The following is a 57,348-nucleotide window of genomic DNA, read 5'->3' as shown; positions in this document are numbered from 1 at the left end:
TATTATTTAAAAGATGCAACAATTTTAAATATTTTTAAATACTTGCAAAAATAACCTTGCTTGTGTCATTGTCAATAATTCCGCCCCTCCCTCACTTCCGGTTCTGGCACTGGGGTTCTGGCGCTGGGGTTCTGAAACTGGTGGTGCTGCGGGTCTGCAGCTGGATATATCTCACTAGGGACGTTAACTACCTGACGAGCACTAGGACCCGGTCGGATTAGTAGTGATTTGGAGTGGTCTGCACGCGCCCCTGTCAAAAGTGTAGTGTTGGCCACACGCGCGCGCTGCATAAGATTCTGGTGTACATTACAGTGAGAGTCTTCTGAAGCCTGGGAACGGAGTACTCAAGAAAAGCATTCTCTTCGTTATGGAGATCACCGATTCCACTTGTAAGTCTGACATTTTTTTCATACGAAAAAGCCTTACAGTTACAGTCTTCGAAATAAGTCAATCAGTAATGCAATATTTTAGCTTTTTAACATTAGTTAGTCATTTGCTGTGTACCTGGTGTAAGGTGAATCAAATGTTTTACACAATTCTCTTATCTTTATCGGGATAAAAAGGAAACATCATCAACACAATTGCACAGTTTTGTTGGTGATGCAATAGATGGCTAATATCTTAATGAATTAATAAAGTCACTGTGTGTCAAATTTATATGAACGACACGAAATTTATGTCCCTTCCCTCTTAATGACTATAAATGTAAACAATGATTTCAGTAGGCTAACTGCTATGTCATAAAGGCAATTTCAATTATAACCATTTTAATATGGATTTTAGTGAATGTGACATTTATTAAATTATTAAACTTTGTTATTATGTCCCCAGGATATGTGTCATTCTTGTGACCATCATAACTCCCCTCTATGAAAAAGATGCACAATTCCATAAAAAGCATAATGACATCATAATGACATCATCACCCTTTCAGCATGTGAACCCTTCAAGTCTTGAATAGCCAATCCTGTTGTCATGATTTTGTACAGTAAATAAAAGTGAATAATTTTCTAAAAATGCATTAACTTTTAAACGCATTCTTTGTCTATTATGGATAAAATCTTAAATATATACACTTATAAAATACCTTTTTAAAGCCAATTAGTGGAATGACCCATAAGGCCCACATATAAATGTCCAGTTCGAGGAAAATATAATATTTTTATCAAGAATTATAATAGTAAATTTTAACACCTCCTAATTAATTATACTGAATCAAAAGTGCAAGACCTTTCACAGTCAGTGTTACAACATCTATAAAAATATCTCTCATGCTGTATTCTTCATGTCCCTAACTTTCCATTGACCCAGCTATCAGCTCCTTCATCCTGCTGTTCTGAGCTGGTTGAAGGCCAGTTCGGCACGATGGCTATTCATGATCTGAAAGAAGACTTCCTTGCCTCTCATGCAGGAAATCCGCTTGAGAATGTGTTCAACTCTGAGTTAGTTTGCATGGATGCCAGGAAAAAACAGCCCATCAGCTGCTGTTTTTAGTCATTGTGGGATTTGGATATGCCCTTTTATGTATAATTGTTTCTTGTGAGTAGCGTTAGTGAGTTTAGACATGTAGGTGGTGTACCTTATTTGATGAAAACATGTTAGGGTCTGTGTGCTCTTTAACCCTGATATGAATCATTTAATGTTTTGTTATGTACACTACCGATCAAAAGTTTGGGGTTGGTAACATTTTAAAAATGTTTTTGAAAGAAGTCTCTTATGCTCATTATACATTTTCTCACTGACCCTAAACTTTTGATCAGTAATGTAAGATCATGGCACTTCAATTAAAATAAAGGTTTGTTTTTCCTAATTGCTACTGAATTCACAGATGAATTGATTCACAGCAATTCTAGTCAGATATATGACAATATATTTTGATGCAAGTCAAGACTTCATTCAAACTCCTAAGGTGGGAGTGTGTGTGTGTGTGGGGGGGGGGGGGGGGTGGGGGGGGGGGGGGGGGGGGGGGGTCCTCCGGTTCCTTATACACATGGCTTACATCTATAAATACTCATGGCCAAATAGACAAAGGCTTCTCTCTTCTGCAGCTTGCGAGCATGATGGGTCCGCACAGGCCTGACACTGTCTCTCACTCCAGCATTCCTCAGACCGAGTGCAACCGTCAAGGGCGGCTCTTGTCTGTAGAGAAATCACACAGGGTTATTACGATATAGAGGGGCCGGAAAGGTCTTTGTGTGCGACCCTGTGGCCCCTTCCACACTTGTGTCCTCAAAGAGTGGAAATCAAAGCCAGTCATCACAGGGCCTTGCTGTGGATGACCAACATATTAACCCTTCAATGAAAGGAGGTCAGATGCTGAGGCCCGGGATAAAGCTGGAAGAGCTTTTCCTAATCAACCTTCCTCAATCCCATTAGTCATACAAAGTAGTAGCCTAGATATGGGTAGGAGGAGCATTATGTCTGAAAGATAAGAATTTCAAGAAAGATTTGCAAGCGTGTTTTAACTTTTTAACTGTCAAAAAGTCAGTGGGGTCTAAAACATTTTTTCTTTTGTGTTCCACAGTATAAAAGATATTCATACAGTTTTGGAACAACATAAGGGAATGATAATTCTTCCAGTCCAGTCTTCCACCTGCTAGAGGCTCATTTCAGTTTTGTTATCAACTAAACTTAATAATGGTTTTCATTAATTGAAATAAAGCTGAAATATAAGAAGATATAAATACGGTATTAGATGAAAAAAACCCTTAAACTGAAAAAAACCCCTTAACTAAACAAACTAAAATTGAAATAAATAAATAGAAATATTAAAAAACAAAAATGAATGATAAAGGTACATAACAAAATCTGAAAATATATCAAATAAAAGTTAATAAAAATAATATAATGGTATTTAAATAATACTAAAATAACACTGGATTTAAACTGTAAAATAGTCATCTGATGAGAATTAATGTGCTTGTGATAAGGGTGATTTTCTAAAGAGAGCTTACCTGAAAGACCTTTTTCTGTTTACAATTCTAATGTCTAATGGCAGTTCTTCATTGCCTGCCATTTTAAAAATGCTCATTTCATCCAAATCATTCACACTAAATCACAGATTTCTCATGCAACGATCAAAGATTAAATGGCTTGTTCAAGAGAACACAGTGAAAGATTAGGATTGTGTCAAAACAAAAGTCATGACAGCTTTTACAGCCGGGGTTGTTGTTGGGTAGAATGTACAAATGCAACTCTCATGACCGGGTGCCTTAAGTCTTATGACTGTAGTGTAGACACAGAGAAGACGGTGCAAGATATGGCAAAAGACTGCACTGTTCCTTTACTATAAACCCCATCTGGTTATGAACGGACAGTTCTCTTGTTCATTTTGATGTACTTTGTGCTGATGAGCCGGTTAGTCCTCTGGTGTCTGCCGACTGGCATTTTCTGAGGATCTTGCATAATCCAACTGCATAATACTTGGTTGCATATCTCAACTAGACTCTTCTCCAAGAGACACTCAGTCCTCCAAATATTTTTTCTGTGAGTGAAAACTGTCATCCCTGTGGTTTACAGAATCGGAAATATAGCATTATCTATCTATCTATCTATCTATCTATCTATCTATCTATCTATCTATCTATCTATCTATCTATCTATCTATCTATCTATCTATCTATCTATCTATCTATCTATCTATCTATCTATCTATCTATCTATCTATCTATCTATCTATCTATCTATCTATCTATCTGTCTGTCTGTCTGTCTGTCTGTCTGTCTGTCTGTCTGTCTGTCTGTCTGTCTGTCTGTCTGTCTGTCTGTCTGTCTGTCTGTCTGTCTGTCTGTCTGTCTGTCTGTCTATCTGTCTATCTGTCTTTCTGTGACAAATTTGGTGTAGATTTAAATTTTGTATATCATTTTGTACATGTTTCTGTGTACTGGAAAACAATGATAAGCATTTCAGAAGTTTTAAATGCTTTCATTGGCAAAAACATTCAATATAATGCAAAAGGTCAATATTTACAGTGTTGACCCTTCCTCTACATAACCTCTACAATTCACTCTGGCATGCTGGATATCAGCTTCTGGTGCCAAATCCTTGACTGATGGCGTTCCATTCTTGCCTTGTTAGTGCTAAGAGTTTATCACAATTTGTGGGCTTCTGCTTGTCCATTCGCCATTTGAGGATTGAACACGTTATCTATGAGATTACGATAAATTTCAATGCAAGTCTCTGAGGCACTTCATTATCACTCTTGCCTTGTGACATGGTGCTTCATCATGATGGAAAATGCACGGATCCTCACCAAATTGCTCCTGGATTGTTGGGAGAAGTTTCTCTTGCAGGACGGTTTGATTCCATTCTTTAGTCATGCCTGTGTTTTGGGCAGAATTGCGAGAGAGCTCAATCAGTTGGATGAAAAGCAACCCCACACATGGATGGTCTCAGGATGCTTTATTGTTGGCACAACACAGGACTCATGGTAGCGTTCACCTTTTTCATCCCCGGACAATACATTTTCCAGATGTCCCAAACAAGTCAGAAGGGGGTTTCATCTGAGAAAATATGTTCGCACCACTCTTCTGGTCTCAATCCTTGTATTTCCTGCAGAATTTCAGTCTATCCTTGATGTTTTTCTGGGAGAGTAGTGGCTTCTTTGCTGCCCTTCTTGACACAAGGTCTATGTCTAAAAGTCTTCACCTCACTGTGCGTGCAGATGCACTCAAAACCACTTGCTGCCAATACTGAGCAAGCTCTGCTCTGCTGGTGACACAATTCCGCAACCGACTCCTCAAGAAGGAGACACTCTGGAACGTCCTGAAGCCTTCTTCACTGCAGTTGAACCTCTCTCCTTGAAGTTCTTGATCCGGTAAATGGTTTAATGGTAAATGGTCTATCTATCTATCTTTCTTTATCTCTGTTCATAAGGCCTATAAACCTTGTGGCGGGAAGAGCAAACGACAGACACAGTGGGTGTGGCGTCAGGCCTCAGAGAGGTGTTTATTAACATAAAAATAAACATAAAATGTCCAAAAAGGGAAAATAAAGTGTCCATGAGAATAAAAGTGTCCAAAATAAATAGGGGATCTGGTGTCCTCATTGTGCTAGGGCACGTGCATGGAAGGTAGCTAGTGCTCAGATGGGTTGGTCCAGGTAAATATGGTGGGGTCCCGGCGGCCACACACGCTCTCAATTCAATTCAGGCGTGCCTCATCACGTGCCGCCAGTCCTGGTTGTTACAGCGTCCATCCTCTTTCTCACACCCACCCCCGTCAGGAACCTGACGAAGGGCGGCACACCAATGAGTGTAAGTTTCCCGCGAGTGGGCGTGGTTTCAGCGCCGACGGCAGACATGCCCCCAGCATTTGAGAGCAGAATACTGCTTATTTTATTTTATTTACTTGGCGTTTTTTTTATCAATCAAATTTGGCTGGGTGGTTGATAACCAATTTTGCTGTGGTGTGACCAACTCAGAACACATATTTAATATTGCTTTACACAGACTTTAACAAACGTTGATTTCCTAGTTAAAAAGTACAGATGATACATTTCTTTGAATTGGAATTTAATTCTGAATGGTGCAAAACACTGCTCAGCATGTGTTCAGGTAACCGCAATGTACTGTAACTGGTTGCAGGAGGATTTTTTTCCCATGCTCATTAAGCCATCAATAACCATGTTGTCATCCTCAAAGCCTTCATCCTTTCCCTTTCAATTATGTGGCCCGTTGTTCCTCTGTAATTGACCCCACCCAGCAAGCTGTCATCCACTAAAATAGTGAGTTTAAAATTATAGCCATCTCACCCGTATATCCATGTGGCCTCCATGTGACCTTGACTGGAGTTCATCAAAGCCTCTTCTATGTACCAGCCCTGCTTGTGTGTCCTGTAGAAGTATGGCACGTGACGTCCCCCCACCCTGAATCAGACAGCTGATAAGCTTTTTTAAGGATTGTGTGGTCACGGCATTCTGCATGATGCTTGTAGGATCTGAGCCCTCATTCCTCACTGTTACATCAGGAGAAACCCAACATGGCCTGTGGATAAGACCACTAAACAGGTACAGATGGTGCTTGTTGTAGATATGTAGTGTGCTATGATTTGTGTAGTGTTTTGTTGGAACCGGTCCAGACGGGAGGGTCCGGAGCTGAGAGAGAGCGTGCTTGTTAGCGAAGGACGGATGGTATGTCATTTTTAGGGGTGTGTGGAGGAGAGGAATAGGAAGCAGAAGGTTAGGGATGATAGAAACTGCTGTCGTCAGCCCAGACAGGAAGCTACAGCTGCAGGACATATCCCCTTACCCACAATGCCCTTGCTTCAAGACCGTACAGCTGCTTTCCCTAGAATTTGTTTTGCAAGTGTTAGCGTATATGTGATTGTGTTCAGTGATGTATTTGGGTGAATGAATGTTTGCACTGCATTTCTGAATGCTATACACCACATTGTCCTCTTTTCCTCAAAGGTGATGTCATTGTGTAATTTTGGACCTCACAATGCCACATTGTCTAGATACTTTGCCGAGCCACTCAATGAAAGTTCAGTTGGATTGTTGTTTAAAAATGTGCATGCATCTAGTACTTCTTTCTAATCTTTTTTGAATGTAAGTTGCTATATTGCAGATTTCCAGTATAAAATGGTTGGTGGAAAGTCTTTCTTTTGTCACTTGAAGGTTAAATACAGTATGTTTTTGGTCTGTGAGAGTCAGCAGACAGTATAGACACATTCAAAAAGCCTCTGAAGCAGTCAGATGGGGTTCAACAATCTCACATTCCCACACATTGCGCACGAGATGCACCACAGCAAAAATACGCAAGCCTTCAGAATAGTTGTAACTGTAAGTAACTGAGCTGACTGTCCATAGCTCCACAAACTTGACCCAGTTTCCAGAGAGAAACATGGCCAGCAGAAGACACAGGCATAGAGGGTGTTGTGTGGGAACTTAAGTTGCTTGGAAATTGGACGGGTCACTCCCTCGCCCGTGTCAGCGAGTGCACACCCAGACAATGGCCCTCTGGAGAGCTGCGGCCCTGGAGTTGTGATTGTGCCTCTCTCAGTACAATAACAGAGTCATCCTACTTTCTGCGTTCCGAGTTTCCGCCTCCTACTCTTCTTCCGTCCCTCTCTTTTTCTTGTTTCCCCTTACGGACATACACATTTTCACGTTTCCTGCTCTTTGGGAGAGAGGAAAACAAATGAAAGACAACTGAAAAATAGCTTATCATTCACTGTGTTTTTAAAGTTGGTATGAAACGGAAGTTGTGGTAGTCTTTTCCCCCCTATTTTGTGACGTATATCCGAGTGAAACGGCTTCTCGAACAAGCTACCGTATTTTCCGGACTATAAGTCGCACTTTTTTTCATACCTTGGCTGGTCCTGCGACTTATAGTCAGGTGCGACTTATATATCAAAATTACCAAGATTTACTCGTCACAGGATCGCTGACGGCCCCAGATTATTATTTGCGAGTTTTTGATGTATTTGTGGTATGACGTGAATGCATCATTTGCCGAAATTGGGGGTGACATTACCGTCTACAGCCACGAGAGAGCGCTCTATGCGATCTAGACTACAGCTAGTTTTACCGCTGAAAAAATTAACTGAAAACAACTGATATTAACTGAAATATTAGACTGAACGCAAACAAAATGCCCCCAAAAAGAAAATCATATTCTGCAGATTGCATACTGCAGGTAATAAAATATGCAGCTGAAAACGGTAATCGAGCAGCAGAAAGAAAGTTTGGAGTGAATGAGAAACTTGTGAGGGACTGGCGAAAAGCAGAGGTTACTCTAACTGAAATGAAGAAAACAAAGAAAGCTAATCGCGGGCTGAAAGCAAGATTGCCAGAGCTGGAGGAACGAGTCCACAGATGGGTGCTTGAACAACGCGCTGCCGGGAGAGGCTTGTCAACGGTGCAGTTGCATCTCCACGCCCTGGTAGTTGCTAAGGAGATGAATATACTGTGTTACGTTAACTACATACCGGACACATATTCAGCCTGTTGTTCTTTGTGCTATTGTGTGTAGGTGAATAACTTAAATGCCTTCTGTTTTAATGAATTAAAGTCTGTTTAAATAACTTTTTCTTGGTCTTGGATTTTGTTAAATAAATTTCTAAATAAATGCGACTTATAGTCCAGTGCGACTTATATATGTTTTTTTCCTCGTCATGACGCATTTAAGGGCTGATGCGACTTATACTCCGGAGCGACTTATAGTCCGGAAAATACGGTAAATGTAGGGCGGGTCTTGATTTTGTCCATCGGGAATTGATTGGATGGTTGTGGTCTGCTATTGCTGTGATTTGACAGGTTGTCCTGCCCTCGTCATCAGTGAAGAGATGTCGCTCCAAGTTATTTTGGTTAAAGATTACAAGGGCATATGAATTGTAAAAATAATGGTGTGCACAGATTTATAATAGATACTGCAATATTCCATAATAAAACAGGAATTGACAATTTTTGATTTCATGGTGACTTTAAGGGTGACACCTTTTTGAGATCTAACTCTCTAAGAGGTCAATTTTATTTGTTTTGGACTTGAGGAATAAAGTAAGACAAGTTTATGACTATTTAATACAGAGGTTATTAACTCTGGAAAAGTTGCAGCTCAGTTTTTGTTTTTGTCTAAAAAAGGTGGGTTTCTCATGTCCTTCAGCTGTCGAGACTGGTGGTCAGTGGTTTGTTTCTTTATCTCTGTTAGCTCTGTCTGTGTTTGTGCTCTGCTGACAGAACTGCAAAGGCATTTGGAAATCTACATTGTGAATTATAGGTTTCTCCTCTGTTGACAATCAACCAGTGGTGCGTTTCCCGTACACCAAAGTAACTTGCTGCTGAACTGCCATAGTACGATGCATCGTGGAATCAACTAGCTAGTCACGACCATTTCCCGAAATCTTAATGTCGCAAATTTTTCGTTCAACCACGTTGGTTAATGATGTCACGCACATGGTGAAGTAGGCCTAATAACTTATTTTAATGAATTCGTTTGAGATTAATGCTAGATTTGTTTTTAATTTACAGACATGGCATCTGAGGAGAATTCTCATTTTCCTCAGACTGATCTCATGAAATGGCGTATGTATGACACGCCAATTCGTATTTCCATTTTTGGCGTGCTATCAACACGCATAATCGCTTTTCAGCGTGTTTATCAACGCCTTTGACTTAACGTTATATTACTGTATTATGTATATATAGATATATGACCTACCCCAACCCCGTCCCTAAACCTACCCGTCACTGGGGTTAATACCATTTATGAGTGTTCTCCTACCATCCTAGGAAAAGAAATATCGCTCCACAGATGTAGATATAGATTTTGCTTCGTTTCGCTCGGACATTTAACGGCGTACACATACACGCGGAATCACTCGGACATTTAATGGCGTCGACATACACGCAAAAGATTTCGGCGTGGACATACACGCGGATAGCTCAAAATACGTATAGATAACACGCCACTTGACTTGAAAGTGGCGTGTATGTTTACGCAAAGTCATGATGTCATGTTGTTTTCCTCAGTTATTTTGCTTTATTTCCAGATTCAGTCATAGGCTCGAGTGCATGATAAATAAAGTTATTGGGCCCTATCACACACCCGGCACAATGCGGCGCCATGCGCTACGCAAGTGTTTTTTGCTAGTGTCAGCCCGACGCAGTTATCATTTTCACGTCCTGCGCCACGTTGTTTAAATAGCAAATGCATTTGAGCCCATGGGCGTGCTGGCGCTGTTATGATGAGGTGGAAGCAAGGAGGAAGCAGGATCCAATTGCAGCACACTTTATTCAATAAACTCAAACTACATAAAGACTCAGGCTAGGGCACAAGACTCAGGAACAGAACAACCAACATCAATGTTACAACAACAAGAACTCACAAAGACTGGACTGAAACACAGGGCTTAAATACAAGGCCAAACAAGCTAAACAAGATTACAAGGGGGCGTGGTATACATGAACACAAACGAGGAGCGGGAAAACTGAACAGGACTGAACCAAAAGCACAAAGACAGGGGGAACACAGACAAACATTACAACATAGCCCCCCCTCTATGGGCGGCTCCCGACGCCCATCAAAACTAGAAACATAGTTTGGGAGGGTGGTGGAGCGGAGGCGGTCCCGGGGGAGGGATGGAGGGCCAGGTCCGTGCAGGGAACGGGACCGGAGTCTTGCGATGGCGGGCCTGGGCCATGGAACGTGGGCGGACCTGGGCTATTGAACATGGGCGGAGCAGGCTGCGCAGGCAACCGGGGCAGAGCAGGCGACCAGGGCAGAGTAGACCCCTCGGGCGGCCACGGCGGTGAAGACCCCTCGGGCGGCCATGGCGGTGACGTTTTTTCAGGTGGCCATGGTGGCACTGGGAACCTCGTCGGAGAGACCTCCGCGGCCCCCCTAGCAGGTATACTGCACCCCCCCCCAAAATATTAATGGGGAAATTGACAGGAAAGGGGGGGTCCGGCAGCAAAGAGGGTCTTGGGCTGGGCAGGACCAGCGGTGAAGATGGCTTTAGGCTGGGCAGGACCAACGGCGAAGGAAACTCTGGGCTGGACAGGACTGGCGCAGGATCAGTGGGCTCTGGCGCAGGATCAACAGGCTCTGGCGCAGGATCAGCGGGCTCTGGCGCGAAGACTGGCTCTTCCTCGAAGACTGGCTTTGCAGGCGTGACGTGAAGATCTGGGCTGAGTTCATGGGCTGTAGCCGATGTGTGTGCTGCCCACACACACAAAAAAAGCCATGGACATCACAATGAGCCCAGTATCTTCCAGAGCAGACTCAAGTGCAGCATGAGCAGTCTCTGGCAGGGCGGACAACACATGCTCAGACTCAGACTCTGCTCAGGCGGTGGGCAGGCGACTGGTTCAGGCCTTGGCGAGCAGGCGACGGGCTCGGGACTGGACGAGACCAGCGGCGAGGGCTCGGGACTGGACGAGACCAGCGGCAAGGGCTCTGGCTGGACAGGCTCTGGCTGGACAGTGAGCTGGCTGGGTGCTTCATCAGCCAAGCCCACAGTAAATGCCGAACCGCTCAGCAAAAGGGCCAGGTCAACATACTGCTCAATAGACCCGTTTGGGTCATGCAGTGGCATCAGGTAGCTGAGCGGCTCAGAAAGACCTCCACGAAAAAATATCATTAGGCACAAATAGTCCATACCAGACAGGTGAGCCAGCTCCAAAAAGTCCCTCACGTAGTCCTCAATCGGTCGGTCTCCTTGGCGGAGACATATCAGTTGTGCTGCTGGATTCATTTTTGGTGAGTTCTTCTGTTATGATGAGGTGGAAGCAAGGAGGAAGCAGGATCCAATTGCAGCACACTTTATTCAATAAACTCAAACTACATAAAGACTCAGGCTAGGGCACAAGACTCAGGAACAGAACAACCAACATCAATGTTACAACAACAAGAACTCACAAAGACTGGACTGAAACACAGGGCTTAAATACAAGGCCAAACAAGCTAAACAAGATAACAAGGGGGCGTGGTATACATGAACACAAACGAGGAGCGGGAAAACTGAACAGGACTGAACCAAAAGCACAAAGACAGGGGGAACACAGACAAACATTACAACAGGCGCGTTGCTATTTTGAGGCAACTAAAATAGACTGTGTCATTGACCAACAAAAACCTGGTCTAAAGTCAATGGAGCAATTTGTTTTGTTATTTAAAGGGCACATTAGTAATATGAGCCTATAGCTGGGTCCACAACACTCTGCTTATTACACACACAGGGATGCGCAGCAGCACACAAACATGCCAAATATTAAAAATAAAAGGATTACATTGTAAAAGATTATTATTGTGTACATAAAGATATGGTGGAATCCGGCTTGTCCCGTAGGTCTGCTTGCGCGCTTTAACACGATCAGATCCGTTTCCTCTCTGGATAGCAAAATAGCCAATCCGTCCTGGCGCGAGCGCAACTGGCTTTAAAGGGAATGGGAGATGAGACTCTGATCGGTTTATTGCACGTTATGCCCAAAACACACCCATTACTCATTAAGAGAATAGGGACAACCCTTTTACACCCATAGACAGTAAAAGAAATGGACACAGCGACCCCATAGATTTCAACGGAGAAAGTTGAAGCCCATAAAAGCACTCACTTCCTGATAGCCAAGCGCACTGCGCAGGCTCAAACTGAGCTTGACGACGTAGAGGTCACGTGAGCGACCGTTCTGACCTTCTAGTAGCTGTGCCGAGACAAATCTGAATTGAAATCTGAAACAAATCTGTTGTTGAAATATTTTGTCCCGTTGCTTTTATGAACTCTCTATCTATGGGCTTCTCCCTTGACTTTATGCCTCCATGTCCACCCGATTGCCTCATAGACTGTAAACGATTGCCCACGAGCTTCTACTTCTGTCGATACGGTAATTTCTCTACTGTGCGACAGAGCGTCCCGTGGTTATGACGCAATCGTTAGCCTATTTTTACAAAAACGGCTTCTACGGGGCCATAACGTAAGATACAAAGTAATGGAGCCTTTTATCCATTGTCCCCCAGAAATAAATAATGGACAAATTGAGTCTTTGGACGCCTCAGATGTAAAGTTATTCGCTGTCAAAGTGACGTCAAAATGAATGGGAGTCAATGGGATGCTAACAGTAGGTGATAGCCAGCTACAACGGCGGCCCCCAGAGGAAGCTTCAGTTTCCGGCGGATGGATTACCCCCTTGTTTACACCATGCGCCGTGTTTGCCGACCATTTTTCCCGTCGTTAAACTAGCAAAAGTGCATTCAAACACGCCCTAAGTGCACTTGCGCCGTGCGCTGTAGGCCATGCACTTAGATCGTTAAAATAGGACCCATTGTCTCCCAAAATGAAGAATCGACTCTGAACTGCCTACACGGGTCGTCTGTAATTCGAATCCCACTGCGTTCTATGTCACTAGAAAAAACATTTGCATTATGCCCGTCTATGTTGTACGTTGTCTGCCTGCAAACAACTTTTTCAGCCCCCAAACACGTAATTTTACTGACGACTGCTTTTTAAATCTCGGAGTTCAATGTGGGATTTGCAAAACGCTTGCTCTTGAAAGATGGGTCAGTACTCAGTTTATTTGGACCAGCTTGCTCCTCAGAATCACAACCTGTACGTATGATTAATTATTGATGTATATATTTTCTACAGAGTAGTTCTGTTTTATATTGTTTAAGTTTCTGGCTAACCGGATAACTCACGTTATTACAGTCTTACTGAAATACTTCTGCTATGTAACTGTGGGCCACTATTACATAAAACTATGTCTATTAATACAGACTGTCTGTCGTTCTAAACAACTTTGCGATGCTGTTTGCGAATGTTCATTGGAACTATGGTTTCGGGAAACACCGACTAGTTGAACTATATGCTGATAATAACGACGGAACATGCGACCATAGTTGGCTAACAATGCTTTCTGGAAACGCACCCCAGGAAGGTTCCTGTCCTAGAGCGATATTATGTCTCAATTGATTGAGCAATGATCTGATTTCTGATAAACATCTCAGCAGAATGAAGTGAATTAAGTCTTTTAAGTCACTTAATATGTTTTCATTTATTCTAGAATTAAATTAAATAATTAAAGCTGATTATGCTGACTATCTAAATGATTATAATTCTTGTACATTTAGCCGTATGTTTGTATTCTGTGGTGTTTCCATTTGTTGGCACATTTCACATCATCTTACACATGGGTTGTATTTTTTTAAATTAGGGTTTTTGTTAAATGACTCACTGAAGAGTAAATTTGTACAGCCCTCTAAGTAAATATGCTGCCACAAGTTCTCTTACAGTCTTTCATTGATGTTGTTTAATATTTAATTGCAGCATAATCATTTTTAATCAGCTTTAAATTATGTGTGTGTACTGTGTAACATGGACTTTTACACACCAATAAATATTCAAGGAACAGGATGATTCTTGAAATAGAAGTGCAAACGCAGAAAAGATCTGTTATTTAGAATTCCCCCTGTTTGCACAGCGGTTTGTGACCCTCACTTCAAAGCAGCGTTTGTTTTCGGAGCGGTGAGGGTCTAGAAAAGAAACATCATGAGCTATGCAACAGGTTTTTTGATCTGGTCCAGAAAGATAGAAAAAACCCTGTCAGGGCAGAAGCAAAAGAAAGGTCACATATTGCAGTAATTACTTTTGGCCAAGAATAATAATTCCTGGATCAGCAAATCTATAATGAGTGGCAGGTATAGCCTTGAAAGAGGGATTTTTGCTTTCCCATCCCTCCCTCTTGAGCAGGGTCCAGGTGTGGTGTGAAGTGCTTACATGTGAAAGATGTGTGACTGATAAATTTAATCTGTTTTGAGGAAGAGATTTAATCCTTTTTGGGATGATCAGAGGGATCTATCCAAACTTTAATTTTGTCTGACAAACTATATTTTAAACGTTTAATCTTGAATGAACTATCGAATATAGAAAAGGTTGGCATTATAAGGAATTAAATAAAGTCAATTTTCTATGTGCAACTGTAAATGTAAATGTAAATGGTTGCAGCTAGCATACTAATCCAAATAAGTGACAAAATAGCGCAAACATTTTCCTATTTACATGTTGTGATTTGTATAGTCACAGAGTGTACAAAAAACAAAGTCACATTAGACACAGACATATTTAAACCGTATAAATACTGGGAACTATATTCTCTGAAGGCGAAGCACTGCTACTTGGGCGGAGTGATTAGTGCAACACTCTGAACGAACTCTCTGCTCCTCACCACGGCGCGTCTCAGGTGCTGCGGTTATCACTCCGCCCAAGTAGCAGTGCTTCGCCTTCAGAGAATATAGTTCCCAGTATTTATACGGTTAAAATATGTTTGTGTCTCATGTGACTTTGTTTTTTGTACACTCTGTGACTATACAAATCACAACATGTAAATAGGAAAATGTTTGCGCTATTTTGTCACTTATTTGGATTAGTATGCTAGCTGCAACCATTTACATCCAGTCTTTGTGCTAAGCTAGGCTAGCGGTGGGTGCGTCAGATAGAGTTACAGCACGCACGGAGATGAAAAAGGTATGTTTGGACTTATCTAACTCTGGGGGATAAGGTGAATAGGCTAAAGTCCCAAAAAGTCGGAGTGTTCCTTTAAAATTAGGGATGCACCGATATGAACATTTAGGCCGATACCGATAACCGACAATTCTTTATATTTGAAAGCCAATAACCGATATATTGGCCGATAAATCTAAATCCAAATCCAGATGTTTATATAATTATTTAAGAGCCTGATTACAAAAACAAAAGTCTCACCATTAAAAGCCATGTCCTAAGCACACAATTTTAATGTTCTCATTATAATTTTATGTAGCCTATAGCCTATATATGACAGATCTGTATTTTCCTTTTTGAAGTGAATCCTATCATATTTCAAAAAGTGTGCTTCTGAAGTGTCTCAGATTAAGGAAATAAACCATTATTTATCGGCTTTAATATATCGACCAAATTTTCTTATTGGGCCGATAACAATAACATTAAAAATGAACTTCTATCATTCGATGTGTCATCTATTATATGTGGATGCTTTTTGCCTGTTCCTACATTTCTTCCTCGCCGTGCGCTTCCGTGACAATACCGATATGGTGGCCGATATATCGTGCATGCAGGGGCGTAATTTGTGGGGGGGATGGGGGGGATATAACCCCCCCAATATTTAAATCTATGCATTACAACCCCCCCCCCCCCCCCCCCCCATTATTTATACCATGATCACAATATCAGGAGGCATACCCAAACTTCAACCCCCCAATGTTCAAACCAAATCTACGCCCTTGCGTGCATGCCTATTTAAAATATTAAACAGAAAGAACTTGCAATGTCACGTTTGGTAGTGGTGGTTCTACTAACAGCTCTATGTTGTGTTTTGATTATATTTTACTGTAAAAGTTATGTTTCAAGTCACCATTTGAGTGATTAGTGGTCTCTCTGTAAAGTTTCCTCTATTTCAATGAGTTTATACAACTTGTTTTGGTGCCAGCTTTTCAGTTTGCTCAACAAACTGATACACAAGACAAACCAATACCCTATTCGGACGGGACTAGTTTTCCAAGCAATGTTTGAGTTACAGTTCTTATCACCCGACATTTGGGATTTCATGTACCGATTCGGACAGCACTAACATCTCAGTGTTTATTACAGAGGTGGGAGTGTGTGTGTTTTCTAGACGTGGTCATCTGCTGTGCTTGCGTGCATTACGTATTGAATTACTTATTGATATAACTTTAATTTATTATTAATTCCCTATTGAAATAAACTTCATATGAGTTCATAGACATGGCTGTTCATAATAAACCCACATAAGTGAGCAGAGACATCTAGACAAGTATCTTACCTGACACTGATATTGAAATGGGCAGTCTTCGCAGTTTCCGCGATTTGGCTCTATATTTATTAATTTTATACTTGTATTTGTATTAGTTTTATATAGGGCTTATGGAAGTTTTATTGTATGTCACTATTATGAAATGTTAATGCAAAATACAAGCTTATTGAATTTGTGTAACGTGTATATTCTGTTATGTTCTGTTTTTGTTTATCGTTTTTACTCTGTTTGCTCTGTTCCTGTTTCCCTGAGTTCCTAGTTAGTTTCCCTGGCTGTTAAAATAGTTATACATAAATATATATTATATATATATATATACATATATATATAACTTCAGCTACTTGGTTGACACAATTTCTTTTGTTTTATGCACTTGAGAACTGACTGCTCATACAATCCCTTTTAATGGTTAAAATAGTTTCCACACACACCTGTTCTGTTTGTCTTTGATTACGTTCACCATATTTAAGCCCTGAGTGTCCTTAGGTCTTTCATCATCATTATAGCCACCGTGACAATTTGGATCCACAAGTTAAAACATCAATATTTTTGAGTTCACAGAACTTATTATATTATGTTTAACTTTAATTGTAAAGTTGATACAACAGTTTTTCCATAAGTTGAGTGTACTCAAGCAGTAAAAGTCCTGAAGCCGTATTAAGATCTCTTCTTTTTCTCCCTTCTTCTTTCTTAAATGATCTCATATTTAGAGACTTGAAAGATAGAGAGGTACACATGCACAGCACAACCTCACACCAACAAATACTTTGCTATAAAACCAAACTTTCTTGTTCGATTGTTTTGATTGTCTGTTTCAGACTTGTTTTGCATTTACTATGCTGTCTTTTTATATCTTGTCTTACTATGTCCTGTCCTAGAAGCTAATATAAAGATAACGATCCATTCTGTTTAAGTGTTTCTACTATATTGTCCAGTAATGTGAGCAGAGCTGCCCAGTTCATTATTCTCAAAGTGCAATCTAACAAAATCTGTGTCATATGATTACATCGTAGAGTGAGTCTTGTGTATGTCACAGTTTTACTGAAATAGCTTCAGGTGACTTTGATCGAACCGGCTCTGCCAGAATTCAACTGACAAGACAAGACAGTGAAATGAGGAAATGTATCGTGAGGATAGAAACTAAAAGTTGACTGCCAACAAGCAGTCCACAATTATTTACTCACTTTGAACATAACAAGTATTGAAATTAGCAGACACGCAGTCACTTTAAAATGAGAAAAAGCTCATTTTAGAAAAATATAATTAATGTCTGGCAATTAAAACTGGTGGGAGTTCACTTTTATAGTGGTTAAACCAGTCAGAAAATCTTAAGATGTGAATTGATTTTTAAATTAAACATTATAATAATTATTAAATATTTTCATTAAATCATTATTTTAAACAAATTTTTTCCTGGGCTCTTTGAGACCCTAAACACAAGCAATGGTTATTGTTTGGATTTGTTATTGCATGCTATATATGATGAGTTCCCATAACATTGTAAAAACTATGTTTTCATAGTTTGAGTTTCTTAGACCCCAAAGAGAACACAAGTACTAAATCATCAGTAAATGTTAATCAGAATTTTAAAACCAGTATCTAACTGTTCATTTCAGGTCTGTAAATTCAGGTTTCCTTCTTAAAATTAATAGTGAGAAATGTCCACACCTACAGACAACCGTTATAAATGATGTAAATTCTTATTCCAGGACTTTCTAAAAATGTTCTTTCTCTTTAGGGGGTTTCTTGTTTCCTGTGTTTGTTAGGCCATTCATAACACTGCAGCTATTGTTCACCATACACAGATTTGGAAGAGCAGTACCATAAGAAATCAATTCAGGTCATACCCCTTTTCTTTGCTTGTTTATTGCATTAAACCTTCAGTATATCATGTTTGGCATTTTGGCAAGGTTTCTTCAACAAACAGCCAAAGAAATCAGATGTCCAACAGCTGAGACCTCCTGATGGATTTTAAAAAGGTCAAATGGACTGAATGAAAATGGCCAGGAACTCCTAGTAACATGCTTAGAAAATAAATGCAAAGAAAAGTTTTTTTTTTTTATAAACAATTGCGCGTGTATTTAGACCATCTGATGTATATAAATGCAATGGGGTCCAAAAGTCTAAGCCCACTAGTGATTGTCATCTTCTGCAAACATGTTTCTGGTTACTGATCCTGTCCTTCTCTGGAATCTCTGTGCAGGTATGGAGCACCTGGTGAAGGAGCTGAGTTTGCTTCTCAAGCTGCTGGAGAACGAGAGCGTGAGTTCAGCCACCGCAGAGAAGATGAGCGTGGTCAGGAACTTGGTCAAACAGCTGCAGCCATCTGGTGAGACTGAACAGCAAATACATAACAGCTGAGCTGAACCTATTGGCCACGGCCCTGCTGAAGGGATTCACATATTAATAATTATAGCAATGTAAAGGTATTTCAGGCAGCAAAGTTACTCTGAAGAAAAGGACTATTTAAATAAAATAGTTATCCTAAAAAATTATAGGAATAAAGTGTATAATGTGATTGTCTTAATGATGTTCTATGTTGAGTTTTATGTAAAAATGTATGTATAAAGGGTACATTTATTTATTCATTTATAGTGAATGGATCTGACTTCATATACATGAACACGTCTCTCTATGGAAATGGTACCAGCTTTGTTGAATCACTGTTTGAAGAATTTGGTGAGTTCATGTTTTTTCCCCCCAGTTTTTAATTCTGAGTTTTGCAAACTGCTCAACAGTGTCTAAAACATTGTAATATATAAATACTTGTAGTAGGTGCTGCAAAAAAATAGTAAAAAAGAATGGCAGCTTTGTTAGTTCTAATCATTTTCCTACGGTGTTTTATGAATTGCATCTGTTGTAATTGTTCAGTTTTGATGTTTGTTCTCAGATTGTGATCTGCAGGATCTCAGGGACTCGCCTGAAGAGATAAAAGATGTGGAGCAAGAGGAGGCGTCCAAACACTTGCCCACAAAATCGGTACCAGAATATGTAACAAATGCAAAAACATACACTACCGTTAAAAATAAATATTTCTATTCGACAAGGGACGCGTTAAGATTTCTATTTCAAATAATCTGTCCGTCAAAGAATCCTGAAAAAAAGGTTTCACAGTAAAAGTATTAAGCTGCACAACAGTTTTCAACATTGATAATAATAAGAAATGTTTCTTAAGCAGCAAATCTGACTGATTTCTTAAGATCATGTGATACTGAAGACCGGAGTAATGATGCTGTAAATTACCATTACAGGAATATTACTGTTTTTGCTTTATTTCATTCAAATAAATGAAGCCTTTCAAAAACATGAATAATCATACCGACCGTGAACAGTAGTGTATTCCTAAAGCAGCTAAAATTATTTTAAAAATAAATATAAAAATAAGTTTGCTTTTCACAATCAGTAAATGCCAAATAAGAATCATTAAAAAAAAAAAGTATTTCTGTTACGTAATGCTGGTTAGTAACACAACGACGGAAAATTTAATATAGAGTCTGACCCTCAGAATACAGAGAATACAGGAACAGGAATCATAAACACTAACTGAACATGCAGCGTTAACGCAAGACTAAACACTGGGAAGAACTAAGTGCTTAAATACAGAAGGAGAGTAATTAACATGAAACAGAACAGGTGCAGGAACTAATTAATAACCAAGGAAACTATCTAGGGAACGCAGGACGCAGGCAAAACGGGAACATAGTACTGACTAAAAATGAAACCAAACGCAGTGAAACTAAACATAACCCTTTCATTTAAGCATGCAAAATTGAATGAAATAATTATTGGTTTTGTTTTGTCAGAGTCCCACAGACACACCTCCCCCCCTTCCTACCACACCTCCTCCGGATGATTACTATGAAGAAGCCGTCCCGCTCGGACCGGGCACAGCGCCCCAGTATATATCTACACGCAGTAAGTGCGAACACATTCAAGCCTAAGATGGCACAATAACAGCCAGTTATGAAACCTAACACAGTATACTTATTTACCAGACAACTCCAGCCCTCCAAATTCAATAGAGGATGCTTATTATGAAGACGCTGACAACAATTACCCGACAACTCGTCTGAACGGGGCCAGCAAAAACTCCTGTAAGGAACCTGTGCTGGTTTTCATGCTTGTGCATATCAAAATGTTCTATATTTGTGTGGAGTTTTAATAGTTGTTAATGTCAACAGACAATGATTCAGATGCACTCAGCAGTTCTTATGAGTCTTACGATGAAGAGGATGAGGAAGCTAAAAGCAGAGAGAGGACGCACCCGTGGCCCTCAGAGGAGAGTCCGTTGGGCCAAATGAAAGACTGCCGCAAATGCGCCTTCCTGCTGCGCAAGAAACGCTTCGGTCAGTGGGCTAAGCAGCTGACAATCATCCGAGAGAACAGACTTCAGGTGAATCGCACATCGAAAACATCTGGTCGATAGAAATGTATTTTTAATTTGCCAAGCTCTAAACTTGGCATTTATTCTCCACAGTGCTTCAAGAATCCCAAAGATCGCTCTCCACACGTTGATCTGCCCCTGAATCTCTGCAATGTCATCTATGTGCCTAAAGATGGACGCCGCAAGAAGGACGAGCTTCGTTTCTCCATGCCGGGAGGAGAGGCTCTAGTGCTGGCTGTGCAGAGCAAAGAGCAGGCAGAGAGCTGGCTCAAGGTGCTTCACCGCAAAATATAACATTTTATAATGGCTATTTACAAATTATATAAACAAATGCATTGTCTTGGAATACTGATTTGATTTTAAATTATTATTATTATTAATTATGTGAGAGAAAGTCATGAAACATGCACAGATAAAGTAGGAAATCATGATTTCTAGGCATGAACAGATATTGAAATTAATAATATCATGGAAACGTCATGGAAATGTTATTGTGAATGTACGTTTATTTTTAGTAGTATTTACATACTTTATAGTATTTATTAATAGTTCTAATGCATTTTTATATATTCAGTTTTCATTTTTATTTTATTTTAAGTTTTAATCATTTTGTTATGAGCTTTTGTCATGTTTATGAGTTTTAAAAAAAAATATTTCTATTTAGCTTTAATTTATTTTTATTTCAGTTTTAGTTTTTAATACTTCAGCTTCAGCTTATTTTATTTCAGTAGGTTGCAAATTTTCTCATTTTCATTAAAGTTTTTCATCTAATTTTTCGATTTTATTTTATTTAGGCTTTATTTCAATTTATTTTTAGTCTTTTTTTGTTAATAGGTTAACACTGATGCTCTACTCAAAAAACATTTTTTTTTTGAAAGTGCAATATCTATGAAATGATAAAAAAAATAAAAAAATAACCCATTAGTAAAAAGGTTTGGGAACTCTGGAAGTCATTTTCCTCTGACAATTGTACAGACCTTTGACCAAATAATAATCAATGATAAATCACACAAAAACAGGTAATTGTATAGCAGTCATGCTAGTAAACTCATTCGCTTCAATACTCTGACTTGCTGTTTTCTATGGAAGCTTTGTTTGATATAAACTTGAAATTGTGAGATAAAAAGTAGCAGTTTTATTTTTATTCAGTGTCAGAAACAAGCTCCCACAGTTTTCAGACCTCACGGAGTGTCATAGATCAGATTAAAGAGGTCATGAATTGTGAAATCAAACTTTCCTTGATCTTTTGACATGTAAGAGGTCATTGGTTTATAAAAACATCCTGTAAGTTTCAGCTACGGAAAAAAAACAAGCTCCGGAAACGACTCGTTTCGGATTTTGTCACATTATGATGTAAAAGTGGGACGAAAGACCGCCTCTGCAGAATCAAATCAAAGTTTACTTCTTCATCATTGCGGGTTTGGCCCCGCCCACTGGCGCATTAGATGATACTGGATCACAGGACTAAAAATAGCATTACATTCCAAAGGATCCTAATGCTAAAAAAGATAGTTGTTTATTTGGGAAAGTCAATTACCGTATGCGAATGTCTGATTAGAACCTCTTTTGTTTGTTTGGTACATTTCACTGTGGATTCTTTGGTAAATCAGTCGCATTTGGGTGCTGGCTTTGCAAACAGACTTTTACTGTAAGATATGGACCTGACAGTAATGCCTAATCTGTGATCAGTATTTCTGATGTGATTCATGTACTGTCTGAAAATCGTTTATTGCTGTTTATGTGTCAGTAAATCAAGCCAGTGAATAAACGGTCAACTTCACATTGTTTCTGTTAGTAGCATGAAAATGTTCTGTTATTTAAAATTAGGATTATATTATATTCAGAACGTGATCAAAGAAAGCACCATTTATAATCGCTGGAGCTGTCAATCACACAGCGCGAGTTTATCAGTGACTGAGTTCTGGACTCTCGTCAAAACTCCCGTTACTAATCAATGACGCTGTCTACACTGCACAATGAATCTCTTATTTACATCATGTTTGAACTGTTATTTATGATGAAAGCATTCGTGAGAGTACAGAAATCAAGTTGCAATGACGAGATCACTGCATACTCATCGCTAGTCAATCTTAATAGCTGTAATAGTAAAACCGTAGTAAAAGATTTTGAGAGTTCCACATGTAATACTTATTTCATATACAAAGATGTTAGCCAATCACAGCAGAGGGCGTTTACATTGAAGTCTCACAGCAGACACGCTCCTTCAAACAGAGCGTTTAAATCAGAGGCAAAAAAAAATCATACCAACATTATAAATGGACCTCAGGAAACATTAAAAAAAAAATGCAGTTCATGACCTCTTTAAAAAACCTGGATCGATCAAATTTTTTTTAGCTGTATGACTCTCCTCTTTTAAAACTCTGTAGGTCATTCAGGATGCGAGTAACCTGGCAAAAAACATTAATGGAAAAGAGATCTCGTCTTCTCCGATGATACTGCGAAAACTAGAGCTGGATAAAGTAAGTCTGTACGGATTACTAGCATCCAGTAGCCTCTAAACACCTAAACTATAATGATTACTATGTAGAAATGAACATAACCAGTGTGGTGCTCCCTATAATTATTCCGTCTGTTTCCTGGTTCCTACAGATGATGTCACCAGATAAACATACTTCTGATTCCGACAGCGCAGCCAATGGCGACGTTACCCGCGAGATCTGTGAGAACGGTATGGACATAAACGATGAGCTTCTTTGAGTTGGCATAGTGAATGCTTTTGGGGTCAGAGTCGGTTTTCCAGGTGCAGCACGTTTCCTCTTGTTAGTTTTGTGATGTCACTCTGAAACAATGGCATTAGGAACTCAGGAAGGATGTAGCCACTCTCTGCAGTACTTCCTGTGTCTTTGATGTGTCCTGAGGTTAAAGTTTGTCCCTTTCAGTATGTCACATCTTTTTGTGTGTGTGATTTTTTTTTTTTAGGCTTTATAATGGCATATACATTATATTGGCTCTGCGTCTGTAGCTATTCTGATTCTGAATTCAATGTAACCACGGCTTATTAGGGCTTATTGCTTTATTTATCGATATTGGCCTATATGGAGAACAATGCTTACTCATTTCCTTTATTTTTATCGGTCAAAAATGAAAAAAATATTGAATTATTGATATCATCCATAGTTTTTTATTAAATCATCTTATTATAAAACTTCCAAATTCAAAGGAATTTTCGTAAGTAGAATCCAAACATGTGTTTCGTGTCTTGTCCTTGCACTATATGCATCCTCTTATGATGCTTCCTGTGCTTTTTCCTGTAGGAAAGGGCAAGAAAGGGACATTCTCTGAGCTGACTGGATCTATGAGTCGAGCTGCTGGCAGGAAAATCAACCGCATCATCAGTTTCTCCAAGAAGAAGCCGCCTCTGCCGGGCGAAACCAACACGTTTTCCCACCTGGATGACAATCCCCGTTGTGGTGAGGAGACATACATCCCTTTGCAATTAGCTGTTGATCTTTTTCATCTGTTGAGGCTTTCCTGCAAGTCCCTGATGGATTTGTCTCTTCCTAGGTTACTTGAATGTCCTGGTGAATCAGTGTTGGAAGGAGCGCTGGTGTTGTGTGAGGAATGGGACTCTATATTTCCATAAGGACAGAGGGGATATTCACACCCATGTTAGCTCTTTAGCCCTCCATGGTGTAGACGTCTTCCCCGGTCTTGGGCCCAAACATCCTTTTGCCTTCCGTATCATGCGAGCGAGCACAGAAGTGGCCGCCCTGGAGGTAATAAAATGGATCTCTGTTGAATTTTAAGGTTTTTCGTTAAAAAATATGGGTAATTGTGTAATATAATGAACCTTAGGCGAGCTGTTCTGTGGAGATGGGCCGCTGGCTGGGGGTTTTGTTGGCTGAAGCAGGCAGTGTCACCACCCCTGAGGCACTGCATTATGACTATGTGGATGTGGACACCATCAGCAGCATCCAGAACGCAGCACGACACTCTTTTCTGTGAGTAGAATTGAGTATATTTAGCCTGTTTGTTGGGATGTGTATAGAAATTCACTATATAGTAGAATTTATTGTATTTGTATGCTAATTCTGTTCAATTTGTATGCCTTAGGTGGGCGACCTCTTCCAGCAGCACATCCACAGACCCACGGACTTACGACGAAGTTCCCTATGAAAGTGTGTTGGTAAGCTGTTAAGATTAAAAATGTTTTGTTTTTTTAGTAATTTTTGTTTAGTGTTGTTCGGTTAAATCGAGCCTCTCCGCAACAACTATTCTATATTTAAAATAAATGTGGTTCTTTTGAGTTTTCTAATCAAAGAATCCTGAAAAAATGGAAATGTTTACAAAAACATATTAACTGTTTTCAACTTTGATAATAATAAGAAATGTTTCTTGAGCAGCAAATCAGCATATAAGAATGATTTCTGAAGGATCATGTGACACTGAAGACTGGAGTAATGATGCTGAAAATTCAGCTTTGAACACAGGAATAAATTACATTTTAAGTAGAAAACAATTATTAGGGGCCAAGCACCGAAGGTGCGGAGGCACCTATTGAAATCGTTGGCGTTCTTATTATTCTTCTTCGTTCTTCTTCCACTCTGGTAGTCTATGGCAGCCCATAGAACCGCTTGCGGGAAAGTTATGAAATTTGGCACACAGATAGAGGATAGTCACCATAGCAAATTTGGAGTCTTCAACTCAATCCCTCTAGCGCCACCAAATGTCCAAAGTTTCACTCATGTTTCAAGGGCTAGAAACAAAATTTTCTCAGATTCCTTGGCTTAAAATGATTCGATTGCACCATATGACGTAATTTTTCGTCATAACATTTTCCCAGCCATTTTGAATTTTCCGAAAAACGTACTTTTTCGAACTCCTCCTAGGCCGTTGCTCCGATTTCCACGAAAATTTAATCGGGACCCGTATGTATAAAGCCACTCAGAGTAAAATTTTAGTCTCAAGTCTGTCAAAATTCTAAGAATTACATAATTTTACTCTTATTCCTAAACTTAAGAATAAGTGTGATTCATAAAAGTTCCTAAGTGCTAAGACTTGGTCTCAGCTCCTAAATTATTTAAGAGAGCTGGAGAAGTCTCCTTACCTAGTTAGGAGTAACAAGATGGCAGCAGAGAGGTTAGGCCATGCACTTTTCAACGAAAATATGATGTATTGTAGTTAAATGAGTTGATCAAACAATAATAAAAAAAAAAGTTTAATCATCAAGGTATTCTTTTTGTAACTTACCTTTAAAAAGTTTCATAGCAATGAAATTAAAGTAATAATTATATTTTTGGCGACTGGAGAAATGCAGCAGTGCACCTGTGATGATATATTTATTTTAATGGCTGGTGAGCCAAAGACAATTTTCCACCTTGGTGGACAATAAAGATATTACAATTAAAAAGCTCACAGGAGAAAAAAAAAAACATATATTGTCTGCAACATAATCATTTATTAATATTTGATTTTCCTCTCTTGTTTTTTCACCTGTTCATAATTTATTTGTATGACAGCTTAGCTAAAAATTATGTCAATTTGGAATGTTTCATTGTGTTATCACAAATAAACAATTGACTCCAGGCACAACTACACAATACGCTTACAAAATATTGAACACATTTTTAATACTATTTGAATAAAGGGTGAATCTGACAATTTTCCTTCAATACTAAGCTGTGATAATTTTGCACAATGCAAAGCCATTTAAAAAAATACATTTAAATATTAAAGTTTCAGTGTCTTAATTAAATTATTTTATTATAATTACATTAAATAATTGGTGTCATGCTGCTGTGACCTCACCCTTGCAGGCTCACTATTAGCTGATTCAGAGGTTGAGGGCGGCCATTTTTGGTTAACATCATTGTAGTCCTTAGTTTGCAGCACTTAAGTCCCACTTCAGTCAGCACTTAAGAATCAGTCTTATACTTTACTGAAAGTTGCTTTTAGCTGCTTTATAAAAGTCTCCTACTCTTAGAAAAGTCCTACTCTTTACTAAGTATTTTTTTACATTTAAGTCAAAGCTTAAGACTATTCTTAAAATCATTTCTTAGAAGTTTTATACATACGGGCCCAGATCATCTTCAGACCATGCCGACAAAAACGTATGGAATTCATGTCGATTCGTCAAACCGTTCTTGAATACTGCGCAAACTAATTTTACGTAGTGCTTGCGAAAACAGACGTAATGCTGTATCTCCGCAACGCTTCATCGCATTCAGACCAAACTTGGTATATGTCATCACAAGCATGACCTGAGGCTACATTTTGTGTTTCGGCGCAGCGCCACCTGCTGGCTTGGAGATACGAAAAATGTTTTCAAATTTTCTAATGCTTATAACTGGGTGTGGTTGACTTATTTTCACATGAGTCATCTCCTTAGGTTCCTCAATCCTTGCCGAATCAAACGATACCAAACATGCTAGGTTTCGCCTTACAGTTTGTGTAGCGTTGTGATTTAGCGCTTAAAAAACTTTTGCCAATATCTTCGAAACCGTTAGACCAATTGAGACGAAACCACCATTGGAAGTTTGTAAACATAGGTCGTTGGCTAAATGTTAATGCCCAAATGACAAAATATTAATAGTAAGTGGCAAGAAAATGCAAACCAAGTCATGTGTGGGTCATTTTTATGTGTTTATACATATAAATGTCTATAACTCCCAAACGAAATGAGATATTTTCACCAAATTTGACACACACATGTATGGGCTCACTCTGAGGACACATAAAACAAATTTTGGGATTGTGCCTCTTGTTGGCGCTATAGAACAAAACTTGAAATTGCCATCGACTTAAGTAATACAGTATTGTGATATAAAATGCTATACTTTATGAACGCATTAGCGTATTGTTACGAAACTCGGTATGAGTCATCGGCACCATGCCTTGAAGGTACAAAAAAAGTTTCGGGGAAGCGCCACCTTTTGGTAAAAAAGTTATAACAAATTTTTACAAAATCCTAATAACTTTTGAATAAATTTGCCTATTATAATGACACCGGTCTTAGATTCCTTGGGTTATGCCGAGAACATAGATACCAATTTGGCCATAGTCAGCCAAACTTCCTGTCCGCCATCTTTATTTTCTTTTAAAACCTACTTTTTTTCGTAGTAGTTTCGTACTTCTCCTAGACCGTTTGTCCGATTTTCACCAAAATCAAATCGTATCATCTACAGACCGTGGCGACTAAAAGTTATGGATTTCGTGTCGATAGACGAAACCATTTTTGTTTACCGCAGCAGCAAAGTTGAGGCATGATGCCAAAATGACTATTCAGGCTTTATCTCTGCAATGCCTTGACATATTGACACCAAACTTTGTATGTGTCATTGTCACCTCACTCTGACCACATCACATAAATTTCATAAATGCTATTCTTTATATTCAGCTATTCTGCCTTAAACCATCTTAAAATGTGTTTAATTGCTCCTTGCTGCAGTTGGTCTCCCAGCCATGTTGGCATGTCTTACCGTCTTCTTGCGCTTGGCCCCGATAATTGCTGCTTGCAGCTATATTTTTAAATTGTAATAATATTTCACAATATCCATTGTTTTTACTGTGTTTTTGATCAAGTAAATGTAGCCTTGGTGAGAAAAGACTTCATTCACAAACATTTGAATGAAACTTTTGAATGGTAGTGTACGTTCTTGTGTTCATGATCAAAGAGAATAATGAAAACTCATAGTATTTGCTGTGTGGGAGGTTATATATAACTATCGAAAAGCATGTTTCGGCCCATATGGGTGTTGTTTCTGCAGTTCAGCTAGAATAACCACAGTTCACTCAGAGTTTTAGTTCATTTTTATGGACTAGGCAGCAATAACCACTTCTTCCTTTGTTGGGTGGTAATGTTGTGCAACTGTCTTTGTTATGTCTAGTCAGCTACAAATCTTCTGTCATTGTAAGCATGTTCCTTTGTAAAAAGGAACTTCTTTAGAAAATCCTTAAATAAGCACATTGTGTAATGCCTAAATAAATACTATCACACTGGAAGCCAAGAAGTTTGATTGTTTAAATAAAGTACTTAAAGGTTGTTTTCACACAAACTGTAATTATTCCTTTATATATATATATATCCCGCCCCCCCCCCCCCCCCCCCCCCCCCCCCTTTTCCATCAGCAGGTCGATGAGAATCAGTCTAAACTGAAGCGTTATTCCTCTATGTCCAGTATGGATACAGCCACGGGTGACACACAGATCACAGTGAAGCGACACGGTTCCTGTAAGTTTGTTTTCATTGGAAAATCGCTTCTCTGGTTGACCTTTGAGTATCGTCAATACAAACGCAATCATTGCCTCATCATTTTACTGATTAAATTATCTTGAACGGCCATTATGACCAATTTTGTCTTGTTTTTGTGTTGTAGCTGTGAATCACTACGGTAAATATGGAAAGACGAGGGCGGAAGAAGATGCACGACGGTATCTCAATGAGAAAGAACAGCTAGAGAAAGAAAAAGAAGAAATCAGGAAGAGCCTGCTGTCACTGCGCTCAGAAAAGAGGGTGGTGAAGGAAGGGCTGAAAAACACAACAGGTGACCGACTCAAAGAATGAAAGAGAATTGACTTGTCCGAGTGTTAATCCATAACATGTAGGGGCTTGTAACCATTTTTGCAGTATTTGGCGCCACCTGTTGTCAATATCTTCAAGTTACATGAGCTGTTCATTTAATGTGCCCCTATTATGCAATTTTAAAGACTCCTATTTTTGTTTTGGAGGTCTCCTACAAAAATTGTACATGCATCCAAGGTCAAAAAACACTTTAATTTTCTCACAGTATACATTGCAGCATTACCTTTTTTCTCAGTGTCTGAAACAGTTCGATAAAGGATTCGGTCTCTCTAAAGCCCACCTTTCCGAGTGCTACTCTGCTCTGATTGGTCAGATGGCCCAGTCTGTTGTGATTGGTCTACCGCTTACAGCACGGCTGCATCCGAAATCGCATACTTCCCTATTATATAGTTGGCGAAAAACAGTATTTAACAAAAAGAAGTATGTCCGAATTCACAGTACTCATAAAAGAGTATAGGCAAAAAGTGGATGACCTACTTCTTCTGGCGAGTTTATGAAGTTTGCATACGATTGACACTTTACTATCCCATGAGGCCACAGGAGAGGATTTGTGCAGCTGATGCTGGTAGGTCACATGATAACGACAACATGGCGAATGTAGTACTTGCAGATTACAGTCATACTACACACATTCATACTATAAAGAACTTACTTTTTAACGGTCGCAAAGTAATTAAGCCGCGTTTCCACCGCAGGAACTTTCCCCAGGAACTAGGAACTTTGGGGTGGTACTCCGTGTGTTTACACCGGAGGAACCAGGGTCTAAATGAAGTTCCGGGTAAACCCCCCCCCAGAAAGTCCCTGCTGGCGAGGTAGTACTTTTTCAGAGTTCAGGAACTTTCGGGGTGGGACTTGTGCGCTGAACATGCTGATTGGTTCTTTTACCTTGTTCTCTCTGCCGGATGGCGCGCGTTCGTCCCATCCATCTCACGGTCATGTCCGCTATAGCTGATAACAAACGTTGTCTATCTAGCATTACGAGCTTTCTGAAATGAATACGCTTTGGTATTAGTGTTCGTCTCTTTTCTGCCGTTTTGTTAATTATCTCGTTAGTAAACCAATAGATCGCACACAAAAACAGCACAGCTTGAATCTCCTCAAGACTTAAAACTCAAAACAAGTACGCGCAGACTGGGAGGAGCAGTCGGACGCAGTTCAACCTCACCAGACTTCTTCCCGGTACTTTAGTCCACGGTGTAAACGCAGTGAGCAACCGTTCTGGGGCAAAAAAAGTTCCTGGGACAAATAGTTCCTGGTAATTGCGGTGGAAACGCGGCTAAACTTATTCAAAATAAGTACCTACTCAAGAGAGTTTGTGATTTTGGATGCAGCCCATGTGTCAGAAACAAAACGCCCATTACCACATCTGAATTTCAGCTCTGGAGGCTTCCTCAGTGCTTGTATATACAGTGATACGAACAGTAACGGAGCTGTAGGTTTTACTGTATCAATTCGAGCCCTAGTCCTTATCCTTTGGAAGTGCATGCAAAGGAAGTGCATTTCGACAACATGAACCAGACTCTTTTAGGCCTCAGCTAGAACTACAGTGTTTGAGAGCGGGTCAAAGTAGACATTCGCGGAAGCCAGTGAAGACCATCGGCTGGCATTACACAAATTTGTTACAGACCTACGTAGGTTTGTGCGGAAAGTAAGGCTGGAATTACTGACGACTCGTTTCAGGCAGTTCAGAATCAGTCCTTTTGGGAGACATTAACTCCATTTGTCGTGCTCTTTGATCTTTGAAACTTTGCAGACCTTTTACATTCACAAACAGCTATATACTGTAACACACTACATGGAGGGTAATATCCGAAAAGCATAATAGGGGCACTTTAATGTAATATGTTTTGCTCATATCATATGTGCAACAGATAAACAGCAGAAAGCCATGGAGCAGCATCTGGCCCAGCTGGAGGAAAGCTGCCGTCAGAAGGAAGCTGAGCGAGTGGACCTGGAATTGCGACTCACGGAGGTGAAAGAGAAACTGAAGAAGTCTCTGACTGGAGGAATTCTGGGGGCACCCGTGGAAAGCAAACCCACCATTAAAGTACCTGCATTCTTGACTCTAAATATGCTTTTCCCTCAAAGTAACCTGAATTTACAGTGAACATCATTTTGTATCTTAATACCTGTAGGTTCCAGTTAAAAAAAAGGAACATATTTACAATGATGCCACTGTGCCGGTCAACTGTGCATCTGAAATGAAGAAACGTCCCCCGTCCATCTATGCGTCCAACAAAGGAAATGTCATGCAGAAAGCCAAGGTATATGATTGAACCAATGTCTAACAGTATATAGATTAAATTAAGCATTCAAAACTGATGCTTGAGATGGATAAATGTGTAAATATTAATATCTGTTTAATTCTGTTCTTCTAAATTTTATTTTATATTTAGGAATGGGAGTCAAAGAAAGTAATGTAATTATAGTGCTGTCATCAAGAGAGGATCTGTGGATCTGTGAAAGGCAAGATTTCATCTATGATCATCCTGGCTGTCCACTACACTTATGCACAGGACAGTTGACCATATGATGGAAGTCTGTATGTAAATACAAATGAATGTTAAATAAAAATTGCATGAAGATGGCAAGGATAAGGGAATGTCCAGGAAACAAAGTGTTTTATAAGCATATATTTGATTAATATAAAAGTTAAAATAGGTGCCTGAATTCTGTGAAATTGTTTCATTTCACTTCTTACTGTATAATGCCACAGGATACTGATGTGGTCTTCCTGCTGATTTATTTGTGCAGTCCTGGGATACAGTGTTAATATCTCCCTCTTTTATATGTTATGTGAAGTTCAAAGGATTTTCCCTTTTTTTAATACTAGGGCACTTAATTTACCAGATTTATTTATTTCTACTTTGTACATAAATAATCATTGTTTTTTTTTCACCCTCTGCAATATCTTGGTAACTGTAATAAATGTGTTTTCAGAAATGGCCTTGTTGGAGTTCTGTTTATAGAAGAAAATGTCTTTTTACATTTGAATTGTGGATTACACTCAAATAACATCAACTAAAATAGGCTTTGCTTCTGAAATGGAGAAAAAGGCCTTTGGGTTACCAGCATTAATTCATCAATCATTTATCAAGCAGATCCAGGGTTGTCAACTGGGGGTCCATGGATTAAGTTTTCCTCAAAAATACATTCTACATCTATTTCTCAATGTGGTTAATGTGGAGTGTTAATATCATAAATGCTTTTTAATACCATGGTACAAATAAAATTGACCTTTTATATTAGGGCACAGGTTTTCAATCTTTTAGATGCCACGGACCCCCAAATGTGATCATCCTGGTGTGACATTTTTACACATTTTAGACTCTTTAGACTTTTCTTCGGACCTCCTAGCACTCACTTGCGCCCCCCTGAGGGTCACTGGACCCCAATTTGTCTCCGAGTTGGCTGTAAGTCTGGGTGGGTGGTCCTTGCCTGGGGCACAAAGGAATTACAACCCAGCTGAAGCAGAGTGTAGTGTATAATTCAATCAGTCAAATACAGTACTGAAGAAAAACAACAACACCTGTCTGATTTAATTGATTTACAATAGAAGATACATTACCGTAGACGTAGGATTTCACTTTTTTGCAGAACCAGTAGAGCGAGATTCAGAGTTGTTTTAGTGAATCGACTCGCTGATTCTGAACAGTGTCTCGTCGAGCAGGTCACGCGCGCACGTCCCGACCACCCACATACGCTACTGAGGAAATGGCCGTGCGCTTTCTGACCGCAACGAGAAGATATCCTATCGATTTGTGCAGGTTGACACCAAGTGCGGTCACCAGGTAAACATGATATATAGAGTAATATTCAGATAAATGTGCAAATAATGCGAGAAAAAGAGGGGTTTGCTCATATTATCGTCAATTTAACCGTTTAACGTTAAGTGTTGTGGGGAAGCGTCGCTGCTAACTGGCTAACGATTGAGTTAACGGTTTAGCGAGACGCAAACCTCAATGTACCGATAAATATAACTTACAACCCAGACGAGATTAAATTTGTTCAGAAACGACGAACACGTCGACCATTTCTAGTTCTGTAGTTTAAATTTCGTTTTCAAGTTGTTTAGCATAGCAAGAATACCCCATCAATCACATCTGGCACCTTCAATATCACATGTGGCTTTCTTTAAAACGTTTTGTCCTTCTAACGGGAAATTAAATGTAACAAATGCTATTTCAAACTGTATTGCAATAGTGTCAAAATTAGTAAGTAAGTTACACCGGCAAAGACTCTTAATGGGTTTTCAATATTTCAGGGTTTGTTTAGTGTTTTCATGTAACTTAGTGTAGTCATCAATCATACGGCTCATTTACTATTCATGTTAAACGGAGTGAGCGTGTAATTACTCGAAATGATGATTGTTCTTTATTGCTTTCCGTTTGATTCTCTTTGTTCGCGGCACATGCCGACATAAGGCATAAAAAAAAAAAAAGTTTGGTTCCGGTTTGTTGGCAGTTGAGGTCATGGGTCGGTAGGGATTTTTTTTTTTTTTTTTTTTTTTTTTTTTTTTAGTGGCAGCAGCAAGGGATAGGTAGGAAATTATTCAGGGCTCGACCTTAAGCCTTTTCATGTGCTTGCCCTCCGAACAAGTAAATCTGTCATTCACTTGTCAGAGTAAAAAAGTTGCTTGTCCGGATTTTTTTTATTTTTTTTTAATTTATTTATTCTGAAGCAATGTTCTCATCAGTGTTCAATCAGCTTTGATATTTAAATTGGCATATTGTAATATCTGCACCTTTGAAGGGCATCCCCTCCCCCAATCTTATTAAATGCCCTATAGTGTCGTCTTATTCTAAATAATTGAATTGCTTGATCAAATTTAGGAATTTAAAATGAAAGATGAAGCATACTGTTACCCTAAGTAGGGCTGATCAAATTAAATAATTTACACTGAAAAATTACAATTGCATAAAATAATGTTATGAAATTGATTTAAATGTACAAATAAGAAACATCGGAAAGAAGTATACTAGGCTACTTATAAACATAACACTAAACTGCCAATAGGTGGCGGCAGGCGGCCGTATTAATGAGTGAGTCATTGATTCATTAATTCAAACGATTCGTTTAAACGGTTGATTCATTCAAGAATGAGACAGATGTTAATGAATGGGTCATTGAATCTTTGACTCAACCGATTCGGTCAAAATGCTGAATCATTCAGTAATGAAAACAGGTTGAGTGTTCCTGTGAGATGCGCCGTGGTTCTGCTGTGATTTTTGTTTGGAACTATTTTCGCTGCAGAAACAGAACAAAAACAGCCAATATTGCATCTAAAATGTAAGTGACTTAATTGTAACTGTTTATTGAACTGTTGTAGGAAATCAATGTCACATTTTCAATTGTGATATGGTATTCAGGAAAAATAATTGAGGCTGCTTAACACATATGTTAAAATATAGAAACTCCACATTTAGATTTGTTTATAGGCAGTATGTTGTTAACTGAGTGTGTGTATGTGTGCTGCGCTCATGTGTGTAGATTTCTCCTCGAGAGGCTGCGCGAGCGTCAACAGCGCACCTCACCGTCAGCAGGCTAATGCATTTATTATCCACAATCGATCGCAACTTACAATAAATGTAATAAAATCATTCTCTCGGTTTAGTGATTCCCTAGTTATTTGTTTGTTTGTTATTGATGTTCTAATCAGGCTACTTGTCCGTTCGGGCAAGTAAAATTCTCTTTTACTTGTCCTTCAAAAATCCATTTGTCGCGGACAAGCGGACAAGTTAGACGGGCTCTGGAGATACGAAGCGCGGCAGGTTAGAGTGTTTTGGATTGCATAAAGTAATAAAAGAAACGAACAAATACATGGCGAAAGAAGTGGTAGACAGCAGAAGAGGGTATTGGGATTTGGGATGATTTTTAATGAAACTTGGGAGGCGGATGGAGGTTACTCTGTAACTCATCATGTGGTGTGTGCGTGCCTATGAATGCATGCATTTGTATGTGTGCGTATATGAATAAAAGTGTCCTTAATGACAAAAAAAAAAAAAAAAAAAACTTGTAGCCTATATGTATTATAGTTCAGTTTGACGAACGATGTGTGAACGACCATGTAGCTGCCTCCTTTGTTTTGCTGGAGGACAACAGATGGCATCTTGCATCGCGTGCTGTACAAAAACGTAAATTATAGTTCGCCTCAAAGTTTTTTATTTGTGTATTTATTTAATTTTTATTATTTCTTCCCCAAGCTCATAAAATAAATTTGGGTCGCACATAAATTGACAGGGTCGGTCGGAAACCGGAACCAAACAAATTTTTTTTTTAAGCCTAACCCTCTTTTGTCTCAAGAAACTTCAGCCACATCTGATCTTTTGGATCAAATTTAACCAAAATTGATTTTTCCCCTTGTCCCAAAGTTTTATTTTTTAAACTATGCTTTTTATTTATTTAATATTTATTAACACAGTTTTCTGTCAAATAAACAAATAAACAATTGAAATAAGCGATTGATACAACTGACGATTGAAATAAACAGTATATATATTTGAACTAAAACGTGGGAATTGATTGGTTATTAAATCATCATGTCATGTGGCTATGAATTAAGTCATGGGAGTGAATCCATAATTCGTGACTACTACCCCGCATGTCTTGTGTGGAGCTCTGTTATTCTGTTACATTACTGTATACATCAGCTATAATTTTAATTTACAAATACATCTCCATTGTGACATGTTTACATCCATCACGACAAATCCATTCCTCTCCACTTATGCCAAACTATTTGTGGCATTACCAGTGCTGTGTAGTGTTTTAGGCAAAACAATTATCCAAGTGGCCTTTTACCCTGAGGGGTATTTATCTCCATTGTATCCTACCATAGAGAACACTGTGTTTCGGGTTAAAGTTTTGACAATGTAACACATTTTGGGGTCAAATAAAAAATGAATTTGTTGTTTCGTGTAATATTAGTTTGCCAATCAGATCTCTATGCAGAAGAAGAAACAAAGAAACATGTTACATAAGCATTGCAGTATTGTGTTCAGTATAATGCTGAATACCATAGTCCTTTAACTGTGGTGTAAAAGAGGTATTTTGATTGATTTACAGGTTTTAGAAGCCTCCTAATATAAAATACAATTTTCATTTTGATGCAGTGATAATGCTTAGCAATTTTCTTTCCTCCAGGTCCGTTGTAGGCCTCTTCAGCACTGCAGCGGAACAGCGCAGTGCTGGTGACGACTGTCATGGTGACGATGGAGATGACGACCACAGGCACTCTGTGACACATGTCAGGACGTTGGAGATGAGAGCTAGAAAACTGGAAGAGCAGGTTCATGACCTCACGGTAGATTCACATTGTTTTTTTATTCAGTCAAGTACTGTTTGTATAGGGATATTTATCAGCTGTTGTATTGACTAGGTTGGTCAAGATGCACACCAGTAAAAACAAAAAAGTCTTAAGGCACATTTATAAAAGCTACTTAAATGTCCTAAATAAACTAAGGCCTAATCCTGGCTTAATCTAAACCCTGTCTGTGAAACCAGGCCTATAACCTTCTGGGCATTTTAGTCTAGTTTTAGTCAATGAATGGTTCAATTGATAATCATGATTATTTTGCTCAACTATAATCGCAATGATTGTTGTCATTCAAAAAAAAATATTTTTTACATTTCATCAGAATTATTTCACTTTCACCTATAAGACAATATTATGTCAACTCTTACTCATGGTTTATTTTACCTTAAATCAGTTTCCTGATTTATTATAGACTAGAGATGCACCGATTACAATTTTCTAGGCCGATTTCCGATTTTTCAGAGTTTGACCTGCCGATACCGATTTTAGCCGATTCCGATTTCATTTTTTCTAACCACTTTACAGCACACAAAAATATTTAGTAGAACATTTTACATAGAACATTTTTTGAACAGTAATCGCTATAAAATAGGACTATATAAATTACTCCTGGTGTGGGAAATTCACACACATCTAAAGTGCAGTGTTATGGAAGAACTATTTCCTTCTTTTCGCATCCAATATCCAACTTAAAAAATGTGTTCGTTTCAAAAAGAAAATTCATTTTCTTTTCTGACATAGCCTACTCCAGTTCTTGTTAAAACACACCAGATATGCAAATTCTGTGCATTTTGGGGACTTTTTGTGTGAAATCATATTTATTTTGTCCATCAAAAGTGTGCTTTCACTTTAATTGAGCGTGAGCAGTGCAGCAAAAATAGACTCTGCGCCGAAACCCGCGCTTCACCGCTGCTCCTGCTCCCGGTGGGAATGCACTCATTGATTTACATGCACGCCGGAAAAATACGCGGCGCTCACGTTTGGGGTGTGAAACGGCCGTCACGGGAAAAACGGCCGATTCCGGTCACCAGCCGATCAATCGGTGCATCTCTATTATAGACTTTGTTATCATATAAATTAACACATACTCTACTTGATGAAAACTGGTAAAACAATAAACGTCTCAAAAATTAAAGCCATAAAATTCGTAATAATTTAATCAACGTTGTATCTGCAGTTTAGCTGTTTTTCCACTTTTGCTTTTGGTAATTGTTAATCAAACTCTTTGTACTTTTCAAAGGAGAGATACAAACGAGCCCTAGCTGACTCAGACAATGTTAGAAGAAGAACACAGAAATTTGTTGAGGACGCCAAACAATTTGGTAACCTACTTTAATTTAGCTACACATATTGCTCATAGGTGTTGACATTGCTTTGTTGCATTGAACGTTATGCTCCTCCTGCAGGGATTCAGAGTTTCTGCCGTGACATTGTGGAGGTTGCAGACCTGATAGAGAAGAGCGCAGAAGTTGAGGAGAGAGATGGAGTGCAGCAGCTGACACAATACCTGGCACACATACAAGGGCGGCTGCAGGACGTCTTCACCAAACATGGACTGGAGAAGATGAGCCCTGTGGGAGCCACCTATGACCCTTATCAGCATGAAATAGTCTGTCATACTCCAGCAGAGGGAGTGGAGCCCGGCTCCATAGCTGTGGTCAAGCAAGATGGTTATATGCTACATGGACGCACCATTCGCCATGCCCATGTGTGTATTGCTGTGAAGACACAGGAGCAGTGACAGGCCCTTGGTTCACTCCTCTCTTGCCTTATTTTCTTCTTACATCTCTAGACAACTACACATTTGACTTACTCTTTGAAGTAATGGTTATTTATATATATTTGTAAATGTTTTTCTAACTTGTAACCCTACACAGATAAATTAGGCCGTGTTATTTGTGTTTTAGTTTTGTTTTTGTTTGTTTTATGTTGAACCCAGATTTACAGAATGTCCAATGCCAATTTCATGTCTGGAAAGATTCGTTATTGTTTTGTGTGTGTTAAAGACAGTATAATAAGAATCATGGTGTTAAATTGACTCTGAAAAATGCACTTTACACCCTTGTCATGGTGGTTTCTGTAAGTGATTAATAGTTTCGGAGCTTGAAGGGAAAAGCAGTTATGACTTTTATTAGAAAGTTACTAACACTTTGTAAGGTTCTATATGCTTAACAGTAGTTAATGACGTAGCTATCATGTATTAACAATGAACAGTCATGTTTACAGCATTTATTGATCTTGGTTAATGTTCAGTTAAAAATATACTATTCATTCTACATCATATCAGTTCATAATTTATAATTTTAATGATGATTTATTATTAATAAATGCAGTAAAATTGTTTGTAAGGTCATGTTAACTAATGTTAACATATAGAACATTATTGTAATCTTCCCGGAAAGTTATTGGCTGTTGAATTTGCCAAGTATGTGCTATAGGCCATCATTACCCAAAAAGAAATGCTAGAAGTTTTCTCTTTTGGAGAGGAGAAATGCACATGAGATATGCGTCCAAAGTGAAATTGAACAATGTTGTTTGGGAGATAACGTAAACAAAAATATTTATATGTATTTATTTTGTTTGTAATATTTTGCCCTGCTAGTTTACTTCTTTTGGTAACTGAGAACAACTGTAAGCTATTTACATTTTCGTTTAAAATAAGGTTTTTACATATGTATTCTTTGTAAATGTTGAAAACGATTAGTTTTGAGTGTATGTGTGCGAGGCAGAGGTGTCCTTGACTGAATAAAATCTCATCTTTTGTTCATTCTGTGCACTAGGTGTCAGTGTTTCCAAACGGAACTCACAGTATATGCCGCCGAAAGACTAGTGTGGTGAAAAACACCGGAAATACGCTTAGAGTCACTGCACGTGTGTTCTGTCCTGCTACACAAAATTGATCTCTTAGTAATATCTTTCCCATATTTCGAAAAATGACAAAGATAAAGAAGGAGAAAACCGGCGAGGAAGAGACCGGGGGAACAGAAAAATCATACCAAGAATTAATAGCTAATATAAACCCCATCGCAAACCCGCTTGCATCGCGTAAACTAAGCAAAAAGCTCTACAAATGCGTCAAGAAAGGTACAATTTTGTTAAATTTTCCCCACGCGATATAATCGTTAACTATAATTCCTTTAAATCTGAATAAAATTGTACTAAACATGTCTGTATATAGTTGTAAGTTATATACTGAATGAATAACTGACTGGCACGTGGTTCCAGTCAGTTATTCATTAAATACATATTATTCATTGTTTTTCACAGCTGCTAAAGTCAAACAGATTCGACGAGGAGTGAAAGAGGTACAGAAGTTTATCAACAAAGGGGAGACTGGGTAAGATGGGGTTCATTTTCCTCATGTTTTAGTATAATGGTCACTTGTTCAGCTGTCCACATGTTTGTTATTTTAACACTTTTTTTTCTGTCATCTTTTAGTATTGTGATATTTGCTGGAGACACTCTTCCCATCGAGGTGTATTGCCACTTGCCAATCATGTGTGAAGACCGAAACCTGGCTTATGCTTATGTCCCATCGAAAGTTGTAAGTTCAGGAGTGTATTATGTTTGCCTCCAAATCAAATTTAATGTATAGAGTTACAATACTCATTTGTGTGTATCCCTCTTTCTGCAGGATTTGGGCTCGTCAGCTGGATCCAAACGACCCACTTGTGTTATCATGGTCAAACCGCATGATGAATATAAAGAAGCCTATGATGAGTGTCTGGAGGAAGTCGCATCTCTGCCTAAACCAATCTAAGGACATGTATATTCAATCATTCTATTAAAAAGGAAAATAAAAAAGGAATTTGGGGTGATTTTGCATGGTCTTAGTGTTCATCAGTGCACCTGAAACCCAGTTCTGGATAGTTTTCTCTGTGGACGACTTCATTTGTGGAAAGGAGCAAAAATGTATAATACAGTTAATACAATGTTGTTTAAAGCAAGCTTCGGTTCATGTCATCTGACAATGGATTGAGCTTGATTCAGCCTGTTGTTTTACTCAATGTTTTACTGTTGATCTTTGTAATGCTTTCTGTATTGATTGGATTTTGTTTTTTAAGTTTTTCAGAACTGCTTGATTGATTTGATTTTGGGGTAGTGGACATCAAAGAGCTCCACGATATGTTGAAATAAACTTTTTTTTTGATACAGTTTTTTTCTCATCTGTTTCTTTGGATAAGTGCTAATTTAACATTTATACTTTTGCATTGTAACATGATGGTGTTTAATTTTAAAATACAATGCTGCCAAAAGACGCACTATTAAATGAATTAAAAATGTGCTTGAGTATGTTTTTAGCACAATACAAATATACTTCAATGCATGTTTAATACATTTAACAGTACGTCTTTTTCACCTGGGTAACTTGGAAGAATCATCAATATGAAATCATAAAATACCACACATGCATTTTGGTTGAATATATCTGATTTATCGGCCTTATGTTCTTCCAACCTATACATGCATTCACTTAAATGATCATAAACTTGTTTGGTCTACTAATGTTTATATCACAATGAAACATTAAGTAGCATTTTTTTTTATATCAAAATTTGCATATTTTTTAAATACAGAAAGTCTGATATGTAATAGCAGTGCCTTTTTTCCAAACAGTAGACATGGTGCTGATGCATATTTCATTTATCATTCTGTATAATATTAGCAAAAAGGTTGAGTGTGGAATGACAAAGATTTGCAGGAAGAGAAATATTTAATAAGACTTTGAAACAAATCATGCTACACTTGATGCGTTATTCTTAAGATTAATATTGTCTCAAATTCTCAAAAGTTAATTTTATTTATTTATTTTGGACAATGTATACTTATGCATATTATGTCTACTCTGTTTTGTAGAGGCATTGTTTTCCCCTTAAAAACTAGAATAAACGACCCAACAAGTACACAAAGTATGTTTAATGGACAGACAGTTTGAGAAACCAATGTATAAAGAAGTCCTTAATAGAACCTGATTTCACAACAAAGTACAACATGTTCCTGGATCAACATCTTTGTTGATGTATTGTTCCAGGATCAACAAAGATGTTGATCCAGGAACATGTTATACTTGGTGAAATCAGGTTCTGTGTTATGGACGACTTCTTTCCAATCAACTAATCAGATTTGAGGAACACGTTTGCAGCTTACAACCAGGGTTGAGTGCTTCAACATCAGTGTTATTCATAATATAATTTCCCTCTGACTTTAGGGATAACTTATGGGTAGGGTTAGGTTTAGGGATATGGTTAGGGTTAAATTTTCTGTCAGGAATGTTGTTACAGGATCAACAAAATACGTTGACCCAGTCCCAGGAAGGCGGTGGTTCTGGCAACAGCCATGTGCATGTCCACATGGTGGCAGTGTTGGCCTTCCAGAAACTCCTTCCGTTCCGTTAGAGAGGTTATGCCATCAAGCCTGTACACACTCACACTGCTCACTGAAGTTCATTGTACAGGATATATGCTGTATTTTGTATCAAAACTTGAAAAATGTCACTCATCATTCTCATGTATATTTACTCAAAGCTCATGACTGAAACAGAATATGGCCATAAGTAGAGTAGGGCCTCTTTGTTTGGTGAGGCAACACAGTGTTGTTAGGTGTTGAAACTGATAAACAGACTCCACTGTGGATATCTTTCATTTCACTAGGCCCAGATTCCTGGTGCTTGTTTAGTCTGTGTTGACATCTTAAATATTTAATACCGAAATGCTATTACTCCCATGGTGTTTGTTGTTTTTTTGGCACATTTTACTCCCAAATCATGTATATAAGCACAAGAGATGGGTTTCAGTCCATCCATTTCCCAAAACCAGAGAACAGGGCGGCTGACGCTTAAGACTGCAGGCACATAAAGGAAGCAAGCATGGAAGACATGGATAATACAATTTCTTTGGCTTCACATTTCATCATTGTATTGGATTACACAAGATTTTCTTGTCTCTTGAGGGACCAAGACCACAGTTAGTCCAGATCTGAGGAGGTAGCCTACTATATACATGGAAGAACAACAATGAAAAACAATACTGACATTTTTCTGACACCGGTTATATATGAAATGCAAAGGAACTCTGTTTGGATGTTTGGTGTTTTGATGCCTCATTGATGAGCTCAGTATAATACATTTCGTGCAGAGTTGTGCGACAGTCAATCACTGTATGCGAATAGGCCACCATAGAAGGGCGAATACCAAACGACGTTTTTGCACCCTTGAAGGGCACTTCGGGAAGGGGACGTTATTTGTAGGAGCGTTCCAAACGAAAGTGAACAACTGAATCCCTTCACGAAGGGCCCTTCCACAAGCTTCTATGGCATGGCTGTCAAAGAGTAAGTAGCTGGTGAAGTGGATTTTGCTACTTATTGTAGAGGATTGTAATGTTTGAAGCGGATGTCAGTAGACTGGGAAGATTTTAAAAGGAGCGGTTCATTCATAAATCCGTAAGATCTTACCTTCATGCTGTGGGAATACAAACCGGATGACAGAATACAAAGAGCGGAGCGCTGAAAATGGGCGGGGCTACATAAGGTCTATAAACAGAATAATTCAAGGTGTTTTGTTTTGTTGTGAAATATATCACCCATTTATCACCCACATCATTACCACGATATATATATATCACCCATGTCATGCATTTCATATTAAGTTTATAAAAGTTTCATTTAAGAAACGTTTTTAATGATTTACGTTTAATTCTTAAATTTAAAAGTTAAGAGCAGATTGGGAACATATATATTTGTTATTATATTTATATATTTGTGTATAATAATAAAATATTCCTGTTGTCGCTGCCTAGCTTTGTAGTGGTACCAATCCATGTGAAGCTAGGAAATGATGTGGTCTTTCATTGCTAAAGTGCGTTCCAAACGGCTTTGTTATGACAGACAAGTGTCCTAAGTCCCCACTTCAAGGGCTCTCCCCTTCGGAATGAGTGGGGCATAGGGACTTCACTTCCGATTGGAATTTGCCCGAAATGAATGAGAAGTGGCGTAAACTGAATCCCACATGCCGTGCAATTGTCAGTGACTTCTCTTATAAAACAACATTTGTTCCGTGTAAACTCTAAAAATAGATCAATCCAAAACGAATGTTTAAGAGCAAACATGTTGAAGATTAGCCGATAGGCTGTTGATTCATTAACTGATAGCCGTTTTCCCACAAAAGCAGTTTATTCAGTTTAGAGAAGACTCCTCCATTGACATCCATAAAAAAACAGCCTCTGGTCTCCTTTACTGCTTACCACAGCATTAGCAGGTGTTATGCTTTCTTTTCTTTTTTTTTGCCAACCTTGCTGGCTTGCCTTCAAGTGGCTTTGGTTAAGATGTCTTCCTAATCAAACACACCTGATTCAACTCATCGGATCGTTTGTAAAGACTCCCAAGACCTCAGGCAGATTAGAGAGATATCAAAAAAGTAGGCCTACTCTAGGACAAGGGTTGGGAACCACTGGGCTAATAAACCGCATTTTTGTTCTTAATGGATGAAAAGCTGGGTGGCGCAGAAACTGTGCATTAATGTGACAAGGACATGCAAGTGTCCTTCCTGTAAACCACATTCCAGGCCACGTGTTCGTCTATTTACTCCCAACAGCGGGATGGGGTCTGACGTGAGTCACCTGTGTCCAGGGGCATGGTGACATAGCCAATGCCATGAGTTTACCAAACAAGTCTTAAAGTTCAGCCATGTTTTAGTGTACACACTTCAAAATGTGGTCGATGTGTAATATGGGCGATGGAGGACAAACAAACTGAAGGAACGGAAAAACCAATTTATTATTACTAGTTATTATAATTAATTATTTTAGTCATAGATATGTGATATTGTTTGCCTGTATTGTACCATCACTAGTTAGGTGTTCTTGCTAAGGTAAGCATCACAGCAATAGTGACAAACAAGCAAAATTAGCACAAAACTCAACTCATATACTCAATTCCTCAAAATCTGCGTGTTGCTGGGGAGATTATCTACATCATGGCTGACAATAAAATAAAATAATACAAAAAAACGTACAAAAATAAGCACCCTACTGAAAACACACACACACACACACACACACACACACACACACACACACACACACACACACACACACACACACACACACACACACACACACACACACACACACACACACACACACACACACACACACACACACACACACACACACACACACACACACACACACACACAGTAAAAAAAGAAAAAAAAGAAAAAAAGTTTGAAACAGCTGATTTTAATTTGTCTCTGGCACGCTTTTAGAAAGGATTGTAGACACTTTTTAGCTGGTCAGGCTAGAAGACCGGGATAAAAAGATGCAATTCACCCAAAAATGAAAATTGTCATCATTTACTCACCCTCATGTTGTGCCAAACCTGTATGAGTTTCTTTTTTCTGCTGAACACAAAAGAAGATATTTTGAAGAATGTTGGTAACAAAACAGTCGTACCCCATTGACTTCCATGGTATTTTTTTTTCCTATTATGGAAGTCAATGGCTACCGTCAACATGGTTACCAACATTCCTCAAAATATCTTCTTCTGTGTTCTGCAGAAAAAAGAAACTCATACAGGTTTGGAACAACTTGAGGGTAGTGAAGACAAAATTGCATTTTGGGGGAAACTATCCCTTTAAACCATGACCCCCACGCCCCCGCCCCCCCCCCCCCCCCCCCTCCCAAAAAAAAACCCTGGCAAGTGCATAGAAACATGCTAAAACTAACTCTGAACAACTTAGCAACTCAAATCAACTGCCTTGCAACCTGTGAACATAGATTCCGCATTCGACCGCTCCAGACACGACAGCGTGCGCCCGCCATCTTGGAACTGTCATCAATGATGCCATAATAATGCGCAGCTTCTGGTTGTGAAACCGTCGAGATTCCTGATAACCTTTAACTGGTGAGAATGTGTTGTATTTTTATGTATTAACTCAACATCACAGGTTTTTAGCATGGTACTTTTTAATGTTGTGTTAGCTGACTCCTTCGTCTTGATATATTGTGTTAGTTCAGCAAAATCAACTGTTGAAATCTATTGCAGATATAGATACGTCTAACTGTGATTGCAGACGGCGCACAGTCAACTTACTCTCGAATGTTCACGGACCGGCTTTGACTGTTACAATATGGCGAATGGCTTGCGTAGCGGCCCATAGAAACACCTGCTAGGTATATATATATGCTTGCAACTACACACTAGCGTTTAGTTTTGGTTACTTTGACACTTGCCTCAATGTCAAGCTATTACTCTCCATAGAAAAAAAGGCACTTTCATTGTAAGACAGCAATTGGAGGATGGAGAAAACCAATCTACAGTTGGTTTTCTTCCACACACTTGTCTATCATTTCGTGTTTCTCTTTATCTCCCACCCATATCATCACACTTTTTCTTTCCCCCCCCCAACCATTTCTCTGTTGACATGTTTAACGTACCAAGTTGGCTGTTTGAGGTGGATATGCAGGAGGATGCAGGTTCTGGCTCATCTACTTTTCTCAGTATCTTAGCCGAAATGTCTTTTCCAGGGCTTGGCACTGTCCTTGCACATGTTTAGGGTATCAACAATGCACCTGCCGCCTGCCGTCCCCTCTGGAACAGCAGCACGCGCCACCTTGACACCCCCTCACCTCTCACCCATTGACCCTACTTTACCCTTCCAGCTATACCGGTTCATGTTTTATATCATTCCTATAAATCAACACGTCGGACTCACTGCTGTCTGTACAACTGTGGCATTACTGGAACTCTAGTTCTGCGCATGTTCTTGTGTGGCCCATCATCTCCTTCCCCTCTCTCTAAAGAATGGGACAGTTTCTATTCCAGACAGGTGCTGCTGGTGATAAAGCAGGTGTAGCAGGAGATTTACTGATTTCACCGATTCTGTTGAGCAATAAGTCTGAGCCTGGGGCATGAGGCAGGTAAACCCTCCGAAACGCCTGCACCCGCTGACTCTTTCCAAGAGTAAAACCCCTGTCAGCACCTCAGAAAGGAGGAGAACCTTCATAAATTTGGCTGCCTTGCCTATCTCATGACATTGAGAAAGAAATTACATGGCCAGTTCCAGTTGTATAATAGGCCTATTCAGTTTCCAAATGAAAATATATGTAGGCCCACACTACTTTTCAAAATGTTGGGATTGCTAAGACTTATTTATGTTATTGAAATAAGTCTCTAATGCTCACCAAGGCTGCATGTATTTGTTCAAAATATATTTCTACAATAATATATTTAAAAAATGTAATTTATTCATGTGTTGGCAAAGCTGACTTTTCTTCAGGAAAAATCCAGAAATCATTCTACTGATTCGGTGCTCAAGAAACATTTCTTCTTATTATCAAAGTTGAAAACAGTTTTAGTATTCCACAATATTTTTGTAGAAATCATGTCTCTACTGTCACTTTTGATCAATTTAATGCATCCTTGCTGAATAAATGTGTTAATTTCTTTGTTAATGCTTACTGACCCCAAACTTTTGAATGGTATATACATTTTAATATATAGGCCTATAATATAATATAATATAATATAATATAATATAATATAATATAATATAATATAATATAATATAATATAATATAATATAATATAATATAATATAATATAATATAATATAATATAATATAATAATCTTTTTATTATCTTTTATTTTCCAGTTCCAAACTAAATTCTATTTATAATAAACATATATGATAAAAATATAGTAATATAAAATATAAATATTTATTTATAATATAACTTATAATATATGTAAATAATTATTTATATAATTATTTACATATATTATAAGTTATATTATAAATAAATATTTATATTTTATATTACTATATTTTTATCATATATGTTTATTATAAATAGAATTTAGTTTTTCTTTAAAATAATTCTTTAAAATAATCATCATATGTGTTTAGATTCTGATTTATATATATATATATATATATATATATATATATATATATATATATATATATATATATATATATATATATATAATATTGTCTTAGTGTTAAAATCTTGTTTCTCATATTTCTTAAAAAGTTAACATTAAATCTCAGGGACTCTTCAAGTTAAAAACGTAAGGGATTTGTGCAACGACAACAAAAAGAGTCTAAGACAGTGTTTGAGTAGAAAACTATTAAAGGGTTGTCTGTCAGGCTTAATTGTTCATTGTAAAGGCCAAAATATTTACATGAAAAGAGAAGAGAGATGATCATGTAATAGAAAGATCAGAGGCCATATAGAATTATAACGCTTGAGTGGTTCTAAGCGTGTCGTTTAGAGCTGGCTTTTATCACAGAGATGTCAAGTCAGGGTTAAGATCACAAACTCTTTAAGATCGTCATAAAAAGCAGCAGCTTGACCTCTATTTGCATAACAGTGACATTTTTGTTTGTGTTCCAAAGCTTTTGTTTGTGTGAGTGTGTGTGTGTGTGCGTGTATCGGGTTATTGGGGTGTCAGTGTGCCATCAGGACAGCCTTGGGGCGACCGGGGGCCTGTGGGGACATGTTCTCCACCTCTGACAGCTTTGCAGTTCATAAACTCCTGTCAACCCTGTCATCCAATTCACACTTGAGTGCACCATCCACGCCCATCTGGAGATCAGCGCTGAAATCTAGCGGGTCTAACAAGAGAAAGCCACCAGTGATAAACGAGAAACCGCTATAGTGACAAGCATCTGTCTGACTGATAAAGCATCCATTTGACACGGCCAGAAGCTCACTACACGATACTGAATGTTCCAAGAGCAATTAAAAACAATTCAAAATCATTCTATTTCAACACCCATGTCTGTTCGTTTGTCATTCTTAGGTCTTTAGGGGAAAAAAACGAAAGAAAGAAAAACGTTCAAGCCTCCCCTCTCATAAACGACTGGGCTTTTATGGAAATACTTCATGCAAAACACAGCTCCTCTCTCTTAAATATATAACATGCATTTCAAAGCCATAGAGAGTTTACGGTTTTGGATGTTAGGCGAATGGCACACGGCCAGATGTGTGCCTGTGAACGACAGACGCGTAGAGAGGGCGATGCTCTGATTTATCTGTAGCCACAGGCTTTAACAGAAGACCCCATGCAGTCCTCCATTATTTACACCCCTCACCAGTGTTATTGCATGTCTGGGATACAGTTTAGCTGTAACTCCAAGTTCTGACAATCGTTCTTGTATACTTTATGACTCGATGAAATGAAAATATGGAAATGAGTAGCTGCACAAAGACCAACGTTTGCATGTCCACCTGCACAGACTTGTAAAGATCCCGGTAAGGAATCGTTTGGACTAGTATTTGGAAAACTAAGAGTCCCGTTTATGTTTCTCCGGCCTTCCCCACCCAATATTCCAGTGTCATATTTCATAGACAGTTAGGAGATCTGAATTGTAATCCTTATGGAGATGATAAGAAACTCTGTGATTTTGCATAATTCTTCTTTCATGCTTGATGTTTTGTGATTACGGTGAACTGGGGGTGGACATTTATTGATATTATACCGAGACAGATCTGTTGACACACAGTAAACCTAATCCTCTGGCCAGACAATGACACGCCAGGATTCATGAAGACTGTCGCCGAAAGTGTCTGAAGGTGTGAGAGTTTGTGTGTTTTTTTTACCCGGTCTCTCTCAGGCGTCCTGAGGGAAACCCGTGGGACTGGTGCTGTCTATAGGGGTATAGAGCTGGGTTATAGGGGTCCGACAAGCAATCAACGAAAATGAGGCATGCTGGGGCAGGACATGCTCCACACTCAGAGCTTTCTTCATATCTAATGTTATCTACTAATGTTCAATTCAACGCCTTGCACAATCATCTGCTTTATAAGAAGAAGCGCTTTTTATAGTTTCGCTTGCACATTTCCTTCCTCGAAGGAACCACAGCTTTAGAAAGAGAGCTTTCATTTTATTTCAACGATGGCTTGTTCCTTATTTTATAAACTTCTATAATGCTAAATGTTTTTTTTTTAACAATCAGCAAATAGTGTAAAAATGTAGAAACACCATATAGGTTTTAATTTTTTGGTTTATTTTTGTGTTGTAGCATTGGTATTTTATGAGCTTTTGCTATAATATGATTGTTATATTTAAAAAAAAATGTAATTAATGTTTATGGGTTATCAGATGAAAATTAGTGTAACATGATACATATGATAATGTTTGTGTCTTTAAATAAATAAATAAATAAATAAGCAAACAAACAAACAAATAGGCTAAATATATAAGTGTTAAGCACATAGAATTTGTTTTATTACATATCTGCTCTGCAAAAAAAAAAATTACATATATTTTTTTTTGCAGAGCAGATATGTATTTGATGTAGATATGTATATATTTGGTGATTACTGTAAGACAACATGCGGAAATTCTTTTCAAGAATAATGACTTAATTTGTTTCATAATGCTGTAGGCTACTTATGAAATTATGAAACACAAATTAGATGCTATTAACTCTTTATTTTAACATTTATATATTTACATTTTTTACTCATTTTAGTTCATTATTGAGTTGATTATTTCTTTATTGATTCATTTATTTTTGTATTGTGCTCATTTTTAATGACACATTTTAAAATAATATTTTGGTACAAATGCCATGAGCATTCTTGCTTTTAAAATATTGACACACACACACACACACACACACACACACACACACACACACACACACACACACACACACACACACACACACACACACACACACACACACACACACACACACACACACACACACACATTCCATAGACATAATGATTTTTATACTGTACTAACTATATCCCCTAAACCCGTCACAGAAAACTTTCTGCATTTTTACTTTTATCGGTTACACTTTATTTTAGTGTCCCTGTTACAGTGTAATTATACATTTAAGCACTGAGTAATATTAATTAACTACATGCACTTACTATAGTGTTAGCATAGGATAGGGTGTGGTTTAGTTGGATGTATTTAAGCCTAATTGATAGTTATTAGTATAGTAAATGTATGTAACATGTGTAACAAGGACACATTAAAATAAAGTGTTATCCATTTAGAAAAAAACAAAACATAATTTAGTATGATTTACAAGCTGTTTTCCTCATGGGGGCCAAAAATAATTTCCCACAAGGTAGAAAATTAGTGGTATTATATCTTTGTTGGGACATTTTGTTGGGTCCTCACAACGTAGGGTTTACCAGGCACACACACACACACACACACACACACGCGCACTTGTCCTTAGGCAACGCATGCATTGGATTGCTATGATGACACGTGAAAACTGCCATGGTGAAAGTAAAAGTTTTGCACAGACATGTGCTGTAACTGAATCTTGAAGTGTGCTCATCAATAAACGTGACATTTACCAAGAATTACTGCAGGTTTCTGCTATTTTGCTCAGAATAAGGAACGACAAGCTGCCTGGTGGATGTGCCAGAAACCATCTCAGATAATGAATGAGCAATAGAAACCAGTTAAGCTCCCTAAATACACTTCAACCCCACACATTCAATCACAAATACTCAAAACACATGACTTAGACATACTCAATGACATAATGCCAAGAATCTAAATCCTAATTATTTATTGTTCTTACGTTTAGAGTGATTATTAATTCTAATTATTTAATTGAATTATGTTTTATCTTTTAAAGTTCAAAAGAGAGGTCAGTATGATTTTTTGAAAGACATTAATATTTTTATGCAACACTGATGCATTAAATTGATCAAAAGTAACAGTAAAGATATAGTTACAATAGCTTTCTGTTTCAAATAAACATTCTTTTGAGTTTCCTGTTTATCAAAAAATTATTAAAAAAAGAAAATCTAACAGTGTTTCCACAAAAATATTAAGCAGCATGTTTTGAAAAGTGATAATAAAAATGATTCTTGTGAACCAAATCAGGATATTAGAATGAATTCTGAGTAATGATGCTGAAAATTCAGCTTTGTGTCACAGGAATAAATTAGGCCTACATTAAAAAATATATATTTTTATTATTATTATTAAAACAGTTATTTTTGATTGTAAAATAAATGCAGCATGCATTTTTTTTAAAGAATTATTATTTATTTGATTCATGTAGCATTGTTTTTACCACGTATTTAAATGCAAATTATGTATGCCCATTAATATGTGTAGTGTTATTTGAATTGAATTAATTTGTTGACTGAATAAACACTTCAACGCCCTATGTTTCTATGATTTTTATGATTGTCTATAATCAAAACGTAATTGGTTTTAAAATGAATATCTACTATTTACAGTGCATCTTTGCATAATTTATTTCGATAACGAAGAACTGTAAAAAATTATATGTTATGACAAGATATGTTTTTACATTGCTTTAACTCATCAAAATAAGTTAAGCAATTTTCAACTTTATACAAGTTCAAGTTATACAAGATTCAACTAATTTTATTTGAGTCAGTTATTCGTAATTTAAGTTGAAATGACTTAAACATCCAAGTTGATTGTACTTAAAAATTGAAGGCAGCAATATATATATTTTTTTTACAGTGTTCTAGTTTTCCAGATTTATGCCATACAGTATATAAAACTCTAGAATATTTCCTTCATACGCTCTTCCAGCTGCAGAATGTGTCTTCCATTGACCATGAACATCTCCTCAGGAACATCTGCTCGGATGGATACAACAGGTTTTCTCCACACACCTGCACTTGATGGGGCCGTAGGGCATTTTTAATCAAGTTGTCTCGATCTATCTCCCCATCGGGCCTTGTGTTTACAAGCAACACTGGCCCATTGATGTGGCATGTGTCAGTAAACAGTAGGCACACTTACAGCATCGTTGGGCAAGAGACAGCTCTTTGGATCTCAATAGAGTAGACAGCATTGAAGCTATTGTGTGTGTGAATGGAGATGAAGGAACGTGTGTATGAAGGCAGGGCGAGGTTAGGGTCTGCAGATGTGTGTGTGTGTGTGTGTGTGTGTGAGTGGCACATGCCAGGTTTATCAGCGGATCTGTGATGTTCTGGTGATCACGAGGTCTCTGTTGTCATGCACAGACGCCAAGACTGAAATCTTAACGTTACTTTAAGTGGATTTAAATGAGCGGGGCAGCACAATTTCACTAACAGAGAGAAATTTCAAGTTAACTGCAGTCAAATATGTCAGAATACTAAAACATACTAAAAATATAAAGTATTAAAGAAATGGCGACAGTAGTAAACCCCCCATATCCCTCAGCAAATGCAGTGCTGTTTCTGATTAAGGTTGCATCAGTGATATTTTTATTGGTTAACTGATCTATAAAACAGTATTTTTACAGTATCACACACATTAAGCACCTGGCTAAACACATGGCATACTCTGTGTTGATAGATTCAATCAATTAGATCAAAGTGACACATCTAAATGTAGAGTTAATTTGTTGTAGGGAGACAGTGAATCTTGTGTTTTGACAATAAACACCAGAAGAATCGAGGGCTGAGGGAGGGACTCTGGATGTTACAGGCAGAAATGATTGGCATATCTGTATATCAGTGAGTCCTACGCTACTGTTGTCATGCGCTGCCGCGGCCCGCGGGGCCATAAATCCTGGCCATTTACTCCGGTAAAACACTCAAGTTGTAAGCATCATTATGGTTCATTATTAGATTATTGCTTAACACAGTGGGATAGGCCTATACATTTATAATGTAATTTAAATATAAATCAAACTCCTAGTGTTACAGACATTTGTCTTGCTGTAATCACAAGAATGCTTCAAAATGTATTTTTTTTCAGCTTACATTGAATCTAAACTTGATTATAAAATGTAATGAAAAATGACTTTTTAATTTTAGTACAAGTTATTAAAAGCCATATATATATATTTATATGCTTTGACTCATCAAAATAAGTTAAGCAATTTTCAACTTTTTTATAAGTCAGTTTAATGGAATTTATGTTGAAATACTATACTCTATATGGTGCATATACACTCACCTAAAGGATTATTAGGAACACCTGTTCAATTTCTCATTAATGCAATTATCTAATCAACCAATCACATGGCAGTTGCTTCAATGCATTTAGGGGTGTGGTCCTGGTCAAGACAATCTCCTGAACTCCAAACTGAATGTCAGAATGGGAAAGAAAGGTGATTTAAGCAATTTTGAGCGTGGCATGGTTGTTGGTGCCAGACGGGCCGGTCTGAGTATTTCACAATCTGCTCAGTTACTGGGATTTTCACGCACAACCATTTCTAGGGTTTTCAAAGAATGGTGTGAAAAGGGAAAAACATCTAGAATGCGGCAGTCCTGTGGGCGAAAATGCCTTGTTGATGCTAGAGGTCAGAGGAGAATGGGCCGACTGATTCAAGCTGATAGAAGAGCAACTTTGACTGAAATAACCACTCGTTACAACCGAGGTATGCAGCAAAGCATTTGTGAAGCCACAACACGCACAACCTTGAGGCGGATGGGCTACAACAGCAGAAGACCCCACCGGGTACCACTCATCTCCACTACAAATAGGAAAAAGAGGCTACAATTTGCAAGAGCTCACCAAAATTGGACAGTTGAAGACTGGAAAAATATTGCCTGGTCTGATGAGTCTCGATTTCTGTTGAGATATTCAGATGGTAGAGTCAGAATTTGGCGTAAACAGAATGAGAACATGGATCCATCATGCCTTGTTACCACTGTGCAGGCTGGTGGTGGTGGTGTAATGGTGTGGGGGATGTTTTCTTGGCACACTTTAGGCCCCTTGGTGCCAATTGGGCACCGTTTAAATGCCACGGCCTACCTGAGCATTGTTTCTGACCATGTCCATCCCTTTATGGCCACCATGTACTCATCCTCTGATGGCTACTTCCAGCAGGATAATGCACCATGTCACAAAGCTCGAATCATTTCAAATTGGTTTCTTGAACATGACAATGAGTTCACTGCACTAAAATGGCCCCCACAGTCACCAGATCTCAACCCAATAGAGCATCTTTGGGATGTGGTGGAACGGGAGCTTCGTGCCCTGGATGTGCATCCCACAAATCTCCATCAACTGCAAGATGCTATCCTATCAATATGGGCCAACATTTCTAAAGAATGCTTTCAGCACCTTGTTGAATCAATGCCACGTAGAATTAAGGTAGTTCTGAAGGCAAAAGGGGGTCAAACACAGTATTAGTATGGTGTTCCTAATAATCCATTAGGTGAGTAGTTTCAACCCATGTTTGGGTCAAATATGGACAATCCCAACTGTTGGTTTAATTTTTTAATTTTTAAAGTTTTTAAACCCAATGGTTATGTTTGTCCATATTTGACCCAAACATGGGTTGAAACAACCAATCATTTTTGAAGGAAGCAAGAATATCTGAGCCTTTTTGTAGAAACAATTGGGCCATATTTATCTGTTTAAGTAGGCTTTTATTTATTTATTTGTGTATTTATTTAATATTATACAGATACTAGTAAAAATGCGTCTATTTGGCATTTTTAACCTGTGTTTTTCATTCAATTGTATTATCAGCATGAGTCAAGTTAATAGGAAAACTAGAAACATATATATTAACATGGATTTTAGAATGTGTTGCAAATGAAGCAAGAACATCTAACCTTTCGGTACAAACCTCTCTTTTCACATGCTACAAATTATAGTGACCCAGTGCAGAATCCTTACATTTCTTCACTGTACATTCTTCAAACTATTAAAACGTGCTGTGGTCAGAGACTTTTAACCCCGCTGTATTGTGTAGGGGGAGGTAAGAGGAGGTAACAGGTTTAGGGAACTGAAAGGTGAAACCCTGCTGAAACCAGCAGTGAACAGCTGACTCATATTCTCTAATCTAAAGGAATGATCTTCCTATTTTACATCAGTGTTTTATTTTCCACCTCACCTACAAATTCCTCAACCAAATGAGCCAGTGGAAGCAGAGCAAATGTCAGTTTGGTGTGAGGGAGCGGGGATGACAGACGATTCACATGACAGTCATTAGTCAAGTAACCTCAGCATTTCTGTTCTTTTATGACTACTGAGGTCAGAACACTTATGTAAACTAACTGGTCCAAACTGCTTCAATTCAAATTTGCTTTCTTTTTATCTGCACTCCCGAGTCTTGACACGCAGTAAAAAAAGAACCACCAAGCTGCGTGTCACATAATCTATATGATCTGTTTTCTGCTTTTTAGTGTGAACGCCATCTATTCACTCCCTGAGGGAATAAACGAGTTGAGTGTATTGCAAGTTATAATGTACAATATCCCATATGTCACAACACACCCTTATCAGTCCAATTCAAATAGGGCCATTCAAGATGAAGTCATGCTAACCTATTGCAGTATTTAGCTAAATAAACAGCACTTATGGCATAATGTTGTTATCACAAAAATTCATTTCCACTTGTCTCTCCTTTTCTTAAAACACTGTAACGAAAGTGAATAGAGACAATCAGTTAACGTTTAGATACTCGCTGTTTCAATAGGCCTACGGCTACAAGACATAATCAAAATGCGTGATAATGTGATTTAAGTCTGGAGAAAACATTTATTAACCTTTGTTAACTTCGTTGCAATGACAACATAATGCGAAATTGATGACTTGAACAGTCAGAAGTTTTAACAGAAAAAAGTACATTTATGAAATTATATAGCTTCACATTTCTGCTTTTGAATAATCCCATAGGGAGTCCCATTTACTTCCATAGTAAGTGCCTAAACGTAACCATAGTGGAAATTCATTTTTGTGTTAATTCTTTTTTGGATATTACCAGATATGTTTGTAAATAAATAAATTCTCTAGAATGTTACATAGTTCGGCTGATTCCAATGAAGATCTTATTGTCTTGTGAGGAATATTGTCTTTCATCTGAGTAGCTGTTTGCAACCAAAGATTTTGAGACCCTGAGGAACAAGTTTTGTTTCATAGAACTTTTTTTTTGTCCCTCTGGCTGTCAAACCAGTCTTTTCCTCTCGATTAGGGTTTGTTGTTTAACGGTTCCTTAAGCTGCATTCCCCCTAACCTTTCTTTTACTTTGGGTCAGTGGCTGTAATGACAGACTTTTTGACATTCACACGTTGGTCTCCATAGGCTTGAAGTGTTTGTGCCTTTTCACACATCAGGCATTTGCATTTATTGTCCCTTTCGCAGTCTTTTCTCTTCCTTGACCTCCTCTTTGGTGTGGGTCAGATTGAATGGACTTAAGTCAGCCAAATGCGCTGATAATTACGACTTCTTCTCGTGTTTAAGGCGTGTTGTTTAACGGTTCTTTGGGGATCTCCCTCCCCACGTCTCCTTTATGTGGGATGGATCACTAACTCTATTGGCAGATAGCAGGTAGATCTAACTTTAACTGAGCCTCATCACATCTTGATAAGCACTGAATGATGAATCTGACTGAAATACGGGTGAAAGTTTTGTGATGCATTGCATCTCTTCCGTTGTATTCAACTTTTCCCTCCTTTCATTTCACGGTTTTAATTTAGCTTTTAAGTGGTTTTAAATGAGCTTTAGAAATGTCTTGTTTATTGCTTCAATCTTTAAATTATAGTGGAAAATTTTCTGTCCAGGGTTGAGTTTTATTATGTACCCAGCACTTAAAAGGACAGTTCACTTAAAAACAAACAAACATAAAACTGTCACCACTCATCATTATGCTATAAGCCTGTATTACTTTGTTCTGTGAAACATAAAAGAAGATATTTTGAAGAATATTTAATCGGTTTTGTCCATATAATGAAAGTCAACGGGTTCCAAAACAACAACATTGGCTTTCCTTGTATGAAAAAAACCCCAGAAATATTTTTCAAAATATCTTCTTTCATGTTCAGCCCGATGAGAAAGTCTAGATTTGAAAAGACATGAGTGTGAGCAAATGATGACAGGTTTTTAATGTTGTTTTAGTACTATTTATTAATATTTAATATTTTTAGTTTTCATTT

The 57,348-nt window shown here is 38.2% G+C and overlaps 3 protein-coding genes across 5 annotated transcripts; all 3 read left to right on the top strand.

Annotated features, from left to right (window-relative positions):
- The first annotated feature begins 237 nt into the window (after positions 1 to 237).
- Positions 238 to 32,129, top strand: afap1l1b (actin filament associated protein 1-like 1b). Of its 3 annotated transcripts, none has more exons than XM_056262058.1 (19): positions 238 to 389; positions 18,464 to 18,589; positions 18,856 to 18,939; positions 19,151 to 19,251; positions 20,064 to 20,175; positions 20,256 to 20,354; positions 20,442 to 20,653; positions 20,738 to 20,917; positions 23,032 to 23,124; positions 23,255 to 23,333; positions 23,920 to 24,075; positions 24,170 to 24,381; positions 24,461 to 24,606; positions 24,719 to 24,791; positions 28,736 to 28,835; positions 28,981 to 29,148; positions 31,058 to 31,233; positions 31,322 to 31,450; positions 31,583 to 32,129. In XM_056262058.1, exons 1-19 carry the CDS (start codon positions 368 to 370, stop codon positions 31,607 to 31,609), a joined length of 2,295 nt encoding a protein of 764 aa, XP_056118033.1. In that variant the 5' UTR covers positions 238 to 367; the 3' UTR covers positions 31,610 to 32,129. The 3 variants fall into 3 exon arrangements, with proteins under 3 accessions (XP_056118033.1, XP_056118032.1, XP_056118034.1); XM_056262057.1 differs by having other exon boundaries at positions 241 to 389; positions 28,733 to 28,835; XM_056262059.1 differs by having other exon boundaries at positions 244 to 389; positions 19,151 to 19,239; positions 28,733 to 28,835.
- Positions 32,130 to 32,828: 699 nt separating this feature from the next.
- Positions 32,829 to 38,542, top strand: grpel2 (GrpE-like 2, mitochondrial). Its single transcript, XM_056262052.1, has 4 exons — positions 32,829 to 32,977; positions 36,330 to 36,489; positions 37,742 to 37,823; positions 37,908 to 38,542. Exons 1-4 carry the CDS (start codon positions 32,901 to 32,903, stop codon positions 38,240 to 38,242), a joined length of 654 nt encoding a protein of 217 aa, XP_056118027.1. The 5' UTR covers positions 32,829 to 32,900; the 3' UTR covers positions 38,243 to 38,542.
- Positions 38,543 to 39,326: 784 nt separating this feature from the next.
- Positions 39,327 to 40,309, top strand: nhp2 (NHP2 ribonucleoprotein homolog (yeast)). The gene is made up of 4 exons (XM_056262053.1): positions 39,327 to 39,585; positions 39,769 to 39,838; positions 39,940 to 40,045; positions 40,136 to 40,309. The coding sequence occupies exons 1-4, from the start codon at positions 39,435 to 39,437 to the stop codon at positions 40,259 to 40,261; spliced, it is 453 nt and encodes a 150-aa protein (XP_056118028.1). The 5' UTR covers positions 39,327 to 39,434; the 3' UTR covers positions 40,262 to 40,309.
- Positions 40,310 to 57,348: the final 17,039 nt, after the last annotated feature.

Source organism: Rhinichthys klamathensis, unplaced genomic scaffold (assembly GCF_029890125.1).
Source record: "Rhinichthys klamathensis goyatoka isolate OS25496 unplaced genomic scaffold, OSU_Roscu_1.1 h1tg000191l_1, whole genome shotgun sequence".
Lineage (NCBI taxonomy): Eukaryota > Metazoa > Chordata > Actinopteri > Cypriniformes > Leuciscidae > Rhinichthys > Rhinichthys klamathensis.
Note: the sequence above shows the minus strand (reverse complement) of the source record. Positions and strands in the feature narration are given on the sequence as shown.

What these genes read in the sequence shown, in the direction of transcription:
- afap1l1b (XM_056262057.1), top strand. Translation starts at nt 368, where the DNA reads ATGGAGATCACCGATTCCACTT. An exon ending in GGAGATCACCGATTCCACTT is followed by an intron (nt 390 to 18,463) that starts GTAAGTCTGACA and finishes ATCTCTGTGCAG; the next exon opens with GTATGGAGCACCTGGTGAAG. An exon ending in ATCACTGTTTGAAGAATTTG is followed by an intron (nt 18,940 to 19,150) that starts GTGAGTTCATGT and finishes GTTTGTTCTCAG; the next exon opens with ATTGTGATCTGCAGGATCTC.
- grpel2 (XM_056262052.1), top strand. Translation starts at nt 32,901, where the DNA reads ATGGCCGTGCGCTTTCTGACCGCAACGAGAAGATATCCTATCGATTTG. An exon ending in ACACCAAGTGCGGTCACCAG is followed by an intron (nt 32,978 to 36,329) that starts GTAAACATGATA and finishes TCTTTCCTCCAG; the next exon opens with GTCCGTTGTAGGCCTCTTCA. An exon ending in TGAGGACGCCAAACAATTTG is followed by an intron (nt 37,824 to 37,907) that starts GTAACCTACTTT and finishes CTCCTCCTGCAG; the next exon opens with GGATTCAGAGTTTCTGCCGT.
- nhp2 (XM_056262053.1), top strand. Translation starts at nt 39,435, where the DNA reads ATGACAAAGATAAAGAAGGAGAAAACCGGCGAGGAAGAGACCGGGGGA. An exon ending in CTACAAATGCGTCAAGAAAG is followed by an intron (nt 39,586 to 39,768) that starts GTACAATTTTGT and finishes TGTTTTTCACAG; the next exon opens with CTGCTAAAGTCAAACAGATT. An exon ending in CTTATGTCCCATCGAAAGTT is followed by an intron (nt 40,046 to 40,135) that starts GTAAGTTCAGGA and finishes CTCTTTCTGCAG; the next exon opens with GATTTGGGCTCGTCAGCTGG.